The sequence below is a fragment of the Hemiscyllium ocellatum genome, chromosome 45 (genome assembly GCF_020745735.1).
Source record: "Hemiscyllium ocellatum isolate sHemOce1 chromosome 45, sHemOce1.pat.X.cur, whole genome shotgun sequence".
In the NCBI taxonomy this organism is placed as follows: Eukaryota; Metazoa; Chordata; class Chondrichthyes; order Orectolobiformes; family Hemiscylliidae; genus Hemiscyllium; species Hemiscyllium ocellatum.
This window is the reverse complement of record NC_083445.1, coordinates 26,279,139-26,351,227: the sequence shown is the minus strand read 5'-3', so window position 1 is coordinate 26,351,227 and position 72,089 is coordinate 26,279,139. Positions and strand designations below refer to the sequence as shown.

Here is a 72,089-nt window from a genome sequence, read left to right as displayed (position 1 = left end):
TCACCTCACTACAGGAAGGTTGTGATAGCGCTGGAAGCAGTATAGAGGAGACTGTCCAAGGTGTTGCCTGGGATGGAGAAATTGAGACAAGATAGGCATTCAATGTGTTATTTAAAACAAAGAAGGCTGAGGGGTACATGTTTGAGGTGTTTAAGGTGATCAGTAACATGGATCGGGTGAATTGAAAGCACCTGTTCTCCTTGGTTGAGGGATTAATTATGAGGGGGAATAGTTTTCGGGGAAAGGACTGAAAATTCAGAGGGAATGTGAGAGAAAATTATTCTCACTCAGTGAGACAGACTACCTTGGATGGTAGTGGAAGCTGGAAACCTTATAATTATTCGAAAGTATTTGGATGAATACTTCAGATCTCATAAACTTCAAGGGTATGGGACAAGTGCAGGAAATTGGAATGAGTGGCTGTTTACTGGGAGTTATGTTGTTCCAGACTCAATGGGTTTAAGAGCCTTTACTGTGTTTTAAGAATCTGAATCTACAAGATTTTAAAAGACAGTGTAATAAAAATAAATAAATGCAAAACCCTGTGGATGACGATCACCTGAAATAAGAAAAAAACAAGAACGTTTTGGGTGAGCTCAGCATCAGAGGAAGGAGAAATAGTGTGAAAGATTTGAGTCAGTTTGGTCGTTTCTTCCCATTCTACCCCCCACGAGTATCCATGTGTGCAGATCGATCCAGATCAAGTCACTGTTTGATGTTAAAATTCTCCCCTTTCTTTCCAAATCTCTACATGTTCCTGGTTGTCTCTGTAATCCCACCCCCACCACTGGCCCAGCTCCACCACCCTGTCTGATAGTTACACTGATCAATTCAGGCCATGCCCAATGTGAATGATTGCACCATTAATTGACATGACTTCAGATACCTTGTCTGGACTCTCTGAATCCACCTCGTATTCTCCATCTCATATTTCCCCTTGAGCAACCCTCCTCCTCCGAACCTGCAGGCTTGACCAACTATCTCATATGTGGCTCAATGTCACAGCGTGTTTTACAGTGTCTCGGTGAAGAACATTGCTTTATTACTTTTAAGGCACGGGGTAGGAAAAAGACGATCACTAAGGAGTGTTTTAAGGACAGATTCATTCTGTTCAGCCCTGATGATTCTTCTGGAGTTTCCTGCTTCTCTTAATAGAGGAGTCATTTCAGTTAACATGCTGCAGTGTTGGGTCAGCCATCTGCACTGACATCAACACGACCAATATCTCCATCGAGATGAAAGGAATAGACAAGAGTTTTCCAAAGGAATCCCAGATATTTCATGACCTTGTGAGACTTGAAGAGACTTATTATCCTGTACTTGCTGCCTTTGGCGTACTAGGCAAGCATTGATCCACAGGTAGTAATCCTCTCATCCAGGTTTCACTGGATTGCTTTCCTCATCTCATTCAGTAAGGCAATGCAGTCGGATTCGGGATAACCCGAAGTTTATGGAGGTTGGAACGGATCCCATTGGCATGCAAGGAAATGTGGAACATTGGATTTGCAATTGACTTAGTGGCAGGAGCAGAGGTTGATGACTGACGGGTGTTTCTCTGACGGGAAGCTTGTGATCAGTGGGCTCCCACAGGAACCTTTTCCAAAAGCAAGTTCCCAATGATTTTCAATCCATTTCAAACAAACATCCCATAACCAACATATTCAATGACCCCTACCACCCGGTTATACTCTCTTCCATCCTCTTCTGTCAGATATAAAAGTTTGAATACATGTACAAACAGATTCAGGAACAGGTTCTCTCCTGTTGTTCGAAGACTTTTGAATGAAGCTCTCAAATGTAAATGTTGATCTCTCTCTTAACCGTCTGTTTAACATTGTGTCCTGTACTCTATTCTGCTCTCCTGATGCACTTTGTAAGGTACAATCTATCTGTAGAGCACACAAAACAACATTTTTCACTGTATGTCAGTACATGTGACAACAATAAATCAAATCAAATAGTACCATGTCTGAATGTTGCAACTTATTATCTCATCACCAGATACACTCAGTCCAAGAAAGAGTGCTGCTCTCAACATTATTTATTACTTTCTTCCGTATTTTCCTTCCTTACAGTCAACATCATTGTGATGGTGATATTGTCTATGGGAAAGTGCGGTGTGTCTAAGTGTATCACTAGTTACGTGGTGGCCATGACAGCATCGCATCTACTGGTCATCATCATAGATCTGATATTACAGCATATTCCAATTACTTGTATGATCTATTTCTACCCCTTCTTTACACCCGCCCCCACCCCCATGTTTAATATCCAAGCTGTCTTGTTATATGCAATCACAGACTGATCTGTCTGGTTCACTGTCATGCTCACCTTTGATCAATATGTAGCCATTTGTTGTCAGAAGCTGAAAAATAAACAATGCACTGAGAAAACAGCAGCTGTCTTTCTAGAAACATGGACAGTGCTGAGCTGTATAAAATAAATCTGGTGTTTTATGTTCATAGGTCACTACTCTACTGGTAATGTTCCTTGGATTTGTCATACAAGAAGGAATGTTTGACTCTCAGCAATATAGTCAGCAATTATATATATATATTATATAGTCAGCACTTATTATATTTTAACTCCAGGCTTCCCATCTTTTCCTGTTCAATGCTTTAACTGTCAGATATATTTTCGTAACTAATAGACCTCACCAGAGAATCTGCGGACAAAGCAATGGGAAATGTTCTGGTGACTGGAGAGAATGAGAGCCAAAGGAAATCCATCATTTTACTGTTTGTAATCTCAGGGAATTTGATCCTGCTGTGATCCGTCTACCTGCTGTATTATATATGGAACAAAATACAACTTTCAGTCGGTACATCTGTATGGATACCTCGCTTTGTACAAGAAATAGGACTCATTCCTCAACTCCCAAACTGCTGCACAAACACTTGCATTTATTCCGTGACCCAAACTAAGTCCAGGCAACAATTAAAGAGTATGCTGCAATATCCCTTTATTACAGTTGTGTGTAAAATTAACCAAATGATGTCAACGGAACTGAACGGAGAACGGAACCATTTCCCGCAACATACTTTAATCTAACATGAACTCAACCAAATCCAAACCCAAGTGATTGCACCCAAAAAGTTAACCCTATTTGTTTCTCCACAGATGCTGCCAGACCTGTCTCCAACATTTTCTATTTTTATTTTAAAATATAAAGATATCATCAGAATTTCAGAGGACCCAAACTCATTAGATCCAAGGGATAATGCTTTGCACCAAGCAATATGTTATTTTGTGTCCGTCAGACAGAGCCATTCAATCTGTCTTTGTGCTTTTTAGAGGATGTAACAGAATAAACAATGATGCCAGCAATCTGTAGTAATGGTCTTAGCATGGGTGGGATGAGGCCAAAGATAATATTTTACAATGGGAGCATTCAAATAACGACTAGTCAATGATCGAGATAAATCCGTCTCATCAGGCTTCACTCTATAACAAAAATTTAAGGAAACAACGACAAGTTTGGAAATTGCACACCACATTATTCCATGGGATGATCCCTGGACCGTATGCAGGGAGTAGGGATCAATGTGCTTCTTCGCTCTGTGCATGGGTAATGCTGCTGTGTTTTGACATCAGTGCTCAGGAATGTGAGAGGGTCACCCCTTGGTTATATATTTAAACCAAACTCTTTCACCATTAAATACGATTGTGTGGAAACATTTCAGAAGCCGAGAGTTCAGGAGTTAAAGATTCCATTGACTGCGATTTAATTCCAGCTGAAAATGTGTTGCTGGTTAAAGCACAGCAGGTTAGGCAGCATCCAAGGAACAGGAAATTCGACGTTTCGGGCATAAGACCTTCATCCTGATGAAGGGCTTATGCCCGAAACGTCGAATTTCCTGTTCCTTGGATGCTGCCTGACCTGCTGTCCTTTAACCAGCAACACATTTTCAGCTGTGATCTCCTGCATCTGCAGACCTCATTTTTTACCCTGCGACTTAATTCCAGCAAAGTAAGATATTAGGAGAGGTAGGTCAGTTGTTTTTTTATATTTTGTTCATTGTAAGTACTGCCCAAGGCTATATGGGACATTAGATCATGAGTTTAAATAATTAGCTTATTGTCTAAGGACAGCTATCTTCATGAGTGCAGGATATTTCATTGAGCTGTAGTGATATAATAAGGGAATATATTGAGGATTGCATAAAATTATTGATGCTTGGAGATAGTGAGGACTGAAGAGGCTGGAAATTCAGAGTCGATAAATTGTGGAGCTGGAAAAAGCACAGCAGGTCAGGGAGCATCAGAGGAGCAGGAGAGTCGACGTTTCAGGCAGGACCCTTCATCAGGACTGAGGAAGGGGGAAGGGGGAATAAGACATAAATGGAGGGAGGGGGTTGGAGCTGGGGGAAAGGTCGGTGGGATGGTTATAGCTACAGTACAGAAATCGGCCATTTGGCTCATCATGTTTGTGTCAGCTCTCTCTCAGAGCAATCCACCCAGTCTTATCTTTTCTCGTTGCCTCCGAATCATTTTCTCTTCAGATAGTGATCCGATTCTCTTCAGAAACCAGGATTGATTTTGGCTCCAACACACTCTCAGGCTATGAAATGAAGACATTTACCACTCAATACAGGATATTAATTCCTTCCTGACACTTGCTGTTTTGAATCAATAAAATGAAACCAGTGTATTTCGATCTCAATGGAAATTGGTTCTCCGTATCCACCCTGCTGTTAATAAGGGACAAGGGCTTCAAGGAGCAGTTTGTCAATGTCTCAATTTCCTTCCTTGCGAGTCTGGTCAGTTGTGTCTGGGGTCAGTCATCCTCAGCTGGCAGCATGAGGGGGAAAGCCCTGTTGTACCCAACTGCTTGTGTTCAGGCAACAATCTCTGAGGGTCAGGGAGGGAAATGCAGTGCTGTAACCTGACCACTCAAAACAAAGCTCTGTGAAACAACATCCTGTTCTTTTCCTGCTGCCTGGATTCTCCCAATATCACAGAGAAGGTTTGCTTTAACATATTCCCCAGTTGTGCTGCAGGCATCACTATCGATCTGAGATACCTATCCTGCCTTTCACATAACGTGCTGACCCAAATAGAAGGAAACTAGTTCAGATCAAGAAGCCAGATTTTGTAATAAAGTCAGCTGCACAGAGAAAGGCCCTTCAGCCCATCAAGTCCTCCTAACCACTATCTAACTATTCTAACCACATTTTTCAGTACTTGCCCCTTATCCCTGAATGCATTGGCATCACAAGTGCACATCTAAATCCTTGTTCAACGCGTTGACGGTTTCTACTCCTAACAAGTAGTGAATTCCACCTTTCCATCACCCTGTTCAACAACAGAAGATGTACTGCTTCTTCAACAACAAACCAATGAGATGACCCAATTTTTTGGCATATAAAAGCAAGCATTTCAGAGAGTTATCCAGAGAAAGAGCGCCACTTGCCATTGTCAGACAGACTGCCCGAAAAGCCTCTCTCTGAAAGTTACCTTTCTCATATGAAACACCTTTGCAGCAGAAGACCGAAGATGACACAGGAAGATCTACAAACAGAGGAGGACAACACTGGAGATGATAGCCATTGTCTGGTTTTGAAAATTGACTTGCTGTAAATTAATAAACGCTTTATCAGATCAGTACATTGTTATAGATTGGGAGGTAGATAACAATTCTTTAAGACAAATGAGGCTTGGAGTTGTAAATGGTTGTTGTCAAATGGTCACGTTTGGAGTGAAAGAATAAAACTGTTATGTTTTCCTTTAGATAGTGGTATTTGGGAGTTTTCTGCCACTCATACTTGAACATAATATGAAGCAAGGTGAGCTTTTCTGTGTGTTTGGTTTAATTAGCAGAACGGGTTATCACTGTCGTAATAGTTTGGGTGCTCACCCGAGATTTGAAGAGGTTTAAACTGATCCAATCTGAGATTTGGACAAATGAGAACACATTTGTGGTACAAAACATCCCAGCAGATTCAAACGCTTGCCGATTATTTTCCTACATCTATAAATAAAGCATAAATGAGACAATTTGCTTAATTTTGGTTACTTGTAGTTGGTTCAATTAAAAGTGAAAGAAATTCCTCTTAACATTGGTAAAGAGGTTCCAGAGATTAAAGATGATTCCAGGATTTGCCAGGAACATTAAGAAGGAAGGAAAGTAACCTTACTTTTAGAATTAGCAAAGAGGTTAGAGTTGGGTTTAACTAAGGACAAAAGTAAGGCTGAAATTATACGGGAGTTCCTCAAATATTTGGTTGTATTAGAGAAACAGACACAAACAGCAGAGTTAGAAAAAAACTAAAATTCCATTTGAAGAAAAAGGAGTTAGAAAATACACAAAAAGACGGAGAAGAAAAAGAAAGGCAGAGAGAAAGAAAGAGAGAAGGAAGAGAAAGGGAGAGAGAAATAGGGAAAGAAGAAAGGGAGCGAATAAAAGAGAGAAAATTTGAACTTAGTCAGCAAATTCAAGTTAACAGGATGGAGATGAAGATAGAAGGCAGTGATATGTACAAATATGTTAAAACATTGCCACATTCTGATGAGAAATATGTCGAAGCCTTCTTTATTTCATTTGAAAAATTAACTAGGCAGATGGAGAGGTCGGAAGACTTGTGAGTAATGCTAGTTCAGACTAAACTGGGAGGCAGAGCTCATCAGTAAATTGCAGCGCTGTCAGATGAGGGTTAAAGAGTTTATGAAGATGTAAAACAGGCTATTTTGAGTGCTTATGAATTGGTACCATAAGCATACAGACAGCGTTGCAGAAACATAAAGAAGGAACCAGGTTGGACTGATGTTCAGTTCGAAAGAATTGAAAATAGTAATTTTGATAGATGGTGTGTGTCTTAAAAAAATAGATAAGACCTATGTGGATCTTAGAGAGATTATTCTGAGTAGAGGAGATTACAAAAAAACTCACTTCCAGAGATGATAAGAATTCATGTGGATGAACAGAAAGTTCAGGATGTGAGAAGAGCAGCAGAGATGACAGATGAATATACACTGGTGCATAAGGCAAAGTTTAGTTCCTGGCAAGAATTTCATCCTGTGAGGGATAGATGTTGGAGAAGGGGAGGTCCTACGCTGTGAAACGAAGAGTAGAGAACACTGGTAAGTGTTTACCACAGATTACGTTGGAAGCCCAAGAGGGTGGAAAGGAGGTGAAAGGCCTCAGGGGTTTCAACCGTGGTAAAGTGGGACACATAAAGTCACAGCGCTGGTCGTTAAAAAAAGTACTGTGGGAAAAGATGTGGTAAAAGAGCCTAAGACCGTGGCATTAGTGAGGGTAGTAAAGGAAACGCCAAAGTAATGCTGAGGAGTTGCAGTAAAGGGCACAGCCTAGGCAGGGGCTGGGTATGGACTTAGTGCCTGATCTCTAGAAAGAATTTGCCTCTGTGGGTAAAGTTTACTCAGGAACCACAGGGGCAGAAGGGAAAGAAGTTACAATATTGAGAGATACAAGATGAAACCCGTATCTAATTGTAATAGATGAACACATTTGCGCTTTTTCTAACCTGTTAGCAGTGAGTGTGGAAATTGGTTGGATAGATGGACAGAACTTTAACATTCCCTGATGTAATATCAGGTTAGAGTGCTGACTCAGTACTGGGGAAATAGAAGAGGGAGTGGTTGGCAGAGTGTCAGTTCCAGGAATTCAATTTGTTCTTGGGAGCAATTTATCAGGAACCAAGGTGGGAGTGACATCTCTTGTTTTGGAAAAGCCCAAGTAAGGCCGGAGTTAAAGAAGAATACCCTGGTATTTTCCCAGATTGTGTGGTAACAATATCCCGCTATCATAAGTCACGGGACGAAGCAAAAACTGAAGATAAAAATGAATGATTTGAAGTTCATTCAGTAGAGGCCCTGTTTGACATAATGGTGCAGGAAATAACCTGCACAGACAGAGAGTCAGACAGAACTGGTTAGTTCTGGGTCCTCAAAGGCTTATGGCCTTACGACAGAAAGACGAGACAATAAAAGACATCTATGTTGGTGCCTACTCAGAAAATGAGACAGAGAATATTCCTGAGGTTTATTATCTCAAAGATAGAATTTGAAGATGAAAATGAAGACCACGGCAGGTTAGTGCAGAGGAGAAATGGGCTGAAGTGCACCAGATTTTGTTGCCAGTACAGACGGGGCGTGTTACAGGTAGCAAATGAACTACCTGCAGGAATTCACCTAGGTGTAAGGAAAACACAGGCTAATGTACAAAAGCATTTCTATTGGCCTGTAATTTTCAAGGACATGGCTAACTTTTGCCGTACATATCATACATGCCAAAAGCACCAACACACTCCAACAGCAGCTAATAAACAAGAAAGACCCTACACAGACAACATGCAAAAATATTGTACTTTATAAAATACCTTGCAAGAACTGAAACAACACTACATTGGACAAACTGGCAGAAACCAGCCACCAGGATGCATGGACATGAACTAGCCACAAAAATATATGACCCTCTCTCATTGATATCTGCTAGTGCTCGGCTGTTTAAGGAAGTCATGGATAGCTTGGGTATGCAGCACTTCGGATCAACTGTGTATCATCTTGAATCCCAGGGTGAGATTTGATAGAGTGCAAAGGTGGCATCAGTCCCTGAAGACCTTGTTAAGAACATACAGTCAGGATTACCTGAATGATTGGGATAAAGCTATCCCATTGGTATTGTTTGCTATTAGAGATGCCCCAAATGAATCTACTCAGTTTATTCCCTTTGAGTTAATATTCAGATATGAAGTGAGAGGGCCTTTGATATTAATTAAATAGAAATAGACAGGACCAAATTCAGAGATCTCCCACTTGGATTAGGTTTTGGAGGTGAGCGAGGGACTAAATCATTTAGGTGAGTTAGCACCTGAAAAGCGCACAGAATAGAATGAAGCAGGTAGCAAATAATAACTTGGGAGTTCAGGCATTTTCACATGGGGTGACGTATTAGTATTGTTACCACTGGTAGGAGATCCCAGGTTTAGTGGTCCCGACCAAATTGAGAAAAGGTTGAGTCAGGTAAACCATGTGGTAAAAATGCCAGATAGAGAAAAAAAATCGGTAATGTTGTGTGATTATGTTGAAATCGTATTATACTCGAGAGAGGGAACTGGAGAAACAGGTTTTAGTTACTGCCGCATAGTTGAGGAATCAAATCCAGATGTTATGGAGTTTGATGTGCCTCAAAACATGTTATGTAATTCCTTGAGGAGTGGGATAGGTTTGTAAAGTATCTGTCTCAGGAACAAAGAACAAAGTTGAAAGGTTTGTTACAGCCAAATAATGACATGTGCAGGTACAAGATGGGGAAGACTAATGCTATTGTGCATTAGTTAGAGATAGGGAATGCTGTTGTGAGAAAACATCACCCCTATCACCTCAATCCTTTCAAAGCCACACAGGTCCAGAAGGAGGTGGATGCAATGCTCAACGAAGATACCGTCGAACCCAGTCAGAGTGAGTGGGGTTTGCTGTTTGTGTTAGTTTCTAAACCTGACGAGACTCAATGATTTTGTGTGGATTATCAGAAGGGCAACGTCGTATCCAAATCAGATTCGTACCCAATAACAATAGTGGTGCACTTTGTAGAGAAGTTTGGACAATCCAGTTACATTACAATGATGGACTCACTATTTGGTTATTGGCAGGTATTGTTATCAGAGACAGTGAAATACATTTCCGCATGTGTAACCCCCAGATGAGCTATGTCAATTCAAAGTGATGCCTATTGGAATGAAGAACACACCAGCCACATTCCAAAGACTCATGAACTGAGTTAACAAGCTGTGCAGTCCGTCTGGATGATGTCGTGATCTTTAGTGAGTCATGGAAAGTCACATGGTATAATTGTAAAAACTGGTAATAAACTTAAAGAAAACATAATTCACGAAGGTAGAAGTGATGTTCATGAAGTGTTGACTACAAGAAAAGTCAAGACGAATGCATTCGAGGAGATTTTGCTGGAAGTTTGTTCCAAACTTAGCAGCATAATAACATGGCAAATCAATTTGCTGAAAATGAACACGAAGTTTTGGTGGACAGAACATTGCCAGGAGGCATTTGATAATTTAAAATCAGTATTAACCACTGCAACAGTTTTAGCTAAATCAAACGTTCTAAAACCCTTCAAAGTTGCAATCAATTCAAACAACAGAGGAGTTGGAGCTGTCCTACTCCAGGAAGATGATGATAGAGTTGAAAGGCCAGTTGGTTACTTTTCCAGGAAATACTCTACCGTCGAAAAAATAATTATTGTGTTTGGTACTGACCTTCCAGCATTTTAATGTTTATGTGACGAACAATGTGTCGAAGACATTTGTCTACACGGGTCACAATCCTCTTACATTCTTGAAATACTTCAAGGACAAGAATATGGGATTATTTTCATGGAGTCTTATGTTACAGACTTTTAATTTAAAAAAAATATACATGTTGTGTTTCGCAAAACTGTGATAGCAGATGTTATCTCAGACTTAACGAAGAAAGTATGGATAAGATTGAACAAATACTGATGTTGTGTGTGTGGTGGGGAGGTGTGTATTTCATTTTGATGGGACTAAGGATTTTTAAAAAAAACAGCTATATTTTCATTATGATGACTTTTTTTCTTAAGGGTGTTGGTGTTATGAAGTTGAAGTGTGTACTGTACCTTTAACAGAGGGTGAAAATTGTTTTAGCATTGAGAGTTTGCAGGCACCTGTCATGTGACTGACTAGCAATCTCAGGTTGTACGGGAAGATTGAAATAATGTAACATTTGGCTTCTATGTTTACAATAGTTCAGATTTTACTAATCAATTTAAGTTAAGCCCCAGGATACTAAAAGCCAATTCAATTTGAATTTTACTCTTATGACAACATTGAAGCAATGAGATAATCTGATGATTGATTGGGTATAAAAGAAGCTGAGAATTATCCAGGGAGAGAAGAACTAACTGCCATCATCAGAGTAAAGACCAGCCAAACACTCTCTATCAAGGTTATCTTTTCATATGAAACATCTTTTCAGCAAAAGACTGAAGATAACCCAGGGAGATCTTCAGCTGAAAGGAGCCAGACATCAAACACTACAGCAAATGTCTAGTTTTGAAAATTAAGTTGCTGCAATTTTAACAGACATTTTTACTGTATCAGTATATTTTTGTAGCGTTGGAGATGGATAACAGACCTTTAAGAGAAAGGAGGTTTAGAGTTGTAAATATTTATTGTTTAATAATCAGTTTTAGATTTAAAGAATTTTTTTTTCTTTAAATAGTCGAATGTGGGAGTTCTCTGTCACTCATATTTTAACAGATTCGAAAAGCGAGCTGAGCTTTTCTGGGTGCTTGAGTTACTTAGCAGAAAGTTTAACTGCTGTGTCATAACAGACTCCAAACCCAATCCCCACCAGACACAATCCCTACCAGATACAATCCCTATCAGACACAATCCCCTCGAGACCCAATCATTTCCATGCACAATCACGTCCACGCCCAATCTCCTCCACACCCAACCCATTTACACCCAAACCCCTCCAGACCTAATCCTCTCCAGACCCGATTCTGTAAGGAAAGGAATGCCAGGATATTGAATCAACAACGCTGAAAGAACAGTAATATATTTCCAATTCTGAATGACGACAGATCTGGAGGTTTACTTGCAGGGGCAGGTGCCCCTTTGATCTGCTGCCCTTGTCTTACTGGATGGGAGTGGTCATCAGTTTGGAAGGCATTATCCGAGGAGCATTGGTGAATTTCTGCAGTGCAACTGCATATAGTACTTGCTATTGCGAATGAGCATTGTTTGTGGACTGACTGCTTATTTGAGGATGTAGTGCTAATCAAATGTACATTGTCCTGGATACTGTTGAGTTCAGCTGGAGCTGCACCCATTCAGGCAAGTGGTGAGTATTCCATCACACTTCTGACTTGTGCCTTGTAGATGGTGGACCAACGTTAGGCAGTTAGGATATGAGTGATATGATTCAGGACTCTCTAAGCTCTGACATTCTCTTGCAGCCACTGTAATTTAAAAGGCTAGTCCAGTTCAGCTTCTGGTTAATTGTAACACAAGGATGTTGATAGTAGTGGATTCAGTGATGGTAACAGACGTCAAGGGGTAGTGGCTAGATTTGACTGATTGGAGATGACCATTGCCTGGCGTTGGTGTGGGACAAACATTACTTGCCACTTTCCAGCACAAACCTAGATATTGTCCAGAACATGTTGCATTTGACACAACCACAGCCATCTTCCTATGTGCATCTATATCCTGGGGTTCATGATGGTGAAAACATAGCGGATTAAAATGCATTAATTCGCCAAGGGTTCCACACGTTAAATTTTTATTAATAGGTCACACCCAACCCTAGACTCGAGTCTGGAAGAGCTCTCAATCAAAACACTCCCTGTGTTTCTCTCTGCACAACTGACACCAGACCTGTTGGGTCTGTTCAGCATTTATTCTGTGATTTCTTTTTCCCAGAACATTGTGCCACAGTTTCTGAAGAGATGGATTATTTTAAACCGAGGTGTGACTAAGTGATTACAGGATGACATGTGGTGGTCCATGAGGAATAAAGGAACAAAGTAAACAGGAGCAAGATTAGGCCAGTCATTCCCTCAAAACTGCTCACTCATTCAATTCTGTCATGGCTAATTATCATCTCAGTGCCATGTTCTTGTTACTTCCCAAAAGCTTTCATCCTGCTAACCCTAATAACTGGATCTATCACCTTCCTTACAACATTCAACGCTTTGACTTCAATTCTTTCTGTGGCATCGAATTCCACATTCTCTCCAATCTCTGGGTGAAGTGGTTTCTCATCATCTTTGTCCTAAATGACCCTGCTGTATCCTTCGACTGTCACCCTTGCTTCTGGACAGCCTGGTAATCAGAACATCCTTCCTGTGTTAACCCTGTCTTGTCCTGTTCGATGCTTGTAGGCTCTGAGATCCCCTTTCATTCCCTCAACTCCAGTGAATATCATCCTAACCAATCTAATCTCTATTCAGACCTCATTCCTGTAATCACAGGAATCAGTCTGGTAAAGGTTTGCTACACTCCGTCTGTCGTCAGGACATCCTTCCTCAGGTAAAGGAGACCAACACAGCACATAATACTTCAGGGATGGTCTCACCAAGACCCTGTACAATTGCAGCAGAACATGCCTCTCACTGTGAAGGCCAACATACCATTTCCCTTCTTCAGCCTGTGCTGCACCTGCCTGCTTCCTTTCCATGGTGTACAGGGACACCCAGGACCCATTGCACCTCCCCCTTTCCCAATCACTCACCATCCAGGGAATAGTGGTCTTGCCTGGTTTTGCTCTGAAAGTGAATAAACACATATTTGTCTCCATTATAGTTCACCTGCCATGCATTTACTCACTCATTCAACATGTCCAAATCAGACTGAAGCATCTCTGCATTCTCCTCCCAGCTCACCATCCCACCCAGTTTTTTGTCATCTGAAAGTTTGGAGAGTTTTATATCTAGTTCCTTCCACTAAATCATTCCCACAGATTGTGAATAGCTGAACCCAAACACTGATGCTTGACACTATTCACTCTCGGTCATTGAGAAAAAAAGTTTGTTCATTTCGACACTGTTTCCTGTCTTACAGCCAGCTCTTTATCCATGTGACTGGGGACAGTGTACTGACATGTGCTTTAGTTTTTTTTTCATGAAGCCTTATGGTTCCTGTTTAATAATCAAATGATAAATGGAAGTAAATTGAAAAGCCTGTTTTTGACAAGAGCTTATCACTTCTCAAACGATCAGCAGTGTTTGGTTGTTCCAGGCTGACCAATAGGTCAGATTTGGCCAAGGGAAACATTAATTCATTGGTGATTTGAAATGTCTACAACTCTTTCCATGGCGAATTCATAATAGGTATGGAGCTCCCAGAATAAAGAAAGTATAACTGGTGGGAAGGTGTAACGTCTCATTACCAGTTGGATAGGTTGGTACTGTTGGTGCTGAATTCTGTCTTGCGGCATATGGGTTCCAATAGCTGAGTTTTTCCAGTATTACTGATCTCCTGATCAACATCGATCTCTGGTTGACAATTTTTGATGTTTGCTGTTCACTAATATCTTTGTATCAGATAGATCCCAGTCTGATTCCCGGGGAATTTGGCAGCTGTGGTGTGACAACATGGGTTCCTGGAATTTGTGCTCCATGTTACTTATGTGTTAGAAAAACTCCAGATTTAAGAATTAACCCTGGTTTGTCCATGTGTTGTCACTGTATTCCTCTCTGAACTTTAGACTTTTTGGCTGCTGAGTGTTTAACTAGTAAATCTTTGTGTTGAGATGTATCCATGACAAACCTAGGCTGGAGCGACTTTGGGAGTAGTTTTATGTTAGACAGAGTACTGTAAGCTTTCTAACTCTCTGGACTACCTTGTGATAGTCTCTGGCGGGGTCAAGCTCCTGACTTTTAACATTACTTCACCTTAGGCTGTGAACCTCGTGACATAACAAGAACCATCGAAGATCTCCGTGTTGTCTGATCATTCCACCTCTGGAGTTTTCCATAAGAAATACCAAGCGAAAGATCGATTAACAAGAGTGGGACAAAGAGTGCCGAGCATTAACCCAAATGATTCGATAAAAGACAACCACATGTGACTGGGCAAATGCATCTGGCTTCGAAGGGAGTAGGGCACGACAATTTGGGACAGTATATCATTACTAATAGGCCTTCAAGAAAGGATGAAGCAAACTCAAGTTTCGTCCACAATCTTTTAAGATTTATTAACCATTTCAGAGAGTATTTTTTATCAAAAACTTATCTTAAAGTGAACAAAGTGAGTATAATGACTGGACGACACATTGAGATAAGAACACCTACGTTCGGAGCTGCTGATCTCATAGTTACAAAAAAAGAAAATGAGGAATCAACACAAAGGTAGGAAATAATTCGGAACAAGGTAAAAACAAAAAACATTACAAATGGAGTTCAAACAATTAGAAGTTACAAGCTACAAATACATTCCAACTCTAATTTTCTGAATGAATTCAAACAAAACAAAACAAAACATAAAAGCCATTAATTACTTTCAGATTTAGATTCAAAAGTGAAGTTGTCTCATTGTTAAAGTCAACAACACTACATAATATAAATTTGGAATTCAGAGACTTCAATAATCAATGAGGCAAGTCTACGGGGTCCAAACGTCATCACATTATTTTACCTGTAAAAGAGGGATAAAGTAATGATGCAAATGTTTATGATCATGGCATTAATATTTCATTTTTTCTTCAAAGAAACTCTCAGAAATTTGACAAACCATGTTCGTCTGCTGGAAGTATGAATAATTGGATTATTCTCACCTTCATCAGAGTGACGGCAGTGCTATAGGAAATACTCAGGAAAAACAGGGTGATGAATGTGGAAGCAGTTGTCCCAATGTTGCCATTATCATCCTCATAGTCTTCAATCTGACTGCCATCTATCACATCTGCAAGAATAAAGCCGAAAACAAATAGTTAGATTATCTATTGATGCGGTCTGACATTTCTGTGTCTAAGCAATGTAACCAGGAATGGGTCCATCTTCTTCAAGCCATCAGGTTGATGTGAAATTTTACTCGATCTGTATCTATGATTGAGTCATTGACTCTCAGCAATAACTTGCTATAACTAACTCCACAGCTTTAATTTACTATCCTGAATTTTCTCGTCAATCTATTATCGGGGAATGTTATCATAGACTGACAATGATTATTTCAATGATATTTTATAATTTAATTATAGGTACTGATAGCTGTTTACTTAAATACTGTGCCATCACTGGGTAAGAGCTCAAATGCATTTGCTCTTTTAGTTTATTTATTTGGTAAATCATTAAAATCAATGAGATTTACAGTAAACACATTGCTTCATATTTTGTTTGCAGGGTGTGTATGCGTTCAGAATATTTTTTGCGCATATGTTACTTATTCATTTCTGTCTATAGCTGGTTTTATCTGTTTTTCCTTGATTGCTTGGGTACGTGATTACTTCGCATGTGTCCATGTTGGGATTGTGATGAGTAGACACATTCATGTCCCTTCAGTGCTGGTGTGCTCATTCATCTGGTTGCGATTCTGTATATACATTTTGCTCATTTCACAATGTATAAGAGTCATTGTGTTAATCTCCCACTTCAGTCATGGGTGCATATGTTTATGTTTTAATATCTTTGTGAATGTGTAGTTTGTTTTCTTTGTCTTGATGCCGTCTAAAAATGTTTATGCATCAAATTCAGATTTTACGTATGTCAAGGTCTTTTCATGTTTATGCTCTACAGCTGTGTTTTGTTAGTATAAACATCATGCTTTGATTGATACTTTTATTTTCAATTTTTCAGTTTTCGCTGTGACTGCCATCTTGTAATTAAAAAATTGTTTATAATCTCTCAGTTCAGAACAGCATTCTGTCTCTCTCTCAAAGGTACAGTACATGCCTTCAACTTCATAACACCTAACCCCCATCAGAAAAAAAATGGAACTTCATAATGAAAAGATGTCTTCTTTATTTCTCTAATTCTTAAACCCATTACTATGTAATACAAATGTCATTAATCTAAGTTATATTTTCTATATTCATTCCTGCACATGTACATAAAATTCGAATCAGTCAAATCTTATCGACACTTTTTCCTTTAATTCCATGATGACACACCTGCTATCAAATTTTTATGACACGCAACATGCACAATCTGCAATGTAAAAGTCTGTAATACAAGACTTCAATGAAATGGCCTCATATTTTTGTATTTACATCTTTCTGAGAATGTAAGAGGATTGTGATTTGTGTACACAACCATCTCCAACACATGGTTCATTACCTAAATATTAGAATGTTATAAGGCCAGTATCAAACTCAATAATTCCTTTTTCAGTGTAGAGTATCGTCTCGGGTGGGTGCTGAATTTATTTTAAAAGTAGCCAGTTAGCCATTCAATTTCATCATCATCATTCTGTCTCAGAACAGGTCCAACCCATATGTCGCGAGCATCAATGGCAGCATTGAAGTTTTTCAAAAAATTTTGATGTAGCTAAAACTGGTGCCGTAGTTACTACTGCTTTGAAATTGTCAAATGCCTCCTAGCATTATTCTGTCCACTGAAATATTGTGTTCTTCTTAAAACTGGTCAGCGGTACGAACACACTGCTGATATTTGGATCAAACTTCTGGCAGAATCCAAATCGTCCCAATAATTAAAGCTCCACTTTCTTGGAGAATGATTGTGGAAATGATCGATGGCCTTCATCTTCACGTTCATTGGGTCAACTCTCCATGTCCAATGTTATGTAATAAAAACGTCACATCTGCCTTCACCAATTCTGTTTTCTTTATATTTATTACCAGTTTTGCGCGTTGTAATTGTACAAAGAGCTTTGCTAACTCTCCCACATGATCTTTCTAAGACTCGCTAAAGATAAACTGAACAACTCTGTTCATGAGGCTTTGGAATGTGGCTGGTGCATTTCTCATTTCAAAGGGCATCACTTTGAAGTGATAGAGCATATTTCGGGTTGCAAACACAGAAACGTCTTTTGCTTCCTCTGGAGAAAGTACCTGCCAATAACTACACAGTAAGTCCAGCTTTGCGATATTACCGGCTAGTCCAACTTTCTCTACACAGTCGTCCAATCTTGGCACTGGATATGAGTCCAATTTTGTTCGGGCGTTGACCTCCCTTTAGTCCACACAAAATTATTGAGTGCCGTCAGGTTTGAGAACTGACACGATTGGTGAACTTCACATACTCTGGCTTGGTTCAAAGATATCTTCATTGAGAATCGCATTCACTTCATTCTGCACCTGGGTGGCTTTGAAAGGATTCAGCCTGTAGGGGTTTTGTTTCATCAGAACAGCTTTCCCTTAATCTTCCTAATGCACAACAGCATTAATCCTTGCCATCCTCTTCCTACATATATTCTCCTTGTGTTGCAACAAACCTTTTAACTGGGTTGTTAGCACCTGAGACAGATAGTTTGCTAACCATCCCATTCCTCAAGAACTTCCTCATTATTTAACCTATTTAAAGGCACATCAAAACCAACTGCATGTGGATTTGGTTTCTCACTTTGTGCGGCAGTAACTAACATTTGCTTCTCCAGTCCCCTGTCTCTTTTAAGGGAAGGTTTCGATGTATTCACATGGCATATTCAATACAGTTTTGTTTTACCTTTCTGACATCTTCACCAGGTAGTTCACCTGAATCAACTTTGTCTCAATTTGATCGGGACCACAAAACCTGGCTTTGAAGGAACCTCCTACCACTGAAGAAATGTTTCAATTTTTGCCTGCCACTTGCTTCATTCGATACTGTGTCCTCTTTAGGTGCTGTTTCTTAACTCACCTACCCGATTTAATCTCTTCCTCACTTCCAATACATAATCAAATTGTGAGATCTCTGAATTCGATCCTTTCAATCCTTCTTTAAGTAATTTCTAAGGACCCCTCACTTCATGTCCGAATATTTACTCAAAGAGAGTAAACTGAGGAGATTCATTTGGGGCGTTTCTAATGGCAAACAATACTAACGGGACACCTTTATCACAACCATTCAGATCATCCTGACAGTATGCTTTCAACATGGTCTTCAGTGTCTGAAGCCACCTTTCCAAAGCTCCCTGGGATTCAGGATGGTACACACTTGATTTAACGTGCTACATGCCTAAGCTATCCATAACCTCCTAAAACAGCCTGGCAGTAAAATTAGATCCTTGGTCTGACTGAATCTCCCTGGGTAGCCCATGCTATGTCAAGTAAACCATTAGCTCCTCTCCACCTTTTTTGCCTTAATTCTCCGTAATAATCTGGAAGTCTGTTGGAGACATCCATTATGGTTAACAACTAGTTCCAACTTTTAGTTCTCGGGTGGGGACCTACACAATCAATTTTAACCCATGTGAAAGGTTCTTAAAATGGGGAATTGTCAACAAAGGTGCTGGTTTTATTACCAACTGCGGCTTACCTATCATTTAGCATGTATGACACGTAAAGCAAAACGCAAACACATCCTTGAGCTGTCCAGGCCAATAGAAGTGCTTTTGTAACTTAGCCTGAGTCGGCTGTGCATCTGGGTGACCTCCTACTAGTAATTCATTTGCAAGGCGTGACACTTCCTGTCTACATCCTACTGGCAACACACCCTGGTCCACTCTTGCCCATTTATTCTCTGCACTGAGCTGCTGTGGTCTCCATTTTCATCTTAGGGTGCTATCTTGAAGATAATAAACCGCAGTAATATATTCTGATCCTTTTTCTGAGTATGTATCAATAAATATATTGTTAATTGTCTTGTCTTTGTTTTATAAGTACATTACCCTTTGGGGACTAAACCTTTCTGTTTGACCCTCTGCCTGTTCAGGTTTTTGCTGCAACATTGTATCAAACAGGGTGTCCACTAACTGAACATCAAATCCTTTAACTTTCGCTTTAGTATTTGATTTCTGTCTGTGCTCTATGAATAAATTCTACATATTTTGGAAATATTCCTGAGTATTCATCTTTTAAATCCTTTCATCCCTGGTTTTCCTTTGGCTTCTCCACAACAAAGGGCGTCACTCCCAAATTGGATCCTGTTCAGTAATTCCCAAGAACAAACTGGATTCCTGGAACTCTGGCAGTCATTCCCACTGTTACATCCCCAGTCTTGATTTGGCTCTCCAAACGGATTTACATTGATGAACGTTAAATCTCTGTCTAACTATTCCACAAATTACCACTCTGTCGGGTAACAGATCACAAATAGTGCAAATTTATTCATCTCTTAGCATGAGAGACTGATTAGTTCCTGTACCTCTCAAAATTATAACTTCTTTCTCATCTCCCCTGTTCTTCCTGAGTAAATGTTACCCACAGAGGCAAACTCTTTTAGAGATCAGGCACTAACTCCATACCCAGTCCCTGTCCATGCTGTGCACTCACATGAAGCTCCTCGACTTTCCTTGTGGTTTTCTTCACTACTTTCACTAATGGCACTGGCTTAGCTTCGTTTACCACATCTTTTCCCACAGTGCCTTTCTTTAACGACTACACTGTAATCCTATGCACCCCACCTTCTGGCAGTTTCAACACCTTTTGCCAATGTCCTTTTGAAACCACCAACACTGTAATTTTCTGTGTCCCATTCCATTACAGTGAAAACACTCAAGGCCTTTCACATCGTTTGCAACACCTTGGCTTTCTTTTCTCACCTCTGGTAAACTCTTGCCAGTGTGATCTAAGCTTTGTTTCTTCATATATGATCTCCCCTTCTCCCAATTTTTAACCCACACAGGATGAAATTCCTGTCAGTACCGAAATTCTAATTTGTCTACCAATGCATATTTATCTGCCATCTCTGCCATTCTTCTCACTTCTTGAACCTTATGTTCATAAACATGAATTCTTATCATCTCTGGCAGTGAGCTTTTAAAATCTTCCAGCAGAATAATTTCTCTTACAGTCTCATAGGTCTGATCTACTTTTAAGGGGTGCACCCATCTACCAAATTGCAATGTTTAAATCTTCCACATTCAACTTAAATCTGATCTGGTTCCTTCTTTATAGGACATAGCAAATAAAGCACAGAACAGTACAGTATTGTACAGCCCTTCAGCCCTTGATGATGAGCCAGCCTTCTATCCTACTTTAAGATCAGACCAACCGACATTCTTTCATTTTACTATCATCCACGTGCCTATGCAAGAGTCGCTTACATATTCCTAATATTTCTGACTCTTACTACCAATGATGGCAGTGCATTCCACACACCCACCACTTCCTGTGTAAAGAACCTGACTCTGACATCTCCCCTAAACCTTCCTACGACATCTCCCCTAAACCTTCCTCAAATTATTTAAAAATATGTCCCCTCATGATAGACATTTCTGCCCAGGGAACAAAGCTATCTGGCTATGCCTCTCATCATCTTGTACACCTCTATCAAGTTGCCTCTCATCCTTCCTTGCTCCAATAAGAAAAGCCCTAGCTCCCACAAACATTCTTCATACGACATGTCCTCCATTCCAGGCAGCATTCTGGTAAATCTCCTTTGCACTTTCACTAACCCTTCCACATCTTTCCCGTCATGAGGTGACTAGAATAGAACATAATATTCCAAGTGTGGTCTAACCAGGACTCTATAGGGCAGCAGTATAACCTCGTGGTTCTTAAAATCAATCTCCCTGCCAATGAAAGCCAACAAACTATGCACATTCTTCAAAATTCTATCAACGTGGATGATCACTTGGAGGGATCTATGGATGTGGAGCCCAATGTCCCTCTGTTCCTCCACACTACCAAGATTCCTGCCTTTAACCCAGTATTATGCATTCAAATTTGAATTAATTGACACTTTTCTAGGATGATCACCATCTGCCACTTTTCTGTCCAGTTCTGCATCCTATCAATGTCTCAATACAACCTATAACAGCCCTCCACACTATCTGCCACTCCACCAACCTTCATGTCATCAGCAAACTCTCTAACCCACCCTTCCACTTCCTTATCCACGTAATTTATAAAAATCACAAAGAGCAGAGGTCCCAGAACAAATCTCTGCAGATCACCACTGGTCACCAAGCTCCTGGCTAAATACTTTCTATCTACTACCACCGTCTGTCCTCTGTGAGCCAGCCAATTCTGTATCCAGACAAGCAAGTTTCCCTGTATCCCATGCCTCCTTACATTCTGACTTAACCAACTGGCGGGAACCTGACCAAATTCCTGAATAAAATCCATGTACACCATATCTACTGTGCTACATTCATCGAAGTGCTTTGGCACATCCTCAAAGAATTAATTAAGGTTTGTGAGACATGACCTGCTCCTCATAAAGCTATGCTGACTATCTCTAATCGTTTTCCAAGTAATCTGTCTCTCAGAGTACTCTCTGATTCTTTGCCCACCATTGACATAAGAGTGACTGGTCTGTAAATCCCAGGATTATCCCTATTTCCTTTCTGGGGCAACAGAATAACATTTGCCACCCTCCAATCATCTGGCACTCCTCCAGCTGACAGTGAAGGTGCAAATATTATCGCCAAATGTACAGCAATCTCTTCCCACACTTCCCGTAGTAACCTTGCGTATATCCCATCTGGCCCAGGTAATTTATCTATCCTTATGTTTTTCAAAATTTCAGCACATCCTCCTTCCTCACATCAACCTGTTCTCGCGTATCAGTCTATCCCCACTACCCTCAGAAATGTCAAAGCCCCTCTCAATAGTGAATACTGCAGAGAGGTATTCATTGAGGACATCCCCTACATCGTCTGACTCCAGGTGCAAGTTCTCTCCATTATCGCTGAGTGGCCCTAACCTCAGTCTAGCCATCCTCTATTTCCTCACATACGTGTAGAATGTCTCAGGGCTTTCCTTAATCCTACCTGCTAAAGCTATTTAATGCGCCTTTCCAGCTCTCTTAAGTCAATTCTTCAGTCCCTTTCTGGCTACCTCGTAACACTTTCAAGCGCTGGCTGATCGTTGCTTCCTCAGAATTAACGAAGCTTACTTCTTCCTGTTTACTAGATGTTTCACACCCCTAGTCACACAAGGTTCCTTCACCTTCCCATTCCTACCTTGCCTCAGTAGGACAAAACTATCCAGCACTGTCAGCAGGTGCTTCCTAAACACCTCCACGTTTCTGTCATGCATTTCCCTGAGAACATGTTTCCCAATTTAGGTGCCTCAGTTCCTCCCTAATGGCTTTGTAATTCCCCCTCCCCAATTAAATACTTACTAATTGTATCTGCTCCTATCCCCTTCAAGAGCCTCCTAAATGTCATGGAGTTCTGATCACTATCCCGAAAATGCTCTGCCCCCGAGAGACCTGACACCTGAACATCTGAACCCCCACCTAAACGCTTCTATTACTAATTCATAAGCATTCAAAAACAGCCTTTTTGACATCTGCATAATCTCTTGATCCCTCATCTGACAGTGCTGCAAATACCTCACTAGCTCTTCCAACCAGCTTAGTCTGAACTAACATTATTGACAAGTTCTCTGACCACTCTATCTGCATAACCAATTTTTCAAATGAAATTTAACAAAAAGTTTCAACATTTTCTGATCAAAATGTGGCAATCTTTTAACATACTTGTAAATATTAGTAGCTTCCTTCATCTTCATCTTGTTAACTTGAGGTTCCTGACTGATTAGCAATGTCTGAATTTCAAAGTCTCTCTCCCTTTCTTTTCTTCCTCCTTATCTTTGCTCAGCCACGAAATTTCTCTCACTTTCTTTATCTTCCCATCCCATTTGCCTCAATTGAATTTTTTTTTCTGACTCTACTGCACTTGCCTGTTTCTCTGATATACCTAAGTGCATGATCAACTCCATCATAACGTCAGCTTTTCTTTGTCCCTGGTTAAACCCAATTTGGTCATTCCAAAAATATATCTTGCTCTGTTTTCATAAACTTTCTTGAAAAATTTGGGAAACATCTTCAAACCCCAGAAACTTCTGAGCAATATTATAAGCCATTTCCCTCACTTTTAATTTAGCCAACCAGAAGTAACCGAAATGAAGGAAATTTTCTAACCTAAGTTTTATTTAAAGATGTAGGACATAAATTGACAAGTATTTAAATATGCTTGAATCTTTCACACCCCAAATCTGGTCAAACCTGTCAAACTCCATGACTGGATTTATCAAAGCCTGTCCAAATCTCGAGCCGAAACTCCCATACCTGTTCCAGCATAGCAGTAAACCCTTCTGTTTATTAAACCAAACATCCAGAAGCAACTCGCCTTGCTTCATGATCTGATAAAATATGAGTAGCAGTGAACTCTTAAATTCCACAATTTAAAGAAAATAACATCAATTAATTTTTAACTGAGCATCAAACAACAACTATTCAGAGCTCGAAGCCGCCCTTCACTTAACTGCTTACTATCTGCCTCCAACAATATGCTGCACCAACAAGACACTTATTAAAATTACATCAGCTTAATTTCAAAACCACACAGTCGCTGTCTCCTTCTGTGTCTTCACTCTTCCAGTTGCTGATTTCTTTCTTTTGTCTTCTTTCTTTTTTAATCAGAGTAAGTTTCACTTGGAAAGGTCCTTTTCAGAGAGAGTGCTTTCGAATTTCATTGACAACAAGGTGTTAGGTGGGCAATTATCTCTCGATGAGTTTCTCTCTCCACAGCAGTTGCCGTCTGACCAATTCTCAGAATGTTTACATTTTATACCTCCCAAAATCAGATCATTTCATTGGTTCAATGTTAGCAATGCAACACATTCAAACTGTACTGCCTTTTAGTATCCTGGGGCATAATTATTACTGATTGGTTTAATTTGAATTGTTGTCAAAACAGCAACAAAAAACCCTCAGGTATCCATTTCACAGCCAAACATAACATATTTTCAATTTTCTAGTAAACTCTGGGACTATCCTTTAGTCATGTACACAGGGGCTTGTAATCTCTCAGTTCAGAGGTGAATTCTCTCTCTCTCTCTCTCTCTCTCTCTTAAAGGTACAGTACAAATCAACTTCAAAACAACATGGATGTATTCCTTTCTGAGTGTTTGTGTGAAATGCGACTGCATCTCTGTTTCTGTGCTTTCATCATAGGGTGTCTATTTTTATGATTGTTAAAGTTTTAATCGAATGATAACAGTTGAGTCTGATTACATTGAATAGAAATATATGCAGGTTTTCTATCTGTGAAACAAAATGACTTCAGCTGATCGAATATCAGGTTTGATCCCAGATGCTCGAGCAAACCCAGACAAATCTCTAGAAGACACACTGGTATGGCCAATCACCGGGTCAGAATTGGATTACGAGGAATCAAGTTTGGAAGATAATGAACAGGAATAAACGTTTTCAACATTCTTGAAAAGTATCATGTTTCATCGCAAAATACATGTTTACAACATTGTTGCTGTCACAGAAATGTTAAATCACGGAGTGTAAGCAGGAAGCTGACTTAGTCACTAGTTCCCATTACTCAGGATCTCTCCCTTGAAAACTCTACGGGGGGAATAAGAGTGCAGTCTGTTAATCATTTCCCCCTTCCTCTCTTTATGCTCAACCCTATCTATTTCGAACTCATTCTCTGGTGCGAGATCCCTGCTCGTTTCCCGAAATGAAAGTTAGATTCGAGCTGCTCTGCACTCTTTGTGATTGGTGCCCAGAGTTTTCCTTTCCAATTGCTGTGTCATAAATAAAAAAGAATTTCCAAGAATTTTTTGTTTAAAATGTTCCTGATTGGTACAATATGGCATTTAAAGCTGACATGATTGTGCAGGAATGGACAATTCAGGAATCAGGAACACGGAATCAAAATGCATGGTTTTCCTCTGTCAGGAAAATGGCACTGTCAGATATAGTTTCAGTGGGATTGAGCATAGAAAAAGGTACGTTGTGGAATTCTGCACTGAGTGAGCTTCACTCTGTCCCTGAACTAGGGTATATCTGAGCTGGGAGCGTGAACTGCACAAGACCCTAGACTTAGACCTGTTAATAACTGACTTTAACTTGACAAGTGGAATATTGATCGATGTGGGAAATTAATTAAACGATTGTGTATTTAAAACACAATTGAAGAAAAAAGCCTTTATTATCTTTATTGAATTATTAAAGGTAACCTTTAGATTTTCATTGACATGAATTAATGGTGTCCATCAATGCAAGTGAAATGTTTACAAAACTCGGTTTACCGCTGGATTTATCAACTGTTCTGTTGATGGTCTTCAATGGAATCGCTTCATGTCCCACCACACAGGAGTAAGAAGCACCGCTGGCCCACTCCTCCGCTGTGATCGATAACAGGCTGTACATGAAGAAGGAGGTGTTGCCATTCTCTGCCATCACCTTGGTGTTCCTGTAGTTACTGGGATTCACCGGCTTATTGTTGGTGGTCCATTTGATGAAAACCTCTCTGGGGAAGAAACCTCTCACTAAACAGGTGAGTGAGACGACCGTTTGCTCGGAGACTTCTTCTGAAGTGGGTCGGAGAATGGACACTGATGGCTCCAGAAGATTTGTCACTGCAGGATAATTGCAACAAATGCAACTGAATTTTTCAGAAGTCCTGACACAATTCGGCATGGATTGATATTTCACGACATGTTTAAATATTCAATTTTCAGTTTCGGACTTACCCACTTTTATTTTCTAAGGATAGAGAATGGCATCCAATTTATTAAAAAAAAGTAAAAAAAAAATTGTTAGGAAGTTTTTTTCATGATTCCAGCCCAGCATTTGGAAATTCTGTCCATTTGTCAATGCTGATGTGTCGGTCAAAACCAGGTTGCTCCCCGCCTTATTTGACTCCATCATAATATAATCTCCTTTAATCCATCTTTTATCTAAAACCAGCTACTTAGGTATCAAATAGATCATTAATGGTCCCAACAGTCTTGGCTCATTCCCAATTAAAGCATGTTATTAATGTAACCGCACCTAAATAGCACATGCATTTGAAACAAATACAGTAACTTATTTTGTGTTTTAACTTCACTGCTCACCTTTCTCCTTGCGAATGGAATCTCTCGCAGGTGTTGGTAGATGCTGATGGTTGACCGAGCAATCGAAATGGTCTCCACTCAGCCAGGCTTGAGTCGAGATAACTAATGTGCTGGTCACGCTGTCAGGAGCATCTCCGGGATTGTCAGCAATCTCTGATTTCACAGTTTCCTCTCCTTGTGTCCACGTGACCAGGATTCCAGAGCCAAGCTTGGACACAACACAGGTTAAGGTGACCGTTGCGTCCAGTAAGACCTGTTCTATTGGTGGAGGTAGGATTTTAACTGTGTAATCCAGGCAATCGCTAATTCCTATGAAGCAGAAAGCAAAATAATCGAAATGTTCCTCTTCCAAGATCTATTTTACCCGTCTTCAGGCAAATCTCCTTCCAAGTGGCCAAGTCCAACTATTGCTGAGGCTGAAAATGTACCTACTATTATTTATATATTTTGATTATGAAAACATTCGTGATAACCTAAAACATGTCCTGCGTTGTAATTATTTCAAATGTTTGCTGGTCTGCAAAGATTGGTTTAGTTTGAGAAACTTGGTTGGCATGGATGAGTTAGACCGAAGGGTCTGTTTACACACTGTATGACTCTATGACTCGATATTGAATAATGGCCAATACTAAAGTACCACTTACATCAAAAGGGAACAGATACAGCATGATGGGAAACTAACAGCTGCCTTGTGCTATTTACTTAGATGAATAATTCTATGTACCTGATTCACATTCCAGTGCAGAGTGATTTGGAGCTTTCTGGGGTGCGTTTATGCTTCGACTTTGAGTGAGCCCTTGGTGAGTAACCTGACAGGTATAGATGGCGCTGTGAAACCACTCAACAGCAGAGATGTTCAGCCAACTGGTCGCTGAGAATTTGCCATATGCTTCACACAATGGAGCGGTGAAAAAGTTCGAGTCCATGGGGAACCCATTTTTCAACCAACTCACGGAGATTGTCTTCGGATGGAAACCGCTGATTGAACAGAGGACAGTTGCATACTTGCTGCTTGCGATGTCTTCGCTGGAGCTGACAGTCAGGAGGAGAGCGTGAGGGGCGTCTTCTGATGGACCTTAAGGAAGCATACTGTATAAATTACCTGACGGATCTGATACCAAATGCCATGGATTGTTGGATACTTGCCTTTATTAGCCGAGGCACAGAGTTTCGGAGGAGGGAGGTGAAACTGGAATGTAATAAAACTTTGGTTAGACCACAGCAAACGCACTGTGTACAGTTGTGGAGCCCACATTAGAGGAGGGATGTGAATACAATGCAGAGGACTAAGAGAAGGATGACCAGGATGTTATCCGGGATGCAAAATTGTAGTTTTGAAAGGATGAAATGAGATTGGCTGGACTGGCTTTGTTTTCCTTGGAGCAGAGGAGAAGAAGCGGGGACACGATGGAGATGTGTGGAATAATGAGGATATGGACGGGGAGAGAGGAAGGAACATTCCCACTTGCTGGTAGAGGCAACGTCGAAGGGGGTTTAAGGATGATTAGAGTGGATGCCAGCAGAAAAATATAACTCAGGTGGTGCTGGGAATCTGGATCACAGTATATAAGGCTGGGAGAGATGACACCCTCATAATATTGAATTAGTATTGAACCGCAGTGTGAAGTTATGCAAGGCAATGGATAAAATGCTCAGAGATTGAACAGAATCATTCGGTTTTGGTAGGCATCGATTCAAAAAGCTGAATGGTTTAGGTTCCCTGTGGTAGACCTCTCTGACTCTGTTGGAAGTGATATAAATAATGCACCATGCTAATCTCACCTATTCTGTTAATCTCAGTCCCTCCAACACTTACATGGCATTGCAATGCTCTTGTTGGACTTGCTGTGTTGAACTTCACAGTAGATTTTGCTGCAATTCGCCTCTGACTCGGTCAGGGTTAACTGGCTGCTCAGGGTGTAAGTTCCCTTCTTGTTCCTCACTGATGGGTAAGTCTTCACTCCAGCCGTGATCTTCTCTCCGTCTTTCTTCCAGGTCACTGTGGTGACGTCTGGAATGTAATCCATTGCTAAACAGCCGTAAATGATGGAGCGATCCATGTCGTCTTGTTGACAGGTTGAGACCAGGCCATAAAGTGTGGGGGCAGATGGCACCGCTAGGAAAAAGAAAAAAATGGGCTATTTAACAAGTGAGACTCTGTCAATGAAACAGTATCCGTGATGAAACTCTGTTCACAGCTATGAAACTGTTCCACATTTTCCAATTCAAAGCTCCAGCGGAATTTTAGACTATTTTTGCTGTGGTTGATCTGTTGACTATGATGTCGTGCTACCATCATCAGAAACACGCCCTTCCATCTTGACTATTATCAAGAAGGAATAAGAACACTCTGATACCATCATCATTAACCGTTCCAAAATTTTACAAAAACGAAACGGGGCATGTTCATTGAACTCAAATTGAGGAGCAGAGTAATTAATTCAACCTCTCTGCTTTTCTCAAACCAAAAACATTCCACAAAAAATAAATTGTCTCGTCCTTTATATCAGTTTTCTTCTCGAAGTGCTTAATTGAAATTAAATGTTTCCAAATTATACTACCTCAGATTCACAACATCTCCAAAAACATACATCGTGACTAAAGTTCAATAGTAACTCTGCAATCTGTCGTTACCCAATTACAATGTGACCCACCATGAAATTTGATTGTATAAAAGTCTACAGTGGCTTTCAGCATTTCGGGGTTTTGAGACTCAGTGTGAAACTGCTTTAATCTAATTCCAATCTGAAATAAAAGAAAACGGTTATCCTGGACGGTGTTAACCTGGTTGAAAGTGATTGAAGCTACATTCATCCAGGCAAGTGAATAGCATGCAGTCACAACCCACAAACCTTGCAGTCTGTGGCCAGGCGTAAGTGGACACGACGTGAGTTACTTCGCTGCAAAATGGCTGGTGTCTGACCTGCTCTTGTCGCCACAATATTTAAAAGCAGACTCCAGTTCACTTTATGTCAATAATAACCCACAGCATTTTGAGGATGTCAGATTCACAAATGGTATTAACATAGAGTCATAGAGATGTATAGCATGGAAATAGATCCTTCAGTCCAACCTATCCATGCCGTCCAGATATCCAAACCCAATCTATTCCCATGTGTGAGCACTAGGCCCATATCCCGCCAAACCCTTCCTATTCATATAACCATCCAAATGCCTCTTAAATGTTGCAATTGTACCAGCCTCCACCACATCCTCTGGCAGCTCATTCCATACATATACCACCCTCTGCATGAAAACGTTGCCCTTTAGATCTATTTTATATCTTTCCTCTCTCACCCTAAACATTTGTCCTGCCCTCTAGTTCTGGACTCCCCCACCCCAGGGAAAAGACTTTGTCAATTTATCCTATCCATGCCCCTCATAATTTTGTAAACCTCTATGAGGTCATCCCTCACGCTCCGACGCTCCAGGAAAAACAGCCGCTGCCTGTTCAGGCTCTGCCTGTAACACAAATCCTCCAACCCTGGCAACATCCTTGTAATTTTTTTCTGAACACTTGCAAGTTTCATAACATCCTTCTGATAGGAAGAATGGCAGAATTGCATGCAATATTTCAACAGTGGCCGAACCAATGTCCTGTACAGCCGCAACATGGCCTCTCAACTCCTGTACTCAATATTCTGACAAATAGAGGAAAGCATACCAAACGCCTTCTTTACTATCCTATCTACCTGCGACTCCACTTTCAAGGAGCTATGAACCTGTACTCCAAGGTTTCTTTGTTCAGAAACACTCCCTAGGACCTTACCATTAAGTGTATAAGTCCTGCTAAGATTTGCTTTCCCAAAATGCAGCACCACGTATTTATCTGAATTAAACTCCATCTGCCACTTCTCAGCCCATTGGCCCATCTGGTCCAGATCCTGTTGTAATCTGAGGTAACCCTCTTTGCTCTCCACTACACCTCCAATTTTGATGTCATCTGCAAACTTACTAACTGCATGTCTTATGCTCATATCCAAATCATTTACATAAATGACAAAAAGTAGGGGACCAAGCACCGATCCTTGTGGCACTCCACTGGTCACAGGCCTCCAGTCTGAAAAACAACCCTCCACCCTCTGTCTTCTACCTTTGAGCCAGTTCTGTATCCAAATGGCTAGATCTCCCTGTATTCCATGAGATCTAAGCTGTCTCCCATGGGGAACCTTGTCGAACACCTTACTGAAGTCCATATAGATCACATCTACTGCTCTGCCCTCATCAATCTTCTTAGCTACTACTTCAAAAAAACTCAATCAAGTTTGTGAGACATGATTTCCCACGCGCAAAGCCGTGTTATCTATTGCTAATCTGTCCTTGCCTTTCCAAATACATGTACATCCTGTCCCTCAGGATATCCTCGAACAACTTGCCCACCGCAGAGTTCAGGCTTACCAGTCTATAGTTCCCTGGCTTGTCTTTACCGCCCTCCTTAAACAGTGGCAACACGTTTGCCAACCTCTAGTCCTGCGGCACCTCACCTGTGACTATCAATGATACAAATATCCCAGCAGGGGCCCTGCAATCACTTCTCTAGCTTCCCACAGTGTTCTTGGATACACATGATCAGGTTCAGGGGATTTATCTACCTTTAACCGTTTGAAGACATCCAGCACTTCCTCATCTGTAATCTGGACTTTTTGCAAGATGTCACCATCTATTTCCCTACAACCTATGTCCTCCATATCCTTTTACACAGTAAATACTGATGCAAAATATTCATTTAGTATCTCCCCCATTCTCTGTGTCTCCACACAAAGATGGCCTTGCTGATCTTTGAGGGCCCTATTCTCTCCCTAGTTACCCTTTTGTCCTTAATATATTTGTAAAACCCCTTTGGATAGCCAAAGCTATCTGATGTCCCCATTTTGCCATCCTGATTTCCCTCTTAAGTATACTCCTACTTCCTTTATACTCTTCTAAGGATTCACTCGACCTATCCTGTCTATACCTGACATATGCTTCCTTCTTTTTCTTAACCGAACCCTCAATTCCTTTAGTCATCCCTCATTCCCTACATGCGTTCCCTTTCACCCTGACAGAAATAAACTTTCTCTGGACTTTCGAGATCACCTTTTCTGAAGGCTTCCCATTTCCCAGCCGTCCCTTTACCTGCGAACATCTGCCTCCCATCAGCTTTCGAATGTTCTTGCCTACTATTGTCAAAATTGGCCTTTCCCTAAATTAGAATTGACCTGTATAAGAAGGACGGATTGCACCTAAATTGGAAGGGGACAAATATACTGGCTGGGAAATTTGCTCGAACTGCTTGGGAGGATTCACACTAGTAAGGTGGGAGGTGGGACCCAGAGAGAAAGTGAGGGAAGAGATCGATCTGAGATGGGTACAGCTGAGAACAGAAATGAGTCAAGCAGTCAGGGCAGGCAGGGACAAGGGAGGACTAATAAATTAAACTGCATTTATTTCAAAGCAACGGGCTTAACAGGGAAGGCAGGTGAACTCAGGGCATGGTTAGGAACATGGATTCACGATATCATAGCAATTACAGAAATATGGCTCAGGGATAGGCAGGACTGGCAGCTTAAAGTTCCAGGATACAAATGTGACAGGAAGGATAGAAAGGGAGGCAAGAGAGGAGGGGCAGTGGCATTTTTGATAAGGAATAGCATTACAGGTGTGCTGAGGGAGGATATTCCCGGAAATACATCCAGGAGCTGAGAAATAAGAAAGGGATGATCACCTTATTTGGATTATGTTATAGACCTCCCAATAGTCAGAGGGAAATTGAGAAACAAACTTTTAAGTGGATCTTAGCTATCTCTAAGGATAGTTATGGTAGGGGATTTTAACTTTCCAAACATCGACTGGGACTGCCAGAGTGTCAAAGGTTTAGATGGAGAGGAATTTGTTTAGTGTGTACAGGCAATTTTCAGATTCAGTATGTGGATGTATTTACTAGAGAAGGTGCAAAACTTGACCTACTCTTGGGAAATAAGGCAGGGCAGGGGACTGAGGTGTCACTGGGGGAGCACTTTGAAGCCAGCGACCATAATTCTATTCATTTTAAAATAGTGATGGAAAAGGATAGACCAGATCTAACATAAAATATCAATAGAAATATTTAAGGTCACTGTTCCTCGAGATGGAAAATAGTAGGCATCTGTGTTGAGAAGGTAAAAAAAAACGAGGACTGCAGCTGCTGGAAACTTGAGTCTAGATTAGAGTGGTGCTGGAAAAACACAGCAGATCAGGCAGCATCTGAGGAGCAGGAAAATCAACGTTTTGGGCAAAAGTTCTTCATCAGGAATAGAGGAATATTGTTGATGAAGGGCTTTTGCCCGAAACGTCGATTTTCCTGCTCCTCGGGTGCTGCCTGACTTGCTGTGCTTTTCCAGCACCTCTCTAATCTAGACCTGTATTGAGAAGTCAAAGAGAGTAGTGCTGGAAAAGCACAGCCTGTCAGGCAACATCCGAGGAGCAGGGGAATCGATGTTTCGGGCAAAAGCCCTTCATCAGTGCTGTTCCATGGATGCTGCCTGACCAGCTGTGCTTTGCCAGCAGCACATTCTTCGACTCTGATGTCCAGCAACTAGAGTCCTCAATTTATTCCCACATCTGTTGAGAAGCTTCCTTCTCACTTAGCAATGCGAGACAGGTGTCTCTCGATGGGATGATGGTCGCTGCAGCATTAGAGATAGGAGCTGATCATCGAGACCAGAAAAAAGATCTGTCTCACCTGATTGAACGTGAAACTTCCAACTGGCAATTAAAGAACAAAGAACAAAGACAATTACAGCACAGGAACAGGCCCTTCAGCCCTCCAAGTTTGTGAAGACCCAGATCCTCTATCCAAACCTGTTGCCTATTTTCTAATTATCTGTGTCTCGAAATATCTTAAATAAAGCTTTCATGCCCACCTCTACCAACATGCTCCAGGCACCCACCACCCTATGGGCAAGAACTTTCCACTTATATCTCCCTTAAACTTCTCCCCTCTCACTTTGAACTCGTGACTGGAGTAACTGTGTCCCCCACTCTCTGAAAAAGCTTCATGCTATCCACCCTATCTTTACCTCACACGATTTTGTAGACCTCAAACAGGTTTTCCCTCACCCTCCATCTTTCTAACAAAAATAATCCTAATCTATTCAACCTCTCTTCATAGTTAGCACCCTCCCTACCAGGCAACATCGTGATGAATATCCTCTGTACCCTCTCCAAAGCATCCACATCCTTTTGCTAATATGGCAACCAGAATTGGACGCAATATTCCAAATTTGGCCAAACCAAAGTTCTATACAACTATAACATGACCTGCCAACTCTTGTGCTCAAAATCCCATTCAATGACAGAAAGCATGATGTATGGCTCCTTGACCACTCTACTGACCTGTGTTACCACAATGTATCTGAAAATCAAAATCTCTCTGCTCATCAATTTTCACGGGACTTTTCCATTTAACGTATAGTTCCCTCTTGAAATAGATCTTACAAAATGTATCACCTCGCAATTGCCTGGATTGAACGCCATCTTCCATTTCTCTGCCCAACTCTCAAATCCATATTCTGCTGCATTCTCTGACAGCCTGCTTCACAATCTGCTACTCCACGAATCTTAGCGTCATCTACAAACTTTCGAAACAGACCATGAATACCTTCCTCCGGATCATTTATGTATATTACAAATAATCCAAATTTTGGAGGCCTTTGAAGACATGACCACCTCCTTTAAGCATTCAGAGACTTTGGAATGTTTTGAGTTGGCCTTTCTCCAAGTATGGTTCGAGATATTAACATTTTAACTTCAATAACTATCAACTTAACGCAAGTTTATTGCAAATCACTATCAGGTTCTGAACATCCATTCACATTGACAACCTCGAACCTGCCCTTCATGAATGTCCTTGGTACAGCTGTCACTGACTGGACATGCCATCATAGATTTCACACACCCCCTGACAGGTTCCAACTCCTCCAGACATATTCCCAGCCCTTAGTCATCTACCTCTCATCTTACCCAAACAAACCTGTGCACATTGCAACCTACCTCCCTAATCCACGTGCCATTACTGCCTGTCATTTCACCAACCTCTGATTAGATTAGACTTACAGTGTGGAAACAGGCCCTTCGGCCCAACAAGTCCACACCGACCCGCCGAAGCGCAACCCACCCATACCCCTACATTTACCCCTTACCTAACACTATGGGCAATTTAGCTTGGCCAATTCACCTGACACATCTTTGGACTGTGGGAGGAAACCGGAGCATCCGGAGGAAACCCACGCAGACACAGGGAGAACGTGCAAACTCCACACAGTCAGTCGCCTGAGTCAGGAATTGAACCCAGGTCTACAGGCGCTGTGAGGCAGCAGTGCTAACCACTGTGCCACCGTGCCGCCCTAAATTTGTTGCATTTTGACATCATGTCCACCTACCACTTCACTACCACTGACACAACCAGGTGCCCTGCTTACTATCAACTAACTAGCCTTGAAACTGATCCATCTGTTGTATTTCCGCTCAAACTGCCAGTGATCCCACCAAGCACCACGCTACCAAACTAACACGCCACAGCCTGTCAGCTCACATTGCATCACATTATCACCCGATCCCATTACCATCTCTCTACCTTCTGATCTTAGGAAACTTATTCTGAACTTCGAGCCTGCTTCAATATTGAGACATAGAGTCAACAGAACGGAAAGGGACCCTTCACTCCAACTTGTCCTTGCCAAACAATGCTCCCAAACTCAACTAGTTTGCTCATATTTGGTCCGTATGCCACCGACCTTTTCTTATTTGCATTATTGCCTAAAAGTCTTTTAAATTTGTAAATGTACCCTCATCTGCCCTTTCTCTAACAAAAATTCTATTAAGGCAGCATCCTTTCTGTGAAAAATGTTGCTCCTCAAGTCTGTTTTAAATCTTTCCCTTCTCATCTTAAACCATGCCTTCTAGTTTTGAACCGCCCCACCAGTGGAAAAATACCTCTAATATTCGACTTATTTATGCACCTCAGAATTTTCTTAAACTCAAAGTCACCCCTCAGCCTCATAAGCTCTCTAAAAACAAAATCTGACCTTATCCAACCTCTCTTCATAACTCAAACCTTCCAGTCCTAGTGACATTCTTGTAAAACATTTCTGCACACTTTAAAATTTAATATTATCCTTCACATAAGTGTATGATCATGACTAAATGCTATACTCCAAAAGTGACCTCACCAATATCTCATACAACTGCAATAAACCGTCTCATCTCCCATACTCCATGCTCTGACTAATGAAGGCAAGCATGCAAAACTCCTTCTTCAACACCCTATCTGTCTGTGACACTTTTTTCAGGGAACTATGTACCTGAATCCTATGCTCTCTGTTCAACAGTACTTCTAGAGCTCTACCATTAACTGTGTCAGTCCTGTTCTGGTTTGTCAGACCAAAATGCAATACCTCACATTCATTTAAATTAAACTCTATCTGCCATTCATCAACTCATTGGCTCAGTTGATCAAGATCGCATTGTACTCTTAGATAACCTTCTTCACTGTCCACTACTCCAGCAATTTTGATGTCATCTGTAAACTTAATAAACATGCTTCAATGCTTTCACAGCTTATCATCTAGCAGAGTACCCCATTGATGCTTTCTCCACCGACCCCGATATAAAGTAACAGCTTGCTTAAAAGATTCAATGTCTTGACCTCAAGTACTTTCTATGGCAGAGAATTTCAGAGGATCATCACTCTCTAGTTGAATATTAAACAATGGGGTTAAGCATTGTAAAGGTTGTTGAGCAGAAATATTTCATAAATGGAACAGCAATAGGTAGAGGTGAAGAGGCTTCCAGTATCATCTAACGTTTATGTTCCTTCAACAGCATATCCCAAAACGGTGAGCTATGAGTACAAGGTCAGTACAAGCATTGAAGAATTTCACCTGAATGTTTCTCTTCAGACTACACTCAAACCGAAGTTGCCCGTATTCACTGTCTCTGCCCTGTTTCTCGATTATAGGCTGATGAGTATTAGGTTCTCAGGGAGAAGAAAGAATTCAGACACTTTCATGCTTATCCAGAGGTGCAAATATTCACTCGAAGACTCAAAGAATAATTTAAAAACTCATAGCATGTCCACATGATGTTGTTCCAAATGGTTTCCTTCATTGACCTTAGGGAATGTATTTATAGTCATGGAGCCATAGAGTCAAGCAGATCCTTCAGTCCAACTGGTCCATGCCATATTGTTTCCACAATAAACTAGTACCACCACTTTATGTATGGCCATATCCCAACAAATCTTTCCTGTTCATGTATTACCCAAAAGTCTTTTAAACGTGGTAACAATACCTGCATCCATCACTTCCTCTGGCACTTCATTCCACATTTAACCACCTTCTGTGTAAAAAAAATGCCCTTCATCTCCGTTTTCAGTCTTTCTCCTTTCATCTTATAAATATTCCCCCAATTTTGAACTCCCACTGCTGAGGAAAAAAAATCTTTGCTATTCACCGTTTTGTTATGAAATTGAAAGAGATTTTGTTCACTTTCAGACAAAACGTGTTTTCCACATTTTTAAAGTAATTTTAAAGTGCAGCTACAGCTGCAGAACAGAACAGCTAAGAGATGATCTGTTCCAAAAAAGATACAGCAAATGCAGTTAAATGGGCGCCCGAGTTTCGGTTGCTGTTTTGACACCAATTCAAATTTAATCAATAAGTTTAAATTATTTAGACGAAAGTGAGGACGGCAGATTCTGGAGATCATAGTCGAGAGTGTGGTGCTAGAAAAGCACAGCAGGTCAGGCAACATTCGAGAAACAGAAGAAACGACATTCAGGCACAAGCCCTTCATCAGGAATCCATCCCTGTGGGAGAAGCTTATGCCCGAACTGTCAATTCTCCTGCTCCTCAGATGTTGGTTGACTTGCTGTGCCTTTCCAGCATGACATTCTCGGCACTAGTTTAAATTATGCCCAGGATACTGAAATACAATTGTGTTTGAATTTATTGTATTGACAGCATCAGACCATTGAGAAGGTATGATATTGGGGCATATTAAACCAAGGCATTTTAGAAACCGTTCAGAGCAATTACCACTGAACAGCATAGCAACTGCCAGAGAGCCAGAGAGCGAACTATGCATCTAACAGCTTGCTTTCAAATTTCTCAAAGAAATAAGAACACACTCTTTATCAAAAGGCTTCTTTTCCTGCAACAGCAGTAAAAAAGTAAGAAGATGAGCCAGGAAGATCATTAGGGGGAAGACTGAAGATAGCGGAGAAGACAGAAACTGTGTAGACTTCAGATTCATTTAATGCAATCTTTAATAATTATGCTATTGGACCAGCATTGTTATACACGTAGGGCCAGTTAATAATTAGTTTAGAAAAAGGGGATTTGGATTTTTTAATAGTTTTGGTTCGTGCTCTGTTCGAAAATACGAGGCTATTTTCCTCTAAATAATGGAAATTAGAAGTTCTCTTTCATTCACTCACACTTTAAAAAAAAACGAGTTGTGGAGAGTTTTTCTGTGTGTTTGGTTTTAATTAACAGAAGGGTTTAACGTCGGCTTTGTAACAATATGTCTCTCCTGATTTTATAAACAACTATAAGGTCGCCCCTCGAACTTCCACGCTGCAGTGTCGAAGTCCCAACCTATCCAGCCAATGTTTCTAACTCAAACCCTTCAACGCAGGCAACATCCTGGCACCATTTCCTATCCCTACTCCGGTTAATAATGTTGTAGCCACAACAGGGCGACGAGAATTACACACAGTTCTCCAGAAGATGCCCCATCTGCGATCTGCCCAACCTCAACATGACAGCCCAATTCTGAGACTCAAAAGTTTGAACCATGAGTGATAAACGCATTCTTCACCACCCTGTCCATCTGTGATGCACATTTGAAGGGATTATACCCTGCCTCCCTCAGACTCTCTGTTCGACACCACCATCCAGTGCCCTGCTCTGAAGTGAATGATTCCTGCCCTTGTTTGTTTTGCCAAAAAGTAATACCTCACAGTTAAACAAAGTAAACTCCATCTATCATTCCTTAAGCCATTGAACCAATAGGTAGTAACTTTCTTCACTGTCCACTATGTCATTATGTTTGGTGTCATTTGAAAACTTACTGACCAGGTCTCCGATATTCTCATCCAAATCATTTAGGCGCATTACAAACATCTAATGGGAATGAACGTTTCCTCACTGTTTAACTCCACTGATTTGTAATAACAAAATATAATGTCAAATTAAAGGAATCTGGTAAATTTGATCATGTCAGATATTTAAAATTCATTCTGTTTAGCAATTAATCACAGCCTCTTTGGGTCACTTTAAATATTTCACAGGATTATCTTTCAGAACCAGCCAATGTGCCTCCCTCGGCTATTTGCTGATCAATTATGACATCTGGGATCGATCCTATTTTTCCATTAATCAAGTGTTAAAGGGCACAGACCGAAGTCAAGCACATGGAGTTAAGTCAAATCAAGCATGGTCTAATTAAATAGCGGAACAGCTCAAGGTGCCTTGTACCTCACTGCTGTGCCTACCTTCCAATCGTTGGGTCACACTTTCGGCTTTCACTGGCACTAAACATGTTTTAATAAAATATATGAACAACGTAATGGTTGTTTTTTTTAAATTCTGTTTATTATTTGGAATGGGAGCAACGACATTCTACATCTAATTGGTCAAAATAACGGCCACTGATTTAGACCAGTGGCTGCGCTCTGGAGAGATATTGTTACTTCCTGATACAGTTAGTTCTAAAACTACGGCTCAATATCATCAGATCACCCACATTCCAAACTATCCAATCCAAAAAAATTGGAGCAATAATTAAAATGCATTTTTCTAATGAAAATTATTAACAATCTCTGCTTTTCCAACTGAAAATGGAAGAGCAAACTTCGGATGCTGGAAATCTGAAATAAAAGCACAAATTGCAGGAAAAACTCAGCAGGCCTGGCAGCACCTGTGGAGGGAAAACAAAGTTAACATTTCAAATTCAGTGACGGTTATTCCACAAACTGTGGAACGAGAAACTGCACCCAAAATAAAGCACGAATGAAATATATAGCACAATTCCCTTTGCCCCACTCAATCAAATTCGCCCAAGGCTGATACATTATTTCTCAGAACCGATTCCCAAACTCCTGCAGTTTGTCTATGACTCTATGATCTGTCAGAACTCACACCCATTATGTAAGATGCTGATGAAGCTTGTTGGAAAAGCATTTTCAGGAAAGCTACAGGATGAGCTGAGATGTAAATTAGGGGCCTGCTGCAAAGTTATGACTATCTGCTGTCGGGATTTGAATCAGCGATATTTACACCCCACTGAACGGTCAAACTCTACTGAACGATTACAGCATTGATTAGAGAGAAAATACGCATTCTCGACATTCTGCCATTAACTGTGCTGAGGAACCAATTTATTTTGGATTTAATATAAATGTACATTTATTGATGTGAGTCAGATTTGTCCCTTACTATTCCACCTACGCTACGCAATCCTGAGCACTATGTGCAATTTAGCACGGCCTATGTACATAACCTGCACATTTTTGGATTGTTGGAGGAAACTGAAACACTCATGCAGATACGGGGAAACCATGCAAACAGTCGCCCGAGGCTGAAATTGAATAGGATTCATGGTGCTGTAAGGCAACAGTGCTAACTACCGAGATGCCGTGTCACCCCAGGACAAGCGAAACTAATGCAGACACGACCAATAGAACAGTGCAGATCCTAACCTGTTCATCCTGTCACATCAAATGTAGATTCACTGGAATGTAACATTTACCATAGCATCTAGCCAGAGAGGATGCATGAACATGAATGAGAATGTTTTCACAATGAACATTCATTATTGTAGTAAACTTAATGTCTCATCATAATTAACACAATCATTGAGGTCAGAAATTTCACTAATATAAGCACAACTCACTAAGAAATATATCATTTTCTGGATTAATTTTACATATTCTTAAAACATGTCTTAAATTTTGAAGATTTTGCACACACTGCAGAAAACAGTACAGGAAATATTGCATCCCACTGTGCAGATGCATTTATGTTGTATCAATCATAAGAAATGTGTACAGTCAGGTTTGTTGATGAATTAATTTTGTTATTAATCAATTTGGAGTGAAAGTTTTTTTAAAAAATGCATGGGTTGAAAATGTGTTTCGAACAGGTATTGCTTGATTTAATTAATGTCTAAATATATAGTCATTGCACTAAACCAATCTGAGCAGCAGCCTTCAGATTGCAATATTTTAGCATTCAGTCAAATGCAATAATTAAAATAATATTACTTTATTTTAATCGGTTAAAATAAACAGCCTTTTCTCTTGGCCTTTAGTTAGTGTCATCTGCAAAATATGAAACGGTGTAAGTCTGAACACAGAGTATATCACAATATAATATATTCTCAGCATTCCCAGCAACTATTCTCACGATGAGGTCACGACATGGTTATTTTAATTAATTTGAAAGCTAACCTTTGGTCACCTAATGTACTATATCAGTTCCATTCTAACGATAGACTTCTGAATTGATATGTTGTTGTAAAATGTAACTCTCTATATTTAAGCAAATGTCAAGAGCCATGTCGACTAAATCACCAAATTCATGTTTTATTCCCGGAAATCTAGTTCTTCAGGAAAATAATACTTAATTAACTCAAGTTACTTGCAAAACTGATCTGTTCTTCATGGAAACATCTCGGACAAAATTGCTAAATGGTTCCTGTCAATGATCTTTTCCAGCCAGAAGCATTGCGGATAGTGTTCAGCAGAATTGAAAGGTGATCATTGATTAATGATTCATCAAAATGGCATTTTGTTCGATATCAAGAACTATTAGAACTATTAGAACATTCTACTTTTGAAATTCTATTTATTTATATCTGTTACTGGTAAATACTTAATGTCAGATCTTGTGATCAGAGTAGGTAGTTGAGTTCTGAATTAGCAATATAAACCAATCTTAATGTTTACAACATTAATCCAAAATTGCTACTTATTATTAATCAAAGTGCCATAAGATATTTTCTTCCGTTAATTTCCAAACCCTTTGTAATCTGCGTTTTTCCTCATATTGGGCTTCAAAAAATTTCAGCTCACATGATGACTGCACTCAATGGGCAAATTGGAACAGTTCTTTGACATCATCAATATTCCCAAATAACCCTGCTGGACTCAAACTTGGTGTTGCGTGAGTTTCAACTTTGACCATCAACGTAAATAATGCACAAACAAATATAATAATCTTCTCAACAGAACAAGTATTGCCAAATGATAATACTGAGATTCAGTGATGAGTTTGCAGCAGAACTGACTCTGCAAACTCTTTCAACAGAACTAAAAAGGCATCAGGACAACCGGGTGGCACAGTGTTTCAGTGGTTAGTGCTGCTGCTTAACAGCGCTACATGCTTAGTAGCGCTAAGCTACTACCTACAGTCCTTGGTTCGCTTCCAGCAGCGGATGACTGTCTGTATGGAGTTTGTGCATTCTCCCCGTATCTGCTTGGGTTTCCGCCCACAGTCCAACAATGTGAAGATCAGGTGAATTGGCAATGCTAAATTGCCCATAGCGTCAGGTGCATTAGTCAGAGGGAAAGGTCTTGTCTATTTATCCTATCCATGTACCTTGAGAGATAATTGTTGATTAATGCGCTAATGTAAAAACAAAATTAGTTCAATGATAAATAGTATCACGTAATTTATAATATTTTTAGTCTTAATTATGAAATCTTACCTAATGGTCAGTAAGACATTTTAGTCACAAATATATTTTTGAATGAGGCAAGTTAAAGCAGAATTTGTGTAGTCTATGTTTAAAACTGATTTCTTTTGAAGTAAATCCAATAATATGTTTTTTTCTTCACTTCTCAAACTTCCGCTTTTCTGTCTTATATCTTCTGTCTTCAGGAAATTACAAACTGGCCTCATGTCGCCAGTTTAGTTTAATAAATACAGAAACGACGTACGAAAACCAAAGAACTTCACAAATATTACTGATTAAAAGTGGTCCAGGCAGACAATCTCTTCAGCAGAAAAATACCATAAACTGAAAGCAGGAAACCCCTTGAAGATAAAGTTTGATTCTACAAAGTGAATCAGAATCCAATTTACTCAATTCAACACAATGAAGCAAAACAAAATCAGAATTCAATCAATTCAAATTAGCAGAATGAAACCCAGAGCTGCAAGAAAGTTCAATCTAGAATGTAATTAATCTAGCTGATCTAGCTGATGTGGTCTACTCTGCATCAGGGAGACAGGATGTCAACTCATTGATCCTTTCAGAGAACGACGCTTGGATATGCACTAACCAACTCCACTGCCCCGTGGCTGAACATTTTAACTCCCCTCCCACTCCCCCACGGATATGCAGGTCCTGGCCTCATCGCCAGAACGTCTCATCTTGGGACCATCCAACCATATGGGATCAATATGGATTTCGTTGGTTTCTTCATTTGCCCTCCCCCTTACCTTATCCCAGATTCAACCTTCCAAATCAGCACCGCCCTCTTGAACATTCCTACCTGTCCCTGGTGCTGTGAGGCAGCCACAATGCCGTTCCATTTGTTAATTTGTTAATCTTCCTGTTTAAGAGACTTTTAGTTTTTCAAGTAATCCAGCCACACAGTTTGCCTAATTGATTTTTTTTAAAAAATCACCGAGCAACTGAGTCAGTCGCAGCACTTTGTTCAATTCTTAATTGCAGGGTGTAATCATTTTTCAGGAAGGTCATTTCAAGGAATCAGGCGAGCTAAAGGGGGTTATGAAATAGCTTTAGCAAGCAGAATTCCAAATCATTTTATTCTTACATCAGAAGCAAGCGGGTAACCAGAGAAAGGATTGGTCAACTAAAAGATAAGGAAGGAAGGCTGTGTGCAGAACCTGAGAGAATGGGTGAGATTCTGGGTGATTACTTTGCATCAGTTTTCACTGAGGAGAGGAACATGATGAATCTTGAGATTAGAGACAGAAGTTTGATTAGTCTGGATCATGTTGGCATTAGTAGGGAAGATGTGTTGGGTATGCTCGAGGTTATTCAGGTGGACAAATCCCCAGGACCGGATGGGATCTATCCCAGGTTGCTAAGGGAGGCGAGAGAGGAAATAGCTGGGACACTGACAGATATCTTTGTGGCACCCTTAAATACAGGTGAGGTGCCGGAGGACTGGAAGGTTGCTTATGTCATCCGCCTGTACAAGAAGGGTAGTAGGGATATTCCAGGTAACTACAGGCCAGTGAGCATGACATCGGTTGTGGAGAAGTTGCACGAGGGGGTACTGAGAGATAGGGTCCATTTATATTTCAAAAAGAATGAGCTTATCAGTGACAGGAGACATGGTTTTGTGCAGGGGAGATTGTGCCTTGCCAACTTAATAGAGTTCTTCAAGGAAGTGACCAAGTTGATAGATGAAGGAAGGGCTGTTGATATCATATACATGGACTTTAGTAAGGCATTTGATAAGGTTCCCCATTGTAGACTAATGGAAAACGTGAAATCACATGGTGTGCAGGGTGTTTGAGCTAGGTGGAGAAAGAACTCGTTGAGCAACAGGAGACAGAGTGTAGTAGTTGAAGGGAGTTTCTCGAAATAGAGAAAGGTGACCAGTGGTGTTCCACAGGGGTCAGTATTGGGGCAGCTGTTGTTTGTAATATACATAAATGATCTGGAAGAGGGCACTGTTAGTATGATCATTAAGTTTGCAGATGACACAAAGATTGGTGGAGCAGTAGAAAGCATCTGGGACTGTCAGAGAATACAGGAGGGTACAGGTAGATGAGAGTTCGGCAGAAAAGTGGCAGATGGCTTTCAATCCAGACAAATGTGAGGTGATGCATTTTGGCAAGTCTAATTCTAAAGCTTATTATACAAGGACTGGAACAGCCTTGGGAAAGGTTGATGGGCAGAGAGATGTGGGAGTGCAATCCATTGTACCCTGAAGGTTGCTGCACAGGTGGAGAGGTTGGTCATGAAGGCATATAGTATGCCTGCCTTCATTGATCGGGATATTGAATATAAGAGCTGGCAAGCCATGTTAAAATTGTACAAGACATTGGTTCGACCGCGTTTAGAATACTCTGTACAGTTCTGATCACCACATTACCAAAAGGATGTGGACACTTTGGAGAGGGTGGAGAGAAGGTTTATGAGGATGTTGCCTGATATGGAAGGTGCTAGCTATGAAGAGAGGTTGAGTAGGTTAGCTTTATTTTCACTAGAAAAAAAGGAGATTGAGGGGTAACTGATTGGGGTTTCCAAGATCATGAAGGGTATAGACAGAGTGGATAGAGACAAGCTTTTTTCCCAGGGTGAAGGATTAAATAACGAGAGGTCATGCTTACATGGTGAGAGGTGGAAAGTTTAAGGAGGTTACACAAGGCAAGTACTTCACACATAGGGTGGTTGGCATTTGGAATGCATTGTCAGCAGAGGTGGTAGAGGCAGGCACAGGAGATTAATTTAGGATGCATCTGGACAGATGCAGAGTAGGTGGGGAGCAGAGGAATACAAATGCTTAGGAATTGACCAACAGGTTTAGACAGTACATTTGGATCAGCTCAGGCTGGAGCACTCCTCCCCCCCCCCACCCCCCGGTGATCACCTTCCACCCTACCAACCTTCGAATAAACCAAATCATCTGCCGGCATTTCCGCCACATCCAACGGACCACACCACCAGGGATATATTTCCCTCCCCACCCATTTCCACCTCTGCAAAGACTGTTCCCTTCGTGACTACCTGGTCAGGTCCACGACCCCCAACAACCCACCCTCCCGTCCTGGCACCTACCCCTGCCACTGCAGGAATTGTGAAACCTATGCCCATACCTCCTCCCTCATCTCCATCCAAGCCCCAAAGGAGCCTTCCACATCCATCAAAGTTTTACCCGCACATCCACCAATATCATTTATTGTATCCGTTGCTCCCGATGTGGTCTCCTCTACATTGGGGAGACTGGACGCCTCCTAGTAGAGCACTTTAGGGAATATTTCTGGAATACCCACGCCAATCAACAACATCGCCCTGTGGCCCAACATTTCAACTCCCCTTCCCACTCTGCCGAGGATATGAAGGTCCTGGGCCGCCTTCACCGCCGCTCCCTCACTACCCAATGCCTGGAGGAAGAACGCCTCATCTTCCGCCTCGGAACGCTTCAACCCCAGGACATCAATATGGACTTCACCATTTTCCTCTTTTCCCCTACCCCACCTCATTCCAGCTCCAAACTGCCAGCTCAGCACTGTCCCCATGACTTGTCTTACCTGCCCATCTTCCATTCCACCTATCCACCCACCCTCCTCCCTGACCTATCACCTTCATCCCCTCCCCCACTCACCTATTGTACTCTATGCTACTGTCTCCCCACCCCCACCCTCCTCTCATTTATCTTTCCACCCTTCAGGCAATCTGCCTGTATTCCTGATGAAGGGCCTTTGCCCGAAACGTCGATTTTACTGCTGCCTGATCTGCTGTGCTTTTCCAGCACCAATCTAGTCTAAACTCAGGCTTGGAGAGCCGAAGGGCCTGTTCCTGAGCTGTAAATTTTCTTTGTTCTTTATTCTTTGTTCTAAATCAAACAAAGCTCATTCCAGATTCTGATTTTCACCTAACTCACGAATACTCACATAAAGAGAAATTTCATGGTTCTTACCTGCAGTGACTGACACCATGGTCCCTGGTCCCCACGCTACAGCCCAATTACTGTAGTATACTCCACAGTAATACATAGCGGTATCTTCGCTCTTAAGGAGCTTAATGTCCAACCCGAAGATATTGTTTGAAATGTCTTTGAAAGCAGTAAACCGATCCTCAATCGCTGGTGCATAGTTATTTGTCGATGAGCTGTAGTAGTGAAGCAGCCATTCCAGCCCCTGACCAGGAATTTGTTGAATCCAGTACATGCTGTAGCCTTCAACACTGAACCCGCTGGCTTTACAGGTCAGCCTCAGGGAGCCTCCAGGACTCCCGGTCTCTGCTTTGGGCTGACTCAAAATATCCGCCGACTGGACACCTGGGAAAAGACGACATCCAGCCAAAGGATCAGTGAAATGAAATGGTTGCTGACTTTGCTACATTCCAGAGGTAAGCTAACACTGAGACTGGGACAATGATAATAAATACTCACTGGATAATGAAGTCAGGAACAAGCTGAGAGAAATTATTAACAACATCCTTCTGTTCACTTGAGGAAAGACATTTGCCAAGAGCTCGCTAACCAATCCAAATCCGGGACCGTTGAACTCTGGTTGAGTGACCAGCTTTTAAATACACATCAGAAGGGGCAGGCTGCCAGGTTCCACCTGCTGGTTTCTTGCTGAACGCCAAAATTGGAAACTCATCTCAACTTGCACAACCCGAACAGATTGGCTGTTATATTTACACCAGTCTGTACGTAAAATGTTGGCATATATCTGTCTTGGGAGACTTGCATTACTGAATAGCATGATTCAAAAAGTTCCCTTCCTTTTAATAGAGAAAGTACAATTAAACAGCGTGAGGTCCGGTGCAGATTATAGTTATCAATGTTGCATTTAATCAATTGGAAATGTAGTCACAATATTTTTATTTTTATTCGACTGGTTAAAACAATCAAAAAGTTCAATGACATTATCAGCGAATGCAAATACTGGAAACATGTTTGTTTTGCAGAAAGTCTAAGTCTCTAACACACTGCCAAACTAAAGTATAATTTATGGCAGAGGTTTCTATATTCTAATCAGACATCTGAATTCGGATGATGTCCAAAGTGATTCTGTTGACAATGTGGGTGCACGTCACTCTCCATTCCAGACCTGGTGAGGTGAACAATCTCCTCACATTGCAGAATGTTGCTCTGCATTTCTCCAATTGGTCCGATCCTCAGACCGTGTCAGGCACCATCCGACCAGCAGGAGACTCGAGGGTTTGACATTCCTGATGGTGGACTTATGCCCGAAACCTCGATCCTCCTGCTTCTCGGATGGTGCCTGACATGCTGCGCTTTTCTAGCAGCACACTCTCGACCATGATCTCCAGCATCTTCAGTCCTCACTTTTTCCGAGCCTCAGACCACCCTTGAAACTGTGCAGTGTTGGAAAATCGCATGCCTGATGGTTAAACATTGAATGAACAGTGAAATTCAGGTGAAGTTTTAAAAGGGAATTTAATAAATTAAAATAGATCCGTGAATAAGAAAGAAATGCTCTCAGCTTCCACATCATTGCTGTGTGGGGACGAGTTGTTGATCAGACACTGCTATTGAGTGTATGGTAAATTACAGCCGATCACAAGAAGAAATTCTACTAATACAGGGCGCAAATGGATCATTTATCTGTCCCTTGGCAGCTATGATACGCACTATTAACTCATGGTAATCAGCACACTCAAACGCCACTCTATACCACTGTTAGCCAGATATGAAGAGGTCCCTCTGCTTAAATGAGGTGCATGAATCGGTAAGTTTTCAAGAAGCTCTGCGAATCCGAGCCAATTCTATTTTGTAAACTTAGATAGATATATAGATACATACATACATACATACATAGATACATACATAGATAGACAGACAGATAGACAGACAGACAGAGACAGAGAGATAGACAGACAGACAGAGACAGAGAGACAGACAGACAGGCAGACAGACAGAGACAGAGAGATAGACAGACAGACAGAGACAGAGAGACAGACAGACAGACTGATAGATGAATAGACAAACAGACAGATGGATAGATAGACATTTACACCGTCAGACAGACACGGACTGGATACGTATTGACAAAATGCTGACTGCATGTTTGGATGAATGGACAAATGTTTTGGTAAATTTCTCTCTGCCTCGGTCTGAAAAAAGAAATGCTATACTAAATTCTAAATTTCTATTTTCTGACTTCATTGCTTGAGCAGATTCTTGTTCCATTTGTGTCCGTCTGTGATATTTAGTCCTTCCCGAAATCCTTAATTTCTAAATATTTAGAATGTAAGGCACTGATGAATTGAACCTCAACAATAGTAACTTGGAGATAGCCCAATGGTACTCCTGATCATTCGCAGTTCAAAGACAGAGAGCGGATATATGCGTGGATTCAGATAGAATGGTTTCAATACTTGGAACATGTGGGTCCTTCATACAGAACGCAACTCCCAATATAAGTTCACTCAAGTTACTTAAATCACAGCAAAGTCAGTGTAGATCATTGGAACGATACCTATTACAGTTGCCCTGTAAATTCTTATTGTTCCATGTTCCCGTGAAGTAAGAGTCATCAATATGCCCCTTTCCATGCGGTTGATCTTCTATTATGACATTTCTTGAGCATGTGGAGGCTGGTATGGTAATGGAAAACCCAAACTATGCGTAAAATGCATTAACATTTTGCACCGATTTATGCTTTGTTTTCCTTGAGAAGAGAACATCGTTTTTGTATGTGTCAAGACAAAGAAAAATGAACAATCATGATTAGTAATCAGAAATTTCTGGAGTGATTTTCAGAGGCAGCTGTAACATTGATCAACACTAGTTCATCCTCCGTCTTGTTTTAGAGATTCTCTCCAACATCCTGAGATTATTAAACTGTGTTGAATTTCAGATTACCCTCAAAGGGCAAATCGCAGTGGTAACTGTTTCTTACCAATGGATAGGAAGGAAACATGAGAGAAGGCACAATACCAGATCCGCCAATATTTCACAGCCCACCACCCTACACAGTAACTGATAGTTCCCCATATTATCGCAATTCCTGCTTAACAAGAGGAAATTCGTTTTTTTTTTCTCAAACAGTGCGTTGCTTCAATCTCCTCGGAGTTCCATAGCCTCCCAATTTTGAAAGCCATTGATTATTTGTAACTGATTTGTATGTTCCCGTTGATTAATCGTTGCAAACATTGCCATACCGTCAGGAATATTCGTGCATCATAACCTGTGGTCTGAAAAAGAGCACTTTAAGATGATGAGTCAGTATGTTCAAAGTTTCTTTGTATTACCTTTCAAGTTTTAGGTGACCTATTGTATGTTTTGAATTTTATGTTGGAAATTTCAGAATAATAGAACAATTCTGGGGTCGGATTGAAGTCAAAGTTCACAGTCAGGACCTGTACTGTCGGTACAAGTAATTTCTGAGAGACGGAGAGTCAGTCTGAATTCTCAATGCATCTGCAACTGCAGCTCAGGCAATGATTACTGTTGTGACATGGCTGTGCATCTTTCTGACAATTAAACCAAACACACAGAAAAGCTCACCTCGCCTGCCATTCTGTGAAAGTATGATTGAAAGAGGAACTCCCCAAAATTGCATTATTTAAAGAAAAAATAATAATTGTATCCTTTAACTCCAAAACTGAAAATTAAGCAACAGCTATTTACAACTCTCATCCCCTTTGTCCTGAAGGTTTGTTATCTATCGCTCACTCTATAAGAATACACTGATCTAATAAATCCCCTAATAAATTTACAGCAAATCAACTTTTAAAACCAGACAGCAGCTGTCATCTTTCTCTCTTTGTTGATCTTTCTGGGACATCTTTGGTTTTCTGCTGTACAGATGTTTCATATGAACAAGATACATTTTAGAGAGAGGTTGTTTGGACAGTCTGTCTGATAATGACATGTGGTGCCCTCGCTTTGCTAACTGTCCAAAATGCCTGTTTTTTTTTATGTCCCAAAACATCAGATCATCTCATTAGCTCAATGTTGTCAAACTAGTAAAATTCAATTTCGATTGGGTTTTAGTATCTTGGTACACAATGTAAACAGATTGGTTAAATTCAAACTGCCATGAACACAACTCATGCATCTAGGTTACAGTAATGTGTTACATCTTTCAATTTTTTAGCACAGCCTTTGGCTGCCAGTCAGTAAGATATCAGTTGACTACAAACTCTCACTGCCAAAACAGCCTTCGTGCTCTCTTAACTGTACAGTAAATGCCTTCAACTTCATAATATTGCCTCGAGTTCAGTATATTTGTATCTTCCCGATCCGTATATGCAATGACACCGATTATCTGAATTTCCAACCGAATATTCTCTCACATTCCCCTGTGGTGTGAAATTGAAGACCTTTCTGCCATCTCAGTTCCATCCATAGCATCCAATTTTACTATTCCAAAGAACTGAAAGGGAGGTTTCCCTACTGTACTTTTGAATTTAATTTGATTCCATCACCGGCAAGAAAATAGATGATCATCACACTACCACACTACTGACCTTTTGGGACATTGTGTGCACAGTGTCTGTTTCAACACCTACATTGCTACCCTCAATTTAATTCAAAGATGCATTTCTTGCTGACAAGGAGATGCTATGGAAGAGTGAAACACCCTTTCCTCTCTCTCTCTCTCTCTTTTTGAGTCAGTTAGTCAACAATGTTAGAAACCCTCCAGAAACAAAGTTTAGAAATGGCCTATTCTGCAACTCAGGACTGAAACACCTATTCGAAACAATTATCTTGTTCCACATAATCAAAAATAGCTTCTACTTTTTTTTCCTCATATGCCAGTATTTCCACCATTGGAGATTGTATCATGTGCAGGTAGTAGATTGGATCCTATGTAAGTATCGCACAAGTAATGACGGCACATTATCCGTGCACAGTTTTAATCATATTTTGATATGAATTCTCGTGAATGTCATGTGATTTCCAAAATTCCTGGTGAAGCGTGGTCAATGTGATCTCAGTTAATGTTAGCAATTTGGAATTAATGCCAATGACAGATGGAATAACAACAAACAAACGTGCATGCATACATACAATGGAAGAACAGTTGGTCACCTTAATACAGACAGAATATGCTGGTTAATTGGGTTTTGGAGGATGCTGCCATGATTGTACAAACACTGTATTGGCTTGGTAGGAATTGTTCAAGCGTTGTCGGAGAGATCGAGGAGATTTAGTTTTTTATTTGAGAAGCGCATAAATATCACGACCTGGATACAATAAATGGGAAGTGTTTATCTAGCTTCGGAGGAAACTGAGTAAATGGAGCACTTCGTGATACGATAAGGCAGCAAAGTGGCTTGGGACATTCAGGAAGCTGACTGCATGAAATAGTAGAGGCTGGAACACTCACATCATTTCAAATATGTTTGGTATGTACACTAAATAACTTGGCTTGTGCATTTACGGACCATATGCTATAAAATGAATGTAGACTGGAAGGCTCATTGTCCGGAGCCACAGATCAGATGGGCTAAGTAATTCCTTTATGTAGTTAAGATTTTCTGTTAAGCTTTGCCCATTGTCTAATTTGGAGGCTGTCATTCACTTGATTTATAACGGACATTCCGCAATGGTTTCAATGATATCACAGATCACTAAATTCCATACCACACTTTGTCTGCTGACGTGGAATTTAATTGTCAAAATATTCCACAGAGGATGACCGGAGCAATTTTTTTAAATTCAGCTCAGATCAGCAATATTAATTAACGAAGCTTAAGACATACATCTTTCATTGACATAAATCAACCAGATTCACCTGTGATTAGTTGCAAATTACTATTGCAGCATTGCATGGAAGATGAGCCCTCACAGCGTTGAGAATTATTGATTAATGAGCATTGAGAATTATTGAATAATGAGCATTGAGAATTATTGATTAATGAGCATTGAGAATTATTGATTAATGCAAGAAACCATCAGAGGATTGTTTAGGGTTAATCACACACACCCACTTGGTGTGGCTAACAAAGGTGATGCTGAACTAATTCGACTGATGTGCTCCACATGCAGTTCAAATATTTATTTGAAAACGTCCTTCACAATAGACTCTAGAGCAAGTTGGCAAAATTATGGATTAAAAGTTTGTTTTGTTTAAACTTTGGACTGTAAAAAGGTTCATAGTGATATTCTACAGGTAGATAAAGCCTTGGCATAAATTGCGCAACTTCACACTTTGCAATAACATGTAACTAGCCAATCTTTGTGAACAAGGAGTAAGATGGTTCAGAATTTTATAACGACCTGGAGAGATTTGTGGAATACGCCAACAAATGACACCTGCAATGTAGCACACAGAGTTTTAGCACGATTAAGTTAGTGAGAAAGAATGGAAAGAGGCAATAAGAGAAGAAAGTAACACAATTATAACACATCACAGAATGGAAAAGCAAGAAAGCCAACATCATCATGGTAATCGCAACCCAGTAATGATCTCCTACAATCACTTATTACAAACAGGAATTCCAGAAAGCTGAACACACGCACCGACACATCCCGGAACAGCTTCTTCCTGGCCGTTATTAAACTGATGAGTGGATTCTTTAACTTCAAATATGTTGATCTTGCCTCACACACATCCTGTGGGATGTAACCTGAAAGCCTTACTCTGTCTAAATATGTTTTTCTCACTCTATGATCTGTGTCCTTGTTTACTATGATCTGCCTGTACTGCTCGCAAACACAGCTTTTCACTGTACGGAGGTACATGTGACAATAATTCAAACCAAATCAAATCAGCAGGATTTGAAACCTCTGTAGAAATTTCATAAGGCGTAACTTTGAATGCTGCAAACAGTTTTGGGCATCATGGTGGCTCAGCAGTTAGCACTGCTACCTCAGAGCACCAAGGAGCTGAGTTTAATTCCACCCTCAGGCAACTCAGTTGGAGTTTGTGCATTGTTATGCCTGGATTCCTTTGGGTGCTCTGCTTTAAGTCCACAATCCAAATATGTACAAATTAGGTTGACTGGCCATGCTAAATTACCAATAGTGCCCAGGAATGTGCAGGCTGGGTCGATTAGTCACTGGAAAAACAGGGTTATAGGGAAGGGGTTTGGGTCGGGGTGGGATGCTCTCTGGAGGATCGCTGAGGACATGATGTGCCGAATGGCTGGCTTCCATGCCTTAGGGATTCTATTAATGTATAGGCGTGATATAGTACAGCGAAAGTATTCAAGACCATATTTATACATGAGGAGCTTCCACTCCCCGGGCATGTTGTGGAAGGTGGAGTAGTTTCCTTTTCAGGAGAAATGTAGGAGATGGGGTTGATTGACACATGTAAAATGATGAGGAGATTGTTCAGAGAAATAAAGGATGTGTTCCCCTTCATGCAAAGAAGAGGAACTAAAGGATACTGAAGTGAAATAATTGGCCATAGAGGCAATGGCGAGGTGAGGAAGAACATCTTCCAAACTCTAGAGGATCAGGAATGCATTAAAATGAGTTAGGCCTCTATGCAATGTAAGCAGAAAAGTTGGCTGGAACCTTCACAGCAGCTACAATAGGTTATATGCGACATAAAAGAAGATCAATCCAAATTCTGTACTCCCAGGATCTCAGGTAGTATTAAAGATGATAATGAGTACAACAATAAGAAGAGAAGGAGGATCTAAACTTGATTGGACAGAGCTATTGTATAGTTCTGCAATATCATGAAAATGCTCCAGCAGAAAAGGAAAAGAGATCGAGACACTGACCAGTCCATGAATAAATGAGTCAGTACAAGATATAGATTTGGAAGAAATAAGTCATTGTGAAAATATAATGGAATACATATTAAAAAACAGAATGGTTGTGTCGAATAATTACTGAAATATGTCTCAGTGGAGTATTAAAAGACGTAGAGACAATTTTCATGGACCAGGACAGACACCCTTAAATTATTTTACGAATGTAGCCTGGACCCTAACGTTTTCATATTTTGAAGGCAGATGTGAAGTAGGCGCTCCAGCAGCGATGTAACTGCTCAAACCACTCATCTTTAAGAAAAACTGAGTTTATTTGAACACTACAGTTTAAACATAAGCAAAAGTAATATGATTTTCAAATAACATAATTCCTAGAAAACAGAATATGACTGGATACAGCAACTTAAATGCAAACACAGATTCTTACAGGCAGAAGGGAGGAACTTCCAAAGAGATTTCAGACAAAGGGAGAGGCAGTCAGGAATCATCTGCTGAAGCTTTCAAGCTTTCAGCATCATGTGGACTGCTACGAAATAAGAGAAAAAAATCTGAACTTGGAGAATTGGCCATCCCCTGCCAGTGTTAAACTCGATACTTCTGTACCTCTGCCTTTATAATCTCTCTTGGGAAAACAGACACACAATGACAAAATGATCTTTCTAAAGTGGCAGCACCGTCACATCTCCCCATTTTAAAAAAAAGAGGCTTCAATGTGCAAAAGTACCTTCATTTTAAATGCTTTAGCATTACTCTGTTAGTACTCAACAATACGTATACATTGCACTGACTATAACCATGCAAACATTCACGACTACGTTCTATTTCACTCTGTTTATTTCTGCTACTGAACACTTCCATTCTTCTTCATCCAAGTCTTGATAATGTGCCGACAATAATGTTTTCTCATCCTTCTCGGTATATAATTTTCAAATTGAACAGTTGCAATAATAAGCTCCATCTAAACTGTCTGGAATGTTTGTCCTTGGGTTTCTTCAAAACCTTTAATTGGTTGTCATCAGAATGCAAGACTGACTTAGACACAGTACAGGCAACATAAATGTGAAAATGTTGTAACACCAACACCAAGCCTCAAAGTTTCCTTTTCAATTGTTGAATATTTGTGTTGATGTATGTTTAATTTCCTGAATAAATATGCAATAGGTGTTTCTATCCTCTCATCAACTTCCTGTAAGAGCACAGCACCAACACCCACATCACTCGCATTGATAGCCACCATGAACGGCTTTAACGTATTAGTTGTAGTTAATACTGAGCCAGTGGTTAACACAGCTTTCAGGCTGTCAAATGCCTTCGGACAGTCTGCATTCAATGAAATTTCCTGCATGTCTTTAGCAATTCAGTGAGTGGAGCAGCGGCACTGCTGAAATTTGATATGATTTTCTGGTAAAACCCACTCAGTCCCAGGAATCATTCTACTGCTCTCTTTGTCAATAGCATGGGAAACTCCCTAGTAACCTTTGTCTTCCCATTCCTTGGGACCATCTGCCTATGTCCAATAACATGGCCCAGGAACATGACTTAGGCTTTGGTGAATTCACTCTTAGCGAGGTTTATCACCAAGCCTGTTTCCTGAAGTCAATCAAATATTTCCAATAAAAGCTACAAATGTCCCTTTCACATATGACTAAAAAAACACCAGATCATTGATATTCACCGCACATTGGATAAGGACTTTATTGGCTAATCTTTGAAATGTAGCTAACGCATTTGCCATACCAAATGGAATGATTTTAAATTGATGCAGTCCAGTCGGCGTTACAAAAGCAATAATTCTCTTTGCTGTTTCGGATAAGGGTGCCTGTCAGTATCCTCAGAGTAAGTCTAACCTAGAAATATAGGTTGCTTGTCGCACCTTCTCAATACAGTCTTCCAAACACGGAATCAGATAATAATATGATTTTCTAACTTTACTGACTTTGCGATAGCCTCCATATAATCACTGGGTACCATCTGATGTTTGCATCATAACTGTGGGTTAGCTCATGTCACTACAACTCAGTTCAATTCTGTTATCTTGGAGAAAGTGTTTAATCTTATTTTGAAACCATGCCAACTTTCAAGGGTTATGTTCATAAATGATATTGCAGAATTGGAACAGCATTTACTATATCCACATCATGCAAAGTTAGATTAGTACTTCCCAGGTTATTTCCACATATCTCTCCATCCAATAACAACAACCATTTCAGTTCATTTGAATTTTCCTCTGGAAGGTAACTCAATCATTTATCCCAATTTTTGACAACTTCTCAGTTGTCCAATTTAATTTGAGGAATGGTTAATTCAGAATCCTGTGAACTTGGCTCTTCACTTTGTGTTGTAATCAGTAACAACATTCCTTTTGCTTTCCTTCCGTGTCAAAATAGCTTTTGAGCAGATTCATGTGACACTCTCTGTCTGATTTATTTTCTGTCTGGAGTCCTTATCAAATAATCCATCTCACTCAATGCCCTTTCAACTTGTTAAGACTAACTAAACCACGTTTTTAAAATTTCAGCTATGACTGAAATTATCACTAATACCTTATCTCTGTTCGCAAAAGTACGAGTTTTTGTTTACTTGTCCGCTTCCTATGTTGTCGTATACTGTGATATTTTGAAGTGCTGTCGAGCCTTTCTCTATTTAACCGTTCCCCAAAATTTAACACATAGCCCAAATATGCGGAATCTGAACTCCGACTCACCAATTTCTCCTTTATTAATTTCAGTGTTACCCTCACTTCATGCCTCAAAAACGAATTTAAATGTATGTATTTGGTCGATTCATTTGGTGTTTCTCTGATGTCAAGAAGCACAAATGGAAGCTCCTATCCCAATCATCTGGATAGTCTTAAGTATAGCCCCAAGTCTGGTCTTTAATATCTGATCTGGAAATGTGTTGCTGGAAAAGCGCAGCAGGTCAGGCAGCATCCAAGGAACAGGAAATTCGACGTCTCGGGCATAAGCCCTTCTTCAGGCTTATGCCTGAAACGTCGAATTTCCTGTTCCTTGGATGCTGCCTGACCTGCTGCGCTTTTCCAGCAACACATTTTCAACTCTGATCTCCAGCATCTGCAGGCCTCACTTTCTCCTTTAATATCTGATGCCACCTTTCTACCGCTCCCTGCAATTCTTGATTGTCCGCAGGAGATTTTAATTGCTTTATTCCGAAGCTATCCATAACTTTCATGAATAATTTTGATACAAAATTTGACGCTTGATCTGATTGTATCTCTGTGAATAGTCTGCATGCAGTGAAGACTTTGAGCAACTGTTGGGAAAGCAAATCTTAGCAGGACTTATACACTTAAGGGTAAGTTCCTAGAGAATGTTGCTGAACAAAGAGACCTTGGAGTGCAGGTTTATAGCTCATTGAAAGTGGAGCCACAGGTAGATAGGATAGTGAAAAGGTGTTTGGTATGCTTTCCTTTATTGGTCAGAGTGTTGAGTACAGGAGTTGAGAGGTCATGTCGCGGCTGTACAGGACATTGGTTAGGCCACTGTTGGAATCTTGCATGCAATTCTGGTCTCCATCCACTGTCTGGTGTTGAGCTTAAGTTGATGCAATTTTAATAGGAGCTTTTACTGGATCAGTATATTGTTGTAGAATTGGAGGTAGATAATAGACTTTTAAGAGGAAGGAGGCTTAGAGTTGTAAGAAGTTGTTGTTTATTTTCCACGTTTAGAGTTAAAGAATACATTACAGAGGAGGACATGCTGGACGTCTTAAAATGCACAAAAGTGGATAAAACCCTAGAACCTGATCAGGTGTACCTGAAACTCTGTGAGAAGCTCAGGAAGTGATTATTGGGACCCTTGCTGAAATATTTGCATCATCGATACTCACAGGTGAGGTCCTGGAAGGATGGAGGTTGGATACCGTGGTGTCACTAGTTAAGAAAGGTGGTAAGGAAAAGGCAGGTGAACTATAGACCAGTGAGCCTGACTTGAGTGGTGGACAAGTTGTTTGAGGGAGTCCTGAGAGACAGAATTTACATGTATTTGGAAAGGCAAGGACTGATTAGAGATAGTCAGCATGATTTTGTGTGTAGGAAATCACGTCTCATGAACTTGATTGAGTTATTTTGAATAAGTAATAATGAGAATTGATGAGAGCACAGCGGTGATTGTGTTCGATATGGACTTCAGTGAAGTGTTCTTCAAGGTTCCCCATGATGGACTGGTTAGCAAGGTAGAACTCACGAAACACAGAGTACTCGCCACTTGGATACAGAACTGGGTTGAACATAGAGGATAGGGTGGTGGTGGAGGGTTGCTTTTCAGACTGGAGGCCTGTGACCAGTGGAGTGCCACAAGGATCGGTGCTGGGTATACGACTTTTTGTCATTTACATAAATGATTTCGATGTGAGTAAAAGAGGTATATTTAGCAAGTTTTCAGATGACAACAAAATTGGAGGTGTAGTAGACAGTGAACAAGGTTATGTCATTGTATAATGGGATCTTGATCAGATAGGCCAATGGACTGAGGACTGGTCGAAGGATTTTAAATTAGATAAATCTGAGGTGCTGCATCTTGGGAAAGCAACTCAGAACAGAATTTATACACTTAATGGTAAGGTCCTATGGAATGTTGCTGAACAAAGAGACCCTGGTGTGCAGGTTCATATCTCCTTGAAATTAGAGTCGCAGGTAGATGGGTTAATGAAGAAGGTGTTTGGTATGCTTTCCTTTATTGGCCAGAGTAATGAGTTAAGGAGCTCAGAGGTTATATTGTGGCTGTACAGGATGTTGGTTAGGCTACTTTTGGAATATTGCAAACATCTCAGGTCTCCTTTCTATCGGAAGGATATTGTGAAACTTGAAAGGGTTCAGAAAGGATGTCCAAGGATGTTGCCAAGGTTGTAAGATTTGAGTGATGTAGAGAGGCTGAATAGGCTGGGGCAGTTTTCCTAGGAGTGTGGAGGCCGAGGGGTAACATTGCAGAGGTTTATAAAATCATGAGGGGCATGTATAGGGTAAATCAACAAACTCTTTTATTTGGTATGGGACGTGTCCAGAACTAGAGGGCATAGGTCTAAAGTCAGAAGCAAGACATATAAAAGAGACAGAAGGAGCAACCTTTTCACACAGAGAGTGTTGCGTGTGTGGAATGAGCTGCCAGAGGAAGTGGTGGAAGCTGGTAAAGGTGCAGCATTTAAAAGGCATCTGAATAGGAAGGGGTTCGAGTGATAAGGACGAAGCGCTAGATAATGGAATTAGGTTAGGTGAGGATATCTGGACGGTGTGGACGATTTGGACGTAAGGGTGTATATCTCGATGATTCTATGACTTGTGGGTAATTCTAGTTCAGACTCAATTGTTAGGCAGAGCTGGTGAGGTATTTGCAGCGCTGTCAGATGAAGCGTTCAGAGATTGTCAAACAGGCTATTTTGAGTGCTTATGAATTGGTTTCAGAAGTGTACAGACTTCAGATTCAGAAACGCAAAGAAGGAAACGGATCAGTCCTATGTTGTGTTTAACCTGGTCATTTTGATAGTTGGGTGTGGGCCTTAAAAATAGATAAGACCTGTGAGGCTCTTATTCTGCTGGAGGAGTTTAAAAACTCTCTTCCAGAGATAATAAGAATTCATGTGGAGGAACAGAAAGTTCAAGAAGTAAGAAAAGCAGCAGGAATGTTAGTTGAATATACATTGGTACATAAGACATACGTTAGCTTCCAGCAAGAATTTCATCCTATGAGGAGTAGAAATTGGAAGAAGGGGCGATCCTACACAACAAAACAAAGATTAGAGAGCACTGTTAATTGTTTACCACTGGTTAAAGAAGTTGAAGAGGGTGGAAAGGAGGTGAAAGGCCGCTGGTGTTTTCACTGTAATGGAGCGAGACACAGAAAATTACAGTGCCAGTTCTTTCAGAAAGGCATTGGCAAAGGCACTTTCACTGCCAGAAGGTTGGACACGTAAAGTCACAGTGCTGGTTATTAAAGAAAGGAGAAGACATGGTGAATGAGCTAAGCCAGTGGTATTAGTGAAGGAAAACACAAGAAAAGTCGAGGAACTGCAGTAGAGTACACAGCCTCGGTAAGGTCTGGATATGTAGGTATCACCTGATCGCTACAAAAAACCAAACACCTCTGTGGGTAAAGGTTACTCAGAAAGAACAGGGGAGGAGGAAATAAGTTATAATTTTGAGCGATGCAGGATCTAACCAGTCTGTAATAAGAAGAGATGAACGTGTTGGCACTCTTTATGAACTGTTACCTGAGAGGGTAATTTGTTGGATAGATGGACAGAAATATGGCATTCTGCTATGTAAGATCAAGTGGGAGTGCCAACTCAAGACAAGGGAAGTAACAGTGGGAGTGATTGACGAAGTGTCAGTTCCAGGAATTCAGTTTGTTCTTAGGAATGATTTAGCAGGATCCAAGGTGGGAGTGACACCCCTTGTTGTAGGAAAGCCCAAAGAAGACCAAGGAACGGAGCAGTTAAAACAAAAACACCCTGGTATTTTCCCAGACTGTGTGGTAACCAGATCCCACTATCATAAATTACAGCACAAAGAAAAAACTAATGAGAAACATGAAGATATTGAGGTTCAGTTAACGGACACTCCGTTTGACGTAATGATGTATGAAAAAATTGAACAGGCACAGGGTCAGGAAGAAGTGTTTTGTCCTACAAGGCTAATGGATGTACCGCTGACAGACGAAGCAATAAAATACATATATGTTGTTGCGTACTCAGAAAAGGAGGCAGAGAATATACCTGACGTTTATTATCTTAAAGATAGAATCCAAAGGCAGAAATGGAGATAATGGCATAGTGCAGAGGTGAAATAGCAGACGTCCATGAAATAGTTGGGCCGGTAGCATACAGAAAGGAAGTGTTCCAGGCAGCCAAATGGTAGGTAAGACACAGGCAGTAATAAAACCAGAACCTTTGTAGCCAATTCCCGCATTTGCAGAACCTTTCACGTGGATTATAATTGATCGTGCAGGTCCTCTCCAGAGAACAAAATGTGGGAACCAGTACTTGTTAACCATAATGGATGTGTCCACCAGATTTCTGGAGGCAATTTCATTATGGAGGATAAGGCAAAAAGGGTGGTGGAGGAGTTAGTAGCTTTCTTCACGTGTTATCGGCTACCCAGAGAGATTCTGTCAGATCAATGATCTAATTTTACTGTCAGACTGTTTAAGGAGGTTATAGATAACTAAAGCACACAGCACTTTAAATCAAGTGCTTTCACTCCTGAATCCCAGGGAGTTTCAGAGAGTTGGCAATAGACCCTAAACATCATGTTGAGAGCATACTGTCAAGATTACTTCATTGATTGGGATAAAGATATTAAATTTGTATTGTTTGAAATGAGAGATGCCTAAACGAATCTACTCAGATTCCTCCTTTTGAGTTAATATTCGGACATGAATTGCAAGGCTCTTTGAAACGAATTAAAGAGAAATTGACATGACCAAACTCAGAGATCTCACATTTGGATTATGTATCGAAGGTGAGTGAGAGATTTAATCAGGTAACTGAGATAGCTATACCCAAAGAGGGCACAGCATAGAATGAAGCAAGTGGCAGTTTAAAAAAAAACTCTGGAATTCAGGTGTTTTCCTGTAAGGATGATGTTGTGTTTTGTTCCCAGGGGTAGGAGATACCTTCGAAGTCAGGTTTAGTGGTCCCTATCAAATCGAGAAAAACTTAAGTCAAGTAAATCATCTGGTAAGGATGCTGGATAGAAAGAAATAAAACTGTATCAGGAATGTCATGTGAATATGTTGAAATATTTTTGTAATACAGAGAAGGAACGAGAGAAACAGAAGTTAGATACTGCACCGCAGAGTGAGGAATCAAATCCAGATGTTGTGGAGTTTTATGTGCCTCAAAAGATGTTTAAGGGTGAGGAAGTCCTTGAGAAGTGGGATAGGTTAGTGAACTATTTTTCTCAGGAGCAAAAAACACAGTTGAAAGGTTTGTTAAAGCAGTATGAGGACATATGCAGGAATAAGATGGGGTGGACAAATGCTATTGTGCATGAGGTAGCTGTAGGGAATGCTGTTCTGATAAAATAACACCCTTACAGGCTTAATCCTTTCAAACCACACCGGTCCAGATGGAAGTGGATACGCTGCTCAATGAAGATACCACTGAACAGAGTCAGAGCGAGTGGAGTTCACCGATTGTGTGAGTTCCTAAACCTGACAGGACTCAATGATTTTGTGTGGACTATCGGAATGTCAAAGACATGACAAAATTAGGCTCATACCCTATGCCGAGATTGGAGGATTATATAGAGGAAGTTGTATAAGTCAGTTACATCACAAAGTTGGATTTACTGCCAAGTTATTGACAATTACCATGATGAGGGAAAGTGAAAGAAATTTCTGTGTTTCTTACCCCAAATGGGCTATATCAATTCAAAGTAATGCCCTTGGAATGAAGAATGCACTCGGCACGTTCCAAAGACTCCTGAACAGAGTTGTGGCTGTGTTAACAAACCGTACAGTCTATCTGAACGATGTAATGATTTTTAGTGAGTCCTGAAACGATCACATGATATAGTTGGCAGAGCTACGAGAAATGACTATGAGAAGAAAATCGTTGATAAGAGTAAAAAAACCGGATTTTCGAAGGCAGGGGTGACATTCTTGGGGCATAACATCTGCCATGGAAGGTTTACCCCAAGCAATGGAGAGAAGAAGCCCATCGAGGAATTTCCAATACCAACCTTGAAGAAGGAGGTGTCTCGATTCTTGAGACTAAATGGATTCCACCTGAAGTTTGCTTCAAACCTCAGCAGTGTAGTGGTACCATTAATGGATTTACTGAAGAAGTGCACGAAGTTTCAGTGGACAGAACAATGACAGGAGCCATTCGACAATTTAAAGGCAGTATGAACCACCGCACCAGATTTAGCTACACCAAACTTTTTGAAACCCTTCAAAGTTGCAATCGATGCTCAAGGCAGATGATGATAGAATTGAACAACAGGTTTGTTACTTTCCAAGAAGCTCAACACACACCAGAGAAAATACCCTATCATCAAAAAGGAACTATTGAGTTTGGTACTGGTTTTACAACATTTTAATGTTTATGTGATGATCAATGTTTCAGAGACAGTTGTGTACATGACTCACAATCCTCTTACATTCTTTGAATGATTTAAAGAAAAGGATATGAAGCTACTTCATTGGAGTCTTATGTTACAGACTTTTTATGTTACGAATTGTATATGTTGCAGGTCGTAAAAATGTGATAACAGATGCGTTATTGCGGATTTACCGGATAAAGTATAGATAAGATAAAACAGATACCAATGTTTTACACATATGCATTTCATTACAATGCAGTGAAGAATTAGAAAAAAGATGAAACCATCTTTTCATTATAATGGTTCATATTTTTCTTCCCAGAGTAGGTGTTACAAATGCATGTGCAATATCTTTAAGAAAGAGAGTGAAAGTTGCTTTGCACTGAGAGCTTGCATATACCTGTCATCTGATTGACAAACAGGCTCAGAGTGTCCTGGAAAAGTCAAAATATGCAACATTTGGCTGTGAAACAAATACCTGACTTTTGGTTGTTACGTTTGTTACAACAGTTTGAATTTAACCAATTTAAATTACGCCTCAGATCCTCAAGCCTAATCGAATTTTAATTTTACTGTTTTGACAACTTCGAACCAATGAGACCATCCAATGTTTGGGGTATAACGGAAGCCAGCAGTTTGAGGATTAGCCAGCGAGAGAGCTAGACACCAACTGTCATCGCCAGAGTTACTGCTAGCCAAGCACCCTCTATCCAAGGTACGTTTTCGCATGAAACATCTGGCTGTTTGGTTTAATTAGCAGAGGGCTTCACGACTGTGTCATAACATATACCACCTTTATTATCTTCATGGAGATCTACTTTTCCCCTACCATATTAGAATTTCTCTTTGCCCCAATTTCAATCTGCCATGGATTGAACTTGCTGTTGGAAGCCAAACATTGATTTATGAACCAATTCATAATTACCAGCCATTTCAGCTGTTAATCTTACAGTTTTAACACTTTGCTTTTCAACATGAGTTCTCACGATCTCAAGAAGTGATTGTTGAACTCCTCCAAAATAATAATTTCTCTCAGAGCATCATCTATTTGTTCTATTCTTAATGTCAAAGAGTCATCAAGTCAGGGAGCCGGACAGCGCAGAGACACGCCTTTTGGCCCAAACTGGTTCAGGCCAATCAAAATGTCCATCCACGCTAACCCCATTTCCCTGCACGTGGCCCATATCCTTCTAATTCTTTCCTATGCATGTACTTGTCGAAATGCCCTTTAAATGTTGTTAATGTAACCCCTCAACCACTTCCACTGGCAGCTCATTCCATATGCACTCCACACTCTGTGTAAAATAGTAACCCCTCAGACTCCCTTAAATTCTTTCCTTCTAACCTTAAACTGATACCGTCTAGTCCACGATTCCCTAACCATGGGAAAAAGACTGAATGCATTCAATCTATCCAGACATCTAACCTTCTTGCATATTTCAATAAGAACCAATCCACCTCAGTCTCCTACACGCATCCCATAACTTCCCAACTTTTATAATGAATGCCCTGACTGATGAAAACCAATGTCCAAAAAGTGTTCTTTATTGACTTATCTGCCTGTGAGTCCACTTTCAGGGAACTATGCTCGTGAATTCCAAGGTCTGTCTTTTCCACTATAATCTTCAAAGCCCTACCATTCACCATGAAACCCTTGCCTTGATTCGACTTTCCAAAATGCAAGACCTCTAAATTATCAGCATTAGACACCATTTGTCATTTCTCAGCCCACTTCCCCAGCTGATCAAGATCCTGCTGCAATTTCTGAAAACCATCCTCACTGTCCATGATACTGCCTATTTTGTGTCATCTGCCGACTTAGAAATCATGCCTTGTACATTCTCAACCAAATCGTGGATATAGATAACAAACAGTAATGGGCCCAGCACCGAACCGTGAGGCATTCCACAAGTCACAGTCCTCCAGTCCAACAAGCATCCTTCCATTATTACCCTCTGATTCCTACCATTAAACCAATTTTCTGCGTAATTTGCCAGGTCCCCCTTCCAGAACATCCTAACATATAGAACCTTAATAAAGGCCTTACTGAAATCTGCACAGCCTACGTCTACTGTCCTGCTCTTGTCACTTAAAAAAGGAACTCAGGACAAATTTGTGAGGCATGAACTCCTACGTGCAAAGCCATACGCGTACTACCCTCTGCGTGAAAAAGTTGCCTCTTAGGACTCTTTTATATCTTTCCCCTCTCATCCTAAACCTATGCCCTCTAGTTCTAGACTCCCCGACACCAGGGAAAGGATTTGTCTATTTATCCTATCCATGCCCTCATAATTTTGTACACCTCGATAAGGTCACCCCTCAGCCTCCAATGCTCCAGGGAAAACAGCCCCAGTCTTTTCAGCCTCTCTCTGCAGCTCAGATCCTCTAACCCTGGCAACATCCTTGTAAATCTTTTCTGAACCCTTTCAAGTTTCATATCTTTCCAAAAAGAAGGAGACCAGAATTGCACGCAATATTCCAACAGTGGCCTAACCAATGTCACGTACAGTCGCAACATGACCTCTCAACTCCTGTACTCAATATCCTGACCAATAAAGGAAAGCATACCAAACGCCTTCTTCACTATCCTATCTAGCTATGACTCCACTTTCAAGGAGTTATGAACCTGCACTCCAAGGTGTCTTTGTTCAGCAACACTCCCTAGGACCTTATATTTGAATGTATAAGTCCTGCTAAGATTGGTTTTCCCAAAATGCAGCACCTCGCATTTATCTGAATTAAACTCCATCTACCACTTCTCAGCCAGTGGCCCATCTGATCCAGATCCTGTTGTAATCTGAGGTAACTCTCTTCGCTGTGCACTATACCTCCAATTTTGGTCTCATATGCAAACTTACTAATTGTACTTCTTATGCTCACATCCAAATCATTTATGTAAATGACAAAATGTACAGGGCCCAGCACCGATACTTGTGGCACTCCACTATTCTCTCTCTTGATACCCTAATATACTTAAAATATCACTTTGGATTCACCCTAATCATCTCAGCCAAAGCTATCCCATGCCTCCTTTTCACCCTCCAGATTTCCTTCTTCAATAAACCACCATAATCCCCCTCTACACCTCTAGGGATTCCCTAGATCCCAGCTGCCTATATCTGAGCCATTACTCCTTTTTTTCTGGTCAAAGTCCCAATATCTCTTGTCATCCAGAGTACACTATTCATGTCAATCTTGCCCATTCCCCCTCACAGGAGCACATAGATCTTCAACTCTAGCTATCTCAATTTTAAAGGCTTCCCACTTGCCAGAGGCCCCTTTGTCTGCAAACAAACTATTCCAATCAACCCCTGAAAACTCCTGTCTAATTCGGTCAACATTCACCTTGCTCGAATTTAGGACATGAACCTGTGAACCAGTTTTGCCCCTCTCCATGACTACTTTTATATTTATAAAACGTGGTCACTTGTCCAAAAGTACTCCCCCACTGTCCCCTCCATCACCACCTGTCCAGCCCTATTTCCCAAGAGTATGTCAAGTTTTGCACCTTCCTGAGTAGGACACTGTATATTCTGCTTGAGGAAACTTTCCAGAATACACTTAACAAATCCCACCCCATCGAAGTCCTGAAATCTTTAGCAGTCCATCTCTACGTGAGCAAAATTAAAATCCCTGACTATGACAACCCTATGCCATTTGCAAGTCTCCCCAATCTCTCTGCATATTTTCCCCCAATTTACATTGAATAGTTTTTCCTTATCCACGTATCAAAATTTATTTGTTTGATCCTTTCAAACTCAATGTATGTTTGATCAGGGCCCCTGCTTTGATTACTGAAACATTGTCTGCATTTCAGATGGCTCTCTTCACCTCCTCATATTCCCCGGATACCTCCTCTGATACTGATGCAAGTGCCTCACTCGCTCTAACTATCAGCTTTTGTTTGAATCCACAAAACCTACTTGGTTACTGGCCACTTGTTGAGGTGAAAAAGGCCACTACGCCTTTTCTTATCCAATTCAGGTAATGCTTTGATATATTTAAGTTGATCCCCACGTTTGGCTATGATGGGTTGTTAAGACCATAAGACATAGGAGTGGAAGTAAGGCCATTTGGCCCATCGAGTCACTCCGCCATTCAATCATGGCTGATGGGCATTTCAACTCCACTTACCAGCATTCTCCCCGTAACCCTTAATTCCTTGTGACATCAAGAATTTATCAATCTCTGCCTTGAAGACATTTAGTGGCCCTGCCTCCACTGCACTCTGCAGCAATGAATTCCACAAGCCCACCACTCTCTGGCTGAAGAAATGTCTCTGCATTTCTGTTCTGAATTGACCCCCTCTAATTTGAAGGCTGTGTTCACGGGTCCTAGTCTCCTCGCCTAACGGAAACAATTTCCTAGCGTCCACCCTTTCCAAGCCATGTATTATCTTGCACGTTTCTATTAAATCTCCCCTTAATCTTCTAAACTCCAATGAATACAATCCCAGGATCCTCAGCCGTTCCTCGTATGTTCATCCTCACTATCCTTCACACTAAGTCGACATTCACCTCCATCCTTTCCTGTCTAAGCACCAATTTCTGAAGTCCAAATACTCTCTTTTTCTCCGTTTGCTCTCTCATTTTTCAAAATCTTTTTCCTCTACTTTTCACCATAACTCAACCTGTCGCAGTTCTCTTTCATGGTCAAGCTATTTCATCTGCAATTGAATTATAACCAGTTCCAGAGATTCTCATGGCATTTCCAGCAAATTTAAATCCCAACCTATTGGTGTAATTATCTCTCCTTTTCCTACAAATGACAGCAACCCCAACTACAGTTTGTTCGCCAATTCCAAAAGGTTTACTTTGCTCATCTTTGATAAAACTCCCAATTTTACTTCTTCCACCCCAAGAAAACTTTTTGTGACTGAAAGAGCCATTATTGAACGAAGCACCGTTTAACTCGACCGAATTCAATACCTGGAACAAAAGGTATTAACACCTACCACTCTTCAACTTTGAGCCCAATAACTCTAAACCCAAACTAGATCAATCGAATCAATCCCACAAGAGCTCTCAGTCTATTATGGACCAGACCAGACCCCCTCAAAACATTTTAGAAGGTAGCCCAGACCATAACTTTTTTTCTTATTTTAAGGCAAATGTGACATGGATATTACAGGTCTGATGCATCTCGTCAAACCTCTCGGTTTTAACCAAAACAGATTCATTTAAACATGACGGTGAAATAACAAATACAAGCAAACAGAATTGAGAATAACTTAACTATCGGAAAACTTAACATGACACGATGCAGCAAATTAACTAAAGAACTGTTCCGATCCAGTACCATCCCATAACCACACACTTTGGCAAAAAGGTAAATGTAAACACAGAATCTTACAGGGAGGAAGGAACAAACTCGAAATGGATTTCAAAGAGAGAGAGAGAGCGGTCATCGGGGGTCATCTGCTAAACCTTTCAACTTTCCAGCATCGTGTGGACTCCTGCAGCTCAACCAAGCGAGAAAACACAAACTTGAACTGGGAGAACTGGCCAATCTCCTGCCATTGTTCAACGAGGCACTTCTGCATCTTTGTCTTTACACCGTCTCTTGAAAAACATACATGAACAAAATAAACTTTAAATTGACAATATCGTCACAGAATTTTTATAACTGCTCCAAACTTGTTGCTGTTAAATTTACAAGGACAACATTTCCAATGATCACAACAATAGTTTGTAAACACATTTTAATCAAAGGTATGATCTTACCAAAATCATAGAATCTTACACAATAATAGTGAGCACACGTAACAGGAAAGCTGAGTATAACAAGCATAATGTTTGATGTGGGAATACTAGAAATAGACCTCAATGCGTTACTTAACATCTCATGGAAACAAGTGTGATGACGACAACGTTATCTAATATACTCAGATCAAGGTTCTTCCTGGTATCATAACGTAATTCAAGGCCCATCGATGAAATTGCAGATACTTTTCCAAGTAGTCAATAACTGAGTTAAAGGCGATAGCAATGTGAAAGGGATTGAGTTAGTTTAAAAACACAACCAATGTGTGTGGTCCTGGAAAATAAACTGAGAAAATGTTGTACTATATCTGCAGATCAAATGACACCTTGGAACGAAGCAAGTGCTGTCCTTTCATCAACACTGAAACCATTCACTTTAAGAAGAGAATATTTATGTTGATATTTTATTTCTTCTATCTTTTTTTTTCCATTTCGGATTTTCAGCACCTGTGCTATGTTGCCTGATATAAGTGCATTGAAATCTAGAAACAGGTCAGACAAGTATCAAGAAATTGGAGATATTATCACTTCTGAGGTGGTATGTAGACCTCTCAGATTCGATTGTATAATGGGAAGGTGAAATGACATACTTTCTGATTTGTCTTGCATCATTTTCTGTTTACACTCAGAAAACTTGACGCAAAAAAAAAGACAGATGGACTCTTGGTAGCAACTCCATTACTTGAGAATGCATTATTTCTTCTTTGAAGTGTGCAAGGACCCCATATCTCCTGACCAAGTGTATCGACGTACCTGGAATGACAATAATCATCAATAAGAACAGATCCGGTGCATGAACATCCTGAACTACCAATAGTCTTACATCGACTCAGGCAGTGAACCTAGTATAAGGGAGCCAGACAAAGACAGCAGAAGTATGGGTACACCACCTTTAAATTACTCTCACCTTCCGGACTTGGAAATATATCAACGTCGCTTCACTGTCGCTGGGTCAAAATCCTGGAATTCCCTCCCCAATGGCATTTTGCGTCAATCCACACCTGCAGGTGGGCTGCAGGATTTGAAGAAGGCATCTCACCCCTACCTTCTCAAAAGGCAACTAGGGACGGACAATAAATGCTGGCCGAGGCAGTGACGTACATATCCCACTTACAAAAAGACTTGTAAAAACACGATCAATGTTTATAAGGAAAACAAAGGGCAAGATGAAAATGATGGGTTTAGGTCAAGCACAGACTTCAGTGTTAAAGTTAGTCTCAGAGAGTGAATATAGGTCAACTCAGTGGAAACTCCATGATCGACATGCTTTTCTAACTGGAGGCCAACACAGTCAACTCTAAGTGGATCTGAAAGCTCAGGTACCAGTGGTACATCTAACAGAGGAACTGAAAACAGTCTGTTGGTTTTCATTCCTATGAACAGTTATCAGTTTTTATCGGCATATAACAGCCACAGCTGGCAATTTGGAGAAATCAATGCTCAAATTCCCTGTTTGTGCAAGTTCTGATTAATAAGATTAAATACCAAAAGCTCTCCAAAAGGAATGTCTGTGTAAAAGATTTTCCTAATATTTATGCATTTTCTGGTCAGGTTCTATCCAGGGACATTCTGTTCAAAGCAAGGATTTTTTAAATTAGTCATGACTTTTCATGACAGTAATCAGCATTTAGAACAATGTCTGCAAAAGACAGAAGATTTACAAAGGATTAAAAAGAACAACAGTGTGGCCCTGTATTTGAAGTCAATGACGTTCAGAGTTAGAGACAGAAAAAGTGCTCTCTCCCTCTCTTCATATTTATATATAAATCTGTCTATGTGCCCACCTGTCAGTGTTTTTTCAGCCTTTGCTTAATTTATCAAAATCCAGGAATGTGATTGAACAGGACGGGGAGATGGTGGACGCAGAAGACACAGTCTAAAACAGATCAAAGGAGCAATAAATCAAAAGAGAGTGAAACAGAAATCATAAAGATCAAAAGCTTTAAAAGGTGCAGTCTATGTGTTCCCTGGTTCAGGGGACTGAATAAGCTTTGTACTTAGAGGAGAAAGTGAGGACTGCAGATGCTGGAGATCAGAGCTGAAAATGTGTTGCTGGAAAAGCGCAGCAGATCAGGCAGCATCCAAGGAGCAGGAGAATCGACATTTCGGGCATAAGCCCTTCTTCCTGAAGAAGGGCTTATGCCCGAAACGTCGAATCTCCTGTTCCTTGGATGCTGCCTGACCTGCTGCGCTTTTCCAGCAACACATTTCAAGCTTTGTACTTAGTCGAGAGTTCCCAGCTCTGTCCTGTAAACGGGTCTAGAAACGCAACTCAAAAGGGTGATTTGTAAATATCACTTCAATGTGATTAGTCTGACTGTGCACGTAGTCTGTGTCCAGATATAGGCCACCTTGGCAGATGTTTCCTCAGATTATCTCCATGAGAGTTATTTTCTGCTCAAAACTGAAAAGATGTGGTTTGCTGCTGCCACGGAGAAGAAAAACAGGAAGTCATGCTTTACCTGAGAATGAAACAGCTGATGTCCTTTTCACATTATCAACATGAAATAGCCTCCCTGCCTGTGAGGGTGTGTGCATACTGACAGCCTCAAGACCAAACATGCAGATTGCCATTTGTCTCAATACTGTGTTCAATTCCACTGCCATTTTAATAGAAACAGATACAGGACATTTCAGAGTATCTGAACTATGGAGTGTGTGTGTGTGTGTGTGTGTGTGTGTGTGTGTGTGTGTGTGGTGTGTGTGTGTGTGTGTGTGTGTGTGTGTGTGTGTGTGTGTGGGTGTGTGTGTGTGTGTGTGTGTGTGTGTGTGTGTGTGTGTGTGTGTGTCTGTGTGAGACACAGAGAGAGAGATTCAAGGCTATCACTGAGCAAAGGGAGATTAAATGATAATAACTCGTTTAACTCACAACTCTGTGACTAAAAATTGAATTTTTGGTGAAGTTTGTTGCTGCGTCAGGTAAAGGGGAGTGAGAGGTTGCACCAGGGAATAAACGTTGCAGGCTTTAAATTTTTACTCTGATGGTAGTTTGGTGTTCTGTTCTTTCCATTCATTTTAGACACAAAGAAGATTTTTAAATTTTTTTTTACATTGAGCAGTCAAACCCAATCCTTGACGATTAAGAAGAGTGCATTCAATTTTTTTCATTTGTTTTTCACACCCTTCTGTTTATTTTTTTCTTTTTTCTTCTTTTTTCTCTTTTAACCCCCACACTACCGCCTAACTGCGGTAGTGCTTATTTTTCCCCAGCGCCCATGGTGTGTGTGTGCACACAGTGAGAGACACAAGTGGCACAAATCTTTATTCAATTTCCACCACCAGGAAGAAAGTGGCCTGTGACAAGCAGTGCCCTTCACAGCAAAGAGCAATGCTGTGTGATCAAAACAGCGAAGGGGAGGGCAGGGACTAAATCAAAATAGAGTTGTAGGGGGAAATGATGCACTCCACTCCCTGCGGCGCCCACCTCTCCCTGAACAACTCCAGGGAAGATGAGTACATTCAATGAAGCTCTGAGAGAAAAA

The 72,089-nt window shown here is 40.7% G+C and overlaps 1 pseudogene; it reads right to left on the bottom strand.

Moving 5' to 3' along the window:
- Positions 1–25,537: 25,537 nt before the first annotated feature.
- LOC132835890 (Ig heavy chain C region-like) lies at positions 25,538–55,132 on the bottom strand (annotated as a pseudogene).
- Positions 55,133–72,089: the final 16,957 nt, after the last annotated feature.